We start from the raw sequence: 71900 nt of genomic DNA on the forward strand, positions 1-71900 counted from the left end.
TTTGAACATTGTGCCAGTAGAAAGATTGAGCGAGCCAAGCATACAAGCGGTAGAGACCAACATGGAAATTCGAATGGAGGATACATGGATGGCACCTTACTTGGAGTATCTGACAAACGGTGTGCTACCAACGGATAGAAACAGAGCCAGAACTCTACAAAGGCAGGCCGCTAGGTACATACTGGTCGATGGTGTTATGTACAGAAGAGGGTATTCAATGCCACTGCTCAGATGCGTTACGCCAGAAAAAGCTAAGGAACTCATGAAAGAGGTGCATGAAGGCTTCAGCGGGGATCATGCTGGGGGGCAGAATTTGGCAAAGAAAATTCTAAGGCAAGGCTACTTCTGGCCAACTATGAACGAAGATTCAATGGAATTTGTACGAAGATGCGATAAATGTCAAAGGTTCTCCAAAATTCCACGAGCAGCTCCAAACGAGTTGAAACAAATGCAAAGTCCATGGCCTTTTGCGGTATGGGGGATAGATTTGATTGGATCCCTACCAACAGGAAAAGGCGGAGTAAAGTACGCAGTCGTGGCAGTCGATTACTTCACTAAATGGGCCGAAGCTGAACCACTCGCCACCATAACGACCAAGAAAGTTCTTGACTTTGTCATCAAGAACATTGTTTGCCGCTATGGTTTGCCCCGAAAGATAGTTTCAGACAACGGAACCCAATTTGACAGCGACTTATTCACTGACTTCTGCAAAAGGCACAGAGTTATTAAAAGCTTTTCTTCAGTTGCACATCCCCAAGCAAACGGGCAGGTCGAGGCCGTGAATAAAACCCTTAAGGACACCCTTAAGAAGAGGCTTGAAGACGCTAAAGGAGCATGTCCAGAGCAGCTGCTTGAAGTCCTCTGGTCGTATAGAACGTCTCACCGAACAGCGACAGGTCATACCCCATTTTCCTTGGCCTACGGATAGGAGGCTATGTTACCTGTCGAGTTAGATCCCCCCTCACATCGACGCATAACATACGACCAGGACCAGAACAACCAACTGATGATGGAGTCCCTGGACTCAATCGAAGAGATACGAGAGAAGGCCCAACTCCGAGTTGCTGCTTACCAGCAAAAGGTCGCCCGGTACTTTAACTCAAAAGTTAAAGAAAGAAAATTCAACGTCGATGACTTGGTGCTACGACGAGTTTTCTTAAATACCCGCGACCCCACTGCTGGAGTACTCGGACCTAATTGGGAAGGACCTTACCAGATTGAAGAAGTCCTTCATCCGGGCACCTACAAACTTGCACGCCTAAACGGAGATCTTGTTCCACGATATTGGAATGGAGAACACCTGCGCAAGTATTATCAGTGAACAGTCCTTTTTAAAGAACTGGCTTGTATTAAATTTTACTTTTTTACAAGTTTTGTAAAGAGGGTTAGCCACGTTTGTATGGCCAATCACTCATATATGTAAGATCCTATTTTAGGATCACTCGTAAAGACATGTTTAGTCCATTTTTAATACGAGATTATAAGGGACTGTGCGCAGCCAGTCATTCTTGCCAACCTTTGTAAATTTATTTTTACAAGTATTTGTTCATTACGTGTGTTGTTTTGCTGTATTATAAGTATTATGTTTCCTACCGAGCAAAAATGTTCAAACAGGTCGTGGTCAAGGCAAGTGACCAAGGACCTAAAGCTCCTCAATCACTTGGGGATAAGGCACTTCGATAGCAAAGCGTACCATGAGGTATGTAAACACATGAACAAAATGAGTGAAAGCATGCTAAGGTATTTAGAGTATTTTTCAAAATTTATATTTTGTTAAATTAAGCCAAAGTATTATGCTAAGTTTGGTCATACGGACAAATGTTATAGTAAATGAAAATATTATAACATTATAAGACAATCTTTTACACCGCAAGCATCACTGCTTGGATGTAATTGTTCGAATAAAAGGAAAGTTTGCTGCCCATGCAGCAAATTCAAAAAAGATATTGTCTTTACATCACGACCCGTGGGTCGTGTAATTAAAGAAAGAGAAAATAATAAAAGCTCAAGAGGCATTAGGAGCAGGAGGGTCTTTGTCAGCATTCTGATTGGTCGCATCCTCAACAACTCCTTCTTCCTCTGCGCCAGCGATGCTTGGGGAAGCAGGGATCCTTGCTCTTGCCTCCTCTTCAGCCAATTGAGCAGTGCAGCGGGCCAGCTCAGCATTTCTAACATCTTCTGAAAGATAACCGAAGTTGGCGCCCTGATTGTTTTTCCAGAAGTTGTAAAAACACCGGAGCGTCGCGTTCTTGTACCTTTCCAAATCTTTGGCATTGGAAAGCTTCAGCTGCTCTACTTGGCTCTCAAGAGTAGCGATGGCCTTGTCCTTGGACTGGAGCTACTCTCCTAGTCTCTTGCATTCTCGATATTGGACTCGGCTGGCCTCCTGATACTCCTCCCTCTGTTTCCTCAAAATTGCCTTCGAAGCTTCAGCCTCCGCTAGCTTTGTCACCGCAACATCCCTCTGCTGGGTGACCGCCTCCAACTCCTTCGAATGCCTGGCCTCTGTAGCCTGAAGCTCCTCAGCTGCTTTCGCCTGGTACCTCTCGATAGCCTTTGCCCGAGCCTGGTCGATAGTAGCTTGGGTGCGGGTGCGAGTAGCAGTTGCAGTCAGCAAAGCCTGCGAACAAAGGATAAAGTTAGAGCCTGTTGCAAAGAATAAAAGACGGAAGCAAAAGAAATAAGAAGCACTTACGCTGGCCATTTCATTTAGAGCCCCGTTCAGAATCTGGTCGACCCCCATGGTCTCTGCCTCAACCATCGCGTCCTTGCAACGGTCGTACCTCATGATGTGTGCAAGGCAGTCCTTGGCTGCTCGTAAGGCGCGGTTCAAGAGTTTAGCCCCAAGAGCTTCGTCCCGCTGGGTTTGTTCTTTGGCAGCTGCGGGCGGAGGATTCGTCGGGGCAGGCGGAGTTTCCTTCTCGACAGGACTCGAAGGCTGGGCAGAAGTTTTCCCAGTTGGCGTGTCCTTGGAAAGATCTTCTGTTTGACTCTTTTTGGCAGGAGGTCCTTGGCTCGATTCGCCGTTGTGCCTCCTGGACGACTTTCGCCGAACCAGAGGAACTTCTACTTCCTCCTCAGCTTGCTATAAGTCGAAGACATTGGGAGTGGCCATATCTGCATACAAGTCAACACATGCAAATGATAAGATAAAGGCAGATAAAAACTCTCGGTAAAATAGAAAAGCGGTCACAAAGTTTAATACCCGAGCTACAACTACTGGTCGCTACATGTTTAATGCCCAAACGTGACTTCCACTTAGCGGTGGTTGTAGTATAGATCGGGCGGTCGATTCCACAAGGAGGCAAATAAATAAAGTTAATCAATAAATAAAGTTTAGAGATAAATAATGTGAGGAAAATAGAACAATTGATATTTTTGTTGTTTTTGAAATTTAAAGATTAGAAATGAAAATAGAATAAAGTGTGATGTAACAATAGGTAACAAATAGGAAGGATCAAGAGTCACCAATATGCATACTTATTTATTTGGATATTTGATTCACAAAAATTACACAAATGGATAGTTCACATCCCAACTATTCATTTGGAAGATTTAACATTAAAGCACAAATATGTTTCACAAAAATGCATTCAAGTGATTAATATTCTTTACCATGAAATGATGAGATAAATCTTATGAGAAATCTAAAAATGACATTATACCATTGGCAATAATGCAATAAAAGATTGGACATAAAACCTAACACAAATATTACTTTTACTATTTATAAAATACATAGAAAGAGCATGACCAATTCTATATAGATTTTAGCAAAAGTACATATATATGAGTGAGATGGAGAAAATGATAAAGATATTATCTATATAATTTTCACTAATTTGATAATACATAGAAAGTGCATGACAAAATCTATATACTATTAGTAAACATAAATATAGATAATAAGATAAAGAAGTAGAGATGAAAAAAAATAAATCACTAAAATATATAAACTTTAAGTACATGGTGAATAAAAAATACCAAACAAAGTCATAGTGCATATATGATCATCCTAACCTTCCTAAGAAGGTTAGCCTATTATGCTAGACATTCTCATGAAATTCTAGAGAGAAAATATGAGAGATGAGACTAAAATTTGGTAGAATTTTGCTACCTAAAAATTACATGCATAGTGTGAAGAAGGAGTCCCTATTTATAGAAGGAGAAAATGACTAAAAAGAAATTAAACAACAAAATGGGGTTTACAAAATAAATCTGAAATATTAATAATAAAATATGATTTTGAAAAATCAAATCTTATTATAAATATTAACCTAGTTATTTTGGTGTATGGTCAAAATACCCTTTTCAGAAGCACAAAAAAATATGAGCTTTAAAGCTCAAAATGGTAATTTTGCAAGGCCCAATACCCACAAAATATGGGTTGAATGTGGCTGTGGCAGAAGTGGGTTTTGACCCATTTTTGGCCAATGAAAACGTGCCACGTGGGCAGCTGGGTTGAAGAGAAGGCTGATGGGCTGCTGTGATTTGGGCCTGCTGGGGAGTTGATGCATGAAGATGCTGAAGCTGCGTTGGGCCTTGAGGCTTACTGCATGGGTCACACGAAGGGAAAGGAGACTGAAGGAGGAGCTGGGATGTGTAGATGCTGAAGGGAACTTGCTGTGAAGGGTCACGTGGAAAGCTTGTGGCTAGGAGACCTTGGGCTGTTGGGCCTGCTTTGGGCTTCAGCTAGGCAATTGGGATGAACGTGAGGCAGCTTGGAAATGTTTGATGGTCACTTGCTTTGGAGGAGAGGAGCGGACACGTGGCGCGCTGGGGCGGTGACACCTGGCGAAGAGGTGGAGAAAGAGGCCAGCGGGCCTGGGCTTTAGTTTGGGCCTTCGGGACTGGGCCAAACTCCTTCAAAAATGCCGTTTTCTTCATTCATTTCTTCAACTTTATTTATTTATTTCTTTTCTCTTCTTTGTGACAGAATGCATATTTAATTCCTACAAAATAACAATAAATTAAATCATAATTAAATATTTTCATTTATAAAATAAATCATATTAATTCAATGAAAATATTAATTAAACTCAATTTATTTTGGCTATTAAAATCAATAAATAATGCAATTTTCACCACTAACCACTACACTATTGACTCTATTAGTCACACATTCACTATCTGGCATGAAGAAGTCTGGCCCTAGGTTTGGAGTATAAGTAAAGTTGCCCTCCCCGTCAAACAAGTGACAGGGAATTGGCAAGCTATTTAAAAGCAAAATAACTTTACCATTCTCATCAGAGGATTCCCCCAAGTCCACAACCAGCTCTTTTGCCTTTTGTTTCCCCTTGCCTTGGGGAGTAGAAGGCCTTTCTGCAGAAGGATTGCCCGTGGGCTCCCTGATTGTAACCCCCGTCGGCCTCCTTCGTGGAGGGGACGCAGGGGGTTGCTGCTCGGGAACCCCCTCGGCAGTGGCATCGGCAACCACAGGTCCTCTTGTTTCATGGCCAGGAGCCAGGAGGCCAGATAGCCTCAAATTTTCATCAGTAACCAGGGACTTGACGCTTTTTTCTGCGTCCGTCATCCTGGCCAGTGCATTGGACCTCAACACCATGTCTGGTGTTGAGGTCGGACGTAACCATGGGCCTGAAAGACAAAGTATACAAAAAGAAAGATGAAGGAAATTTCACTGTTGAAAAGTATCGACCAATAAAAACAACACTTACCTCCTCGAACGAAGGCCAGGTTGTTGCGGGTCATGTCCGGAGTAAGGAAGTGCTCCTTGTTGTACTGCCCCACGTTGGATATGTGCGTGGTGTCACTCAGGAACGTCCGGTTGGTCTCCTGGTGACAAAGATGGAAGAAGCCTGTCCCATACTGCTGAGGGTTGGACTTGAGGTCGAAGAGATAATTGACCTCATGTGGGATAGGTTCTGGCTATTTTTTGAGTTTGTACAGGATATAGAGTGCGACCAGCATTCTATATCCATTCAGAGTAATTTGGAAGGGGGCGACACCAAAATAGTCGGCCACCCCCTGATAAAAAGAATGTAGAGGGAGGGTAGCCCCCGCCTCTATGTGATACCGAGACCAGGCACTGTATACACCTCCGGGGAGGTTAACTCAATGGTCTGCAGCAGGAATTTTAAGATTGACCCCTGTGAGAGGATACTTCCTAAGGTAGTTGGCAAGCATCCGAGGAGTCACTTGGCTGGTCGAGGAGAGATACCACTCGACATCAGGCAGATTCTGATGGCGAGGGCGGGCTCTAGTTTGGATATTAAGGTCAGGAGCAGGATATTCTCGACCACTGGTCGAGGGAACCCTAGCCTGCGAATCAGGCTGGGCAGGAGAGTTTGGGCTATCTTCGGACTCGGGTCTTTTCTTGCCTAAGGATTTAGAACGGGCCATTTGAGGAGGAGATGGGCGAAGTCTAGGAGAAGATCGTGAAAAAGGGATCTTGTGAATTCGGTCGGTTGGTTGTTCTTTGCCTTCGAGCAGTTGGGCAAGAAGATCGTCGTCGATGGGTCGTTCACGTCCCCACAAATCTGGCATTAAAGTCTGCAAACAGAAGAATGGGGAGGTGAGGATAGAGAATTTTTTAAGACCTTCTAGAATAACGCTGATCGAGTATAAAAGTTAAACTTCTATACAGCAGCATTCTAGCAAAAAGCTAAAAAATTTCACACGAACAGTTTGAAAAAACGGATCAAAGGGTGAAAGCAAAAAGTTTTTCGTAAAAGCGCTTTTTCAACTCCCCTTAGGGCGGGAAAAACTCATTTTTCGGCTGGTCTAAAAATTGAATTTTTACTTCGGTTTTATGTCCTAAAAGTATGATCCCAACTATCAAACTAACTCGTAACTTTTTTCACCCACAAGACATTCTATTGACAAACATCTCAACCCAGAAACAGATAAACTCAACAGTCAACATACAGGAGCATGCATTACAAAAATACGAAACATAAAGATTCGAAGACTTACCAGAAAGAAGGTCGTGGAGATTGGTAAAAGTTTTCGAAGATCGAGGAACTCTCGGGCTGAGTCTTGAAAATCCAGAAGAATGGTCTCTGGGAGAAGATGGAAGCTCTGGTTTTAGGGTTTCAGGAATGAGTAATGGCGTGCGTAAAAAGAAAAAGAAAAACTTCGGAGATGTTATATAAGTTTGTCTGTGGCATTAAAAAAGGTGTAATCATCAGTTTCCCCTTTTTCGAAGTATGGGGAAGCGAGATAGCCGTCGAATTATTACTGGGGAACCGAAAAGTCATGTTTAGACAAGAGTAGGTTGCTTTTTCCAAGAACACATGAAGGGTTCTGACACGTATGGCGGGGTCACCGAAGGGTCGTTTACTCAAAAGTTTATTTATTGCTCGTAATAAATAAACTTGGGGTGCAAATGTTATCCAAAAAACTGGCATTGATGATGTGGCAAGTGATCCCTAGACACGTGGCTGACATCTGGAGGAACTCTGCTAGTGTATCGACCAGAAGGCACATTATAGGCAGTAGGCGGCCCAGTCTTTCCTGCGACCAGTCTGGTCGATGGTTCCGCATGCAGCATGATGTTCCAATAAAGATCTTTGTACATCCCAAAATTAACTCCCACAATCTCCTAGTATTCGATTATTTAGGAGAGAATATCTGTAACAAATTCATGTAATCCCCCTTGAGCTTATAAATAGAGAAAGATAGCTCAAGGAGGGGACTTTTGGCTTTTGAATCATTTGAGACTAAAGTAATTCTACCGGAAATATTGTATTGTTCTTCAGAGGTTAGTGAAACTCATTGAACCCTAGTTCTTTGATCACTCATTTGATTCTCACATCAATAAAAATCTAAGTGGACGTAGGTTATTACCATATCCTGGGGCCGAACCACTATAAAATATCGTGTTCTTATCCTTTTCGCTATTACGTTCTTTTCAACGCATTCATTCACATCAAGCATATTCTGACTCCGTGTCAGTTGACCAAAATCAGGGTCAACACAACCATTTTCTCTCAATTTATCTTCTCTTTCATGGTAACAGAGCTATGACTTAAGAACAAGAATTATCACAAGTTTCTTCAACCAGAAATCTATCCCCGGCAATGCCCGATGGTGCTCCAACCCAAAACACTTCAAACACCCTCACTTTCCTTCTATGAATCAACTTTTTTCGGTTAAACTTGATGAAAATAACTACCTTATTTGGAAAAATTAGCTGATGAATGTGATTATGGCTCACGGGCTTGATGATTACTTGGACGGTACTTATCCATGTTCGCCCAAATTTCTTGTTGATCAACCCATGACTGTAGATCCGGCCTATACCACCTGGAACTAATACAATCAGCTGATTATGTCATGGTTCTACTATTCCTGAACAGAATCCATGCTCGGAGAGGTTGTAAACTTCAAAACACTCGCGAGATCTGGGAGGCCCTCGAAGAAATCTACTCGTCGTCTTCCATGGCTCGGATTACTGAAATTCATGGTAAGCTTCAGACCATCAGGAAAGCAGGACTTACTCCACAACAATACATTCAACAATTAAAATGGTACTGTAATCGACTTGCTGCGATTGGGGAGACGGTCTCACACAATGATCAGCTTGTGTATTTTCTTGGAGGATTGGGACCTGAATATGACTCATATGTTATAGGTATCCTCAATCGATCTGATAAACCATCCATGGAAACTCTCTATAGCTTACTACTCAGCTTTGATTATCAGATGGAAATGAATGCTAGTGATGAATCTCAAAGCTCCCTTCAAGCTAATTTATCTCAGCTGAATACTGGAAGAAGTTTACCAAAACCCATTATCATAACAATGGCCCGAAACAACACTCTCCTTCTTAACCTCCACTATATACCCAACCCTTCACCTCATCTCAATATTCTTCTCAGTCTTCCCATTTTGTCTCTCCCTCTGGTCTTTTTTGCTCTCGACCTCCCTATTCCCTTCACCTTTTTTCTAATCCCCACTCATCGACTTAAACTCACAAACAATCTCCTACTCGTCCTACTTGCCAGATTTGTAGCAAACCCGGTCACACTACCAATATATGTTACCATCGCACTAATTCGGCCAACACTCCTCAACCTCCTCGTAACTTTAATACTATGATTCATCCATCCCAACATTCCCATGTTCCCTGATCTTGTTTCTCTGGCTCTGAGGTATTTTCTCCTCCCTCTCCTGCAAATTGGTTTATGGACTTTGGGGCTACCCACCATTTCACTCCTGATTTCCAACTTATGGATCGTGCTACTCCCTATCATGGAACTGAACAGGTTTAGGTTGGTGATGGTAAGTTTTTACAAATTTATCACATCAGTCATGTTACTTTACCCTGAAGACCTTTTCAAAGTCTCTCCAAGTTATCCCCCCAGTTTCAGTGGTCCTACTCAAGGTTTCCCACCAATCCGCTGCACTACCCTCTAACTTGGATACAACAAAAGTCACCTGATACCCCTCAAGTGATCCCATGGTGTTGAAATTTTTCTTAACCTGTCTCAGCCATCTTTCAGCCATCATAGGGTCTTGCCCACCCTCAAACTCAGACATTTGAATCTGGCGGAAAATCTGGAAGTGATGACTCTGCCGAGCAACTGGATCCATCTGCTGGGCAGGAATGCCTCTTAAAGCCTCAAGAATGGTGTTCACAGGGAATGCAACTGGCGAAGAAGGAACCTCAGCCTCAAGGACATCATCTGCAGGCCTTCTCCTTGTTGTCCTTCCTTTCAGAGGCATTTTCTTAGGTCAGTAAATCAAAAGCTAACCAGTTAGTGAGGAATGGATGCTATCTATATACATATGCCTTTTATAGATCAAAATACTTTATTTTAAAATAAATTTAATCTATTTGGTGACACACTCCAAGGTATTTGAACCCGGTACTCTGATACCATTTTTCTGTCATAACTCGAGCCCTAGGCTGTGGCAGAATTGTAATATCCATAACTTGGGTGGTCAAAATTGTAATATCCATAACTTGGGTGGTCAAGGGTCAAACTTTGACCCTCAGTGGAAAATAGTCTTTATAAATGATCCTTTAATTTATATCAAATAGTACTATAATTATAAGTCAAAACAATGGAATAACTCCTATAATTATATATGATAAGGTCATTTTTATATTAATATTTGTTAAGTTTGTCTATGCTTGGATGGTGTTATGATAGCATTTTTAATTGTTTTAACTAAGTTTTGTGATTCTACAACATATTTTCTACGTTGCGTTTTATGATGATAAATCTGACCTTTTGATGGCAAGTATAGTTAAAATAAAGTTTTAGGAGTATTCAAAGCTTTCGGGATTGAAATGCGGAAGTGGTGGCAATGTGGAAGCTATCTAAGATCAAGAATTGAAGAAATTGGAGGTAGGTCGCGGCTCAAAAAACTCAGGCCGCGGCACTTTAAATGGAAATTGCACTTTCAGAATTTTTTCTTCTAGACAGGCCGCTGCCTATGGTGCCAGGCCGCTGCGTGAAATTTTCAGGCCGCTGCCTGAGGGACAGATTTAGGCACCGATTTTGTTCTAGGCCGCGACTCGCATTTTTCAGGCCGCGGCTTGCGACATCGTTTTCAGATTTTTTATTACTTTTTAATTAAAATTTAATTGAGACTATAAATAATTATTAGGGTTAATTTTAGATTAATTTTTTATTACGGTTTAGAGAGAAAAAGAGACTCTGAAGGGGCTGGAAAGAAGACTATAACGTGACAACAATCTTGTTCATCCATCTAGTTTCTTTTCTTTCCTTAACCTGTATAATTTTAATTATAATTATGTTTGTGATTATGATTATAATTATGGAGTAGATTCTTTTTAGGTTAAGGGTTAATTCAAAACCCAAGACATGAATTCTTGATTATTGATAATGAATATTGTTCTTCAATTTCTCTCAATATTAGATTGTTTCTATTTTTCCAATTGAATGTTATTGATAATGAATGTTATCAATTGTCATCTTAGAATTACTACTCACCTAATAGTTTAGGATTCTAAGTGTATGTGATAAATTGCAATTGATAGTTAAGTCAAAAGAATTGTTGATTGTGATGAAAAATAGAACCTAGGTTAAATGAATTATATGCTTCATTAATTTATTGCCTAGATTAACTTGTTTCCATAGAACTTAATGCTTTATCTAAGTTAAATAGATTGTATGCTTCATAGATTTATTGCTTAGATAAAAGAGTTAATTATTGAGCGCTTCGCCTTGAGTACTTATAATAGGGAGACTGAGATAATTGACTGCTTCAGCGTTATCTGCGGGGTTAATAGTTTAATTGAGAAATTGGAATAATATTTATTATTAGTGATTAGGAATGATTTTTTAGGGTGGAAATTAACCTTTAACTGCTTCTTAATATCGTAATATCCATTTTTAATTGCTTTCTAATTTATGCTATTTAATTTTGAGTTAAAAATCAAAATCTCCTTTTAAGTTTTAGTGTTAATTCTTGAATAATAAAGTGAACGATAGTCCTCGTGAGTTCGACCTGTGCTTGCTATTATACTGAAATAATTGGAAGTATTGAAAGAAAAATCATTGTTAAATTTGTGTTGTATACGACAGCCATCAATATATGAAAATATTACGGATAAAAGTAAGATCATTTATCTTAATACATAGAATAATAATATCCTCACAGTTATGTAGTCACCAAACAGTTAAATTTAATAAGTCATAAAATACCCAAAATAATACTTAGCATCCACCATTTCTCATTTGTAACTAAGACATAGCTAATTTAGATATACAGACTGATAGGTTCCAAATTAAATACATACAATGTTCAAAAGATAGGACTATGGCACTAAACACATTGGCTTCAGCAATAATTCACATTTTCCACGTTCGCGTCACTAGGCTCCTGGAATGGGAGAGATAGGGGTGAGCTTATAAAGCTCAGTAGGAAAGCAACTAACAACATAGGACTCAAAAGTTCAATAAAAACCCCTGCATTGTTAGCTTTTTAAAATAAAACATACATCATCATGTATAAACCAAAATAGAGAGAAACCATAAATAATCATAAGAGCATAGCTACCAGTGCACATCACACCGTCCACTAGACCCCTAGTTCCTGTTACCCACCATAGAAAATCCGACATCCTAAACCGGGTAGCCGGACCTGATAACCACCACAATGGGGAGGCTCAGAACACTTCCTGTATACATATGCTAGGTCTTTACACCTACAGGTGAGTGGACACCTGATCTACCTATGATGACACAGAGACTAGGTCGTGAAACAACAACATGCACAAATCATGATCACTATGGCTCTCATCGATATAACCAAATGCAAGTAAACATAAAAAGAAATAAACATATTCCCTTTTTATTTTAGAAAATTGGGCAGCATAACAGCTGCATTTGTATAAAACCCAAAAATCATAACCTGCATAATTAAGTGAACAAAATAATATATTTGACACTCAGTGCCCTCAGAACAGAACAGAAAACATGCAGATTAAGTTTTCCATTTTTCAAACACTTTATAAATATCAAAATTTGGAATATGTTAATGCAATTCAATAAGAGTACAACAAGTCCAATATTCAAGTTGAGTCCCTACCTCTTAAGAATTTTCAGTCCGAGCCCCAAGCGACACTCCCAAGCTTAACGATTAACCTAGAGTGAATTGAATTGGATCTATATATCACGATTTTCCTACGAGCATCAAATGAGCAAATGCTTATCATTATTGAACTCCTTATTCAAAATTGTGTCCAACGACATATAATATGACCATATTTAAAATTTCAAGTTCCGAAACCTCACCCAAGCGGTGCACACTAGCAGTAGATAGCGGTACCGGGAACGTCGACGAATATATGCATGGTATATATCAAAACGATCCTCTTGAGTAGTACATCACAGAAGTACAGCCCCTTTGCCCAACTAACCTCCGGTGTCGCCAGAAAATGCCTCCAAAGGGGCGGAGATACCCAAAATTTCGCCGGAGAAAAATGGTGAGTTGACTGAAGTGACTTAGTGGGCGACATTCCTCCCTTCACACTGGTTCCAACGATGCCACCCACTCACCGAACGGAGGTCTGGGTTTGCCGGAAAGTGCGGCCAAAGTTTTGACGACGAAACTTTGACTGCTCCGTTCGTGTGCGTCTTAACTCCGATGGCCCTGAGATTTTGGGGATGGGGTTGTCACTGGCCACTGGTGCTCCAGCTCCGGCGCGTGGCGGCAAAAGGGAACTCCGGCAAAGGCTTTGTGATACCCCGACATGGGTTGTTGCAGAGAGAAAAAGAAGAGAAAAAAAAATAAAAGAAGAAGAAGAAGTGCTCGAGAAGAAAAAGGAAAAAGAAAGAAAAAGAAAAGAAAAGAAAGAAAAGGAAAATCTGCCAAATATTAAAGTAAGTGGGTCCCACCACTTAAAAAAAATTATTATTTACTTATTTATTTGTGAGTCTTCACAGTTTTATGCAGAGGTATTTGCCACCACAATCCGAATGTGGTTTGTCTTCTCAGAGTAACACTGCCAATCCTGACCTTCATACACCGCCACAACAGCAGCACCAACCTCCTTCACAGCAACAGTATCAGCCTCCTTCACAGCAGCAGTTCCAGCCTCCTTCACAGTATCTGCCACAGCAGTTGTACCGGCCTCACCCAATGTATCCGCCACATGTGTCGTCGCAACAACCTCCTCAGTATCAAAACCAATACACTTTTGGACTCTCTTCCCAGTGTCCTCCACTATATTTTAGCTTTACCGATTTTCCAGGAGGATCGATGCAGCCTCCGCTACCTAATGTTAGATATGGGGAGGTTGGAGGCGGGTCGCAGCCACAGCCACAACCTCGAGATCAGTTTGGGGACCTCACGCTCGGACGATCATCACACCCACCTTATATTCCTTCACCGCCACAGCCGTCGTCCTCACAACCAAACCAAAATGTTGAAGATGGGGACAATTTCAATATCAATCTTAATGATTTTATTTAGTTACTAGTTTATATATTTTGACTGAATTAATACTTTATTTATTTTTAATGACAATAGCGATATTTACTTGGTTGATAAATATTAAAACTATTTATATTAATTTTAATGTTAGTTATGTTTAAATTAATTAAATGTTTATTTTTGTTAAATTATATTATAAATTATTTTTAAAAATAATTAAATTTAATAAATATTAATTTATTTTAAAAAATATTATAAAAACAATATTAGCGGCGGACACCGCAGCTAATAATAATGACTCTGACGAAGGTATTAGCGGCGGACTCCGCCGCTAATAATCATTATTAGCGACAAATATTTAAGCGCGGCGTATTAGCGGCGGAGTCTCGCCGCTAATACTTATTAGCGACGGATTTATACCTTATTAGCGACGGAGTCCCCCGCCGCTAATAGATGAAATTCTTGTAGTGACAGCCATTTTCTCTCAATTTATCTTCTCTTTCAATAATGTATACTCTTATATTTTAAATCAATACAATAATTATTTTTAAATAAATTTTTAGCTAATTATTTTACAGGTACTTGCCCATTTGATGTTAAGTTAACAAAAGATGGTAAAATATTCTATAATTATGTTTGGTCAATTTAATTCCATATTATTATTATTATTATTATTATTATTATTATTATTATTATTATTATTATTATTATTATTATTATTATTATTATTATATAACGATGTTGTTAACTAAAATTGTGTCGATCAATTGAGTCTATGGACCTATAGTTTTTCTTGAATAATGCTACTTATACATTTTCACATGTTTAAGAAAATATATATAGTTGATCAAATGATCCATATTGTGAAATTATTTTTGGCTTGACTATGGGGTGCTTCTTCTTTTATTTTAGTTTTACTCTGGATTAATTTATTTAGATATATATGGTGTTAACTCTCCCATAATTATAATAAAAAAACAGTATATATCACTTAGGTCTCCTAAGTTGGAGATCTCTATTATAAATTATGGAGAAGTAATAAAATGAAAAAGAACAAAAAATGTGATACAACTAGTAAGTTTTTGGGAACTTAAATAGCTACACCATAAAATAACTTGTTGAACTTAATCACTTATTATATATAATTATTATTAGGAACTATATCCTTCCCTTAAAACTTTTAGACTCTTAGGGATAATTTATATATAAGAACAAATAAGTACTAATTGCAGTGTATATATGTCATCATTTTCCTAAGTTGAAAAGTGACATATTAATAGAGATCAACCCAAGATATCCAACTTGAAATATGGAACATATATATATATTTATATATATATATATATATAATAAACAGATACAATAATATTCATACATGAAAACATAAAATAACTATAGCTAGGGATTCTCCCTTTTATTTGAACATTCATATATCTAATCAACTACATACAACTGAACAATATTATGAGTCTTACAAAAGATAGATACTTTAAAAGGACTAATATAATCATCATCAAATAATCCTTATGGAATAATAATAACTAGTTTACATGATTAAGTTAGCTTCATTATATGAAATAAGAGCTTCTTTTTTACCTACTTCAAAAGAGTACATGATGATCATCATCTTCACCAATGGAGTCCAAGCTGAATGGTTGCTCCTGCTGCTGTACTTGAGAAGTAGAATCTATGATGATATTACTGTTATTATTATTATTATTCATCTTAGATAATAATGAAGAAGAAGAAGAAGAAGCTAAGTGGAAGCCATTTGAAGTGGCAGTACTACCCAAAATATCTGAACCAAACTGATGATGATGAGAAATACCTTGTTGTTGTGGCATATAAGGGTTGTTATAGTTTTGATCAATGTTATTTGAAGCACTATTCCTAAGCTGTAATGCTTTGAGAATGAAAGAGTTCATTGAGAGATTTGGGTTAAGCAAGTTAGAATTATGCCATGAAGAGAGAGATGGTAGAAGAGGACTACTAGTGCTAGTACTAGTAGTACCATTGGCTGTGGTACTATTATTAGTAGTCCAATAGTTCATGTTGTTCAAGTTCATCATCATATTATTGTTCATGAGATTATTATTAGAACTACCACTGTTCATCATGAAACCTAGTTGAGTTGAGAGATTATTACTATGATTATTGTTAATGTTGAGATTAGGCATGATGTCAAAGTCTCCAAACTCGTTATTGTTTGCTATGGAGTTTGTGTCATCACATGGAGACTCGATAGATGGCTCGTGTGAGGATGGTGTTTGCTGTGGCTTTTTCAGCCCACTGCTCTTCTGGAAAACCCTGCAAACCACCCACTCTTCCTGAAATCAATTTCAAATACATATATATTAAGATTATATATATATATATATAATCAATAATGTGTCACTATATCTATTTATTCATATAGTAAATAATCGATGGAGCTATAGCTAGCTATGACATCTTAATTATCGTAATTAAGTATAGTTCATGCAATGTCGTGTTGTTATTAGCATTTACCATATACAAAAATAACACAATATTCTTATGCATAGTGTATATTGGTATCACTACTACTGCAATAACATAGTATTCTTATGCCTAATGCTATCGTGATTAAGTATAATCCATGTAGTGTCCTGTTGTTATTAGCGTATACAAAAATAACTGAATATTTTTATGCATAGTATAATGCCTATTGGTATCAGTACTAATGCAATAACATAGTATTCTTATGCCTAATGCTAGTCATCTTATGTCGTGATTAAGTATAATTCATGCAGTGTCGTGTCGTTATTAGCATATACAAAAACAATTGAATATTCTTATGCCTAATATAATGCTTACTGGTATCACTACTACTACAATAACTTGGTATTCTTATGCCTAATGCTAGCCATCTTATCGTAATTAAGTATAGTTCATGCAGATGCAGTGTTGTGTCGTTATTAGTATATACAAAAATAACTGAATATTCTTATGCTATAATGCCTATTGGTATCACTACTAATGCAATAACATAGTATTTTTATGCCTAATGCTAATCATCTTATCATGAGTAAGTATAATTCATGCAGTGTCGTGTTGTTATTAGCATATACAAAAATAATTGAATATTCTTATGCATAATATAATGCCCATTTGGTATCACTACTACTGCAATAACATAGTATTCTTATGCCTAATGCTAGCCATCTTATCGTAATTACATATAGCTCATGCAGATGCAGTGTCGTTATTAGCATATACAAAAATAACTGAATATTCGTATGCATAGTATTCATAATGCCTATTGGTACTGCTACTACCGCAATATCATAGTATTTTTTTGAGGCGGGTATTAAATGTGATATTTGAGAGTAATTCAAACATTTTCTCCGCCCTTTTTATTTAAGGTTGAAAAAAAAAAACGCATTGTATCTTAATGCTCTCATTATCAATAACTTGTTTAAGTAGTTTGCATATATAATTATGCATATATATATATGTGTGTGTATGTATACCTTGTTTGGGTGGTTGAAAGGGTGGTTGTTTTGAAGCCTGTATTCATGCATAACCCAGTTGCTCTTCTCACCCCTTGGAGCCCTACCCTTGTAGAAAACTAGGGTTTTCTTCATGCCAACAAGCACACCAGAACGAAGGATTTCCTTATCCTTGCCAGTGGTTTTCCAATAACCAGCTTCTGTGGCTCGGTTGGTTCGAAGTCCAGTTGGGTATTTTCTGTCTTTCAAGCTGAAAAAGTACCATTCTTTCTCTCCCATCGACGCCTTCTCTATATATATATAATCATAATTATAATTATAATTAACCCTTTAATTAAAACCACATATAATAATTCATGAATATTAAATATTACTCAAGGAAAAGTTATTAATTCTTCATTTACGTACTTCATATCTATGATTTATATTGATTCAATAATTAATTTTGTATAAAGTCCACTGTTTTCTCTTTCTGCAAAAAGTCCACTAAAAACCAGAGAAATTTAATAAACAAATAAATTATTATTCTTATAATTAAGAGCTATACAGATCTAATACCCTTTTTTAATTTCCAAATTTAGTTTCTAATTTTTTGGATTGAAATTCTTATACCCTTTAATCATATTTGAAAATTGAGCCCTAATAAACTGGCTAACAGGCAAAGCAAGATCATATTATTAATCAACCAAAAAATCAATACACACATATACATATATATATATGCATAATCATATATAACAAGTAGTTCTAATATAACTATATATATATATATATATAAAACCTACCTGGGAGGTCCCAAGGTTCACACTTATTAAGATCAACAACAGCAACAGCTTTGGGAGTGAAACCAGAATCAGAGATCTTTCGACCTAAATAATAAGTAATGAGTTCTTCGTCTGTTGGGTGAAATCTAAACCCTGGTGGAAGTTCCTCTATACCCATAGCCATAGCCATCAAACCCTATAATAATTTCTCTAAGTTTATTTTCTAAACTGTTACCAAAACAAACCCCAAGAAGAAGAGAAGATCAAAAAGACAATAATAATGACCAGTAATCAACTACGTACTTAATTAGTACAACTATTATATATATATATATATCAATGTTCGATAGAGTTAATAATCTCAAATAAAAGTTCTCTCAAGGTGTGCTATATTAATGGGGGGCTGGCTATATATGATACGAGTATTCAACATGAAGCTTTTCTCATAGTTATTAATACTATATACTATACTCTATTATATATATATATATTTATTATTACAGCTAACACTTTGACAAAGATGGTTGATTTTGTTACATGTATGCATGAAATTACCAAACTAGCCAATGAGGGTTGAGAAGGGCTTTTCTTTTCAATGTAGTTGGAAAGGGGTAGTTTTGGGATTTTGATACATGGGAACACAAACTCGTACCTGTGACATTGACTATTGTGAAGGGTAAGCAGATATGAAAAATGTATGTGATATTATATAAATATTTATTTATATATATATTTTTTTGTAGTAAAAGTATGGTAAAGGTGTTTTGGGTACAAAATGGTACTGTTACACCAAGATTGAGATTATAATGTTGGTTAATTTCTTCTTGGACAGTCCTGTGTACAACCACTTTCACCGATTTTCACCAACCGAACCCTCTCTAGCTATGTTTTCACGTAATTTAGTCCAATTAAAACATTTATATCTCATTTAACACAACTATCCCTATCAAACTTACATATATAAAATAACACTTGTTGGCGGCTATACTTCTTAATTTTTAGTCTCTTTCCTCACTATATATATATTTATATATATAGCGTACCCTAAAATATACTCTAAATATATATATATAGTGATGCTATAGTGTACCCCAAAATATGGACACAACAGTATACTCTTCTCATGTTTTCGGTACCTGAATGATTTTCAGTGCAATTGTTTTTTATGATATTATATATTGTAGTTATTTAGAAAATCCTACAAATTTTTCGCAAAATTTCGAATGATTTACAGCGCCGAAACAAGATTCAAATAGTTTGTTACACACGTGACTGTTTTTCTTTTATATGGTGAATGGTAACTTGTTTTCGGCAATGTAAATTATTCAAATTTTTCTAAAAATTTGCTGGATGCTCTAAATAACTATAATATATACGAGTAATGATATGTGCATCCAAAATATGCACTCAAACATTACACGCAGTGATGCAGCACTACTTTTTAAAATAGTAGGTCCTAGTTTTGGTAAATAATGTAATTGACTTGGTTAAACTGTCACATTATTGTGTGTAATGATTTTGTTCATATTTTGGATACACATATCATTACTCATTATACACAGTTATAAAAAAATTGCACAAAAAATCATCGATCTATCGAAAATAGGAAAGAGACACCCTAAAATAGAAGGTGCACCCTAGAATTTTCAACATATATAGTGATTTTCGAGGTTGATTGATTTTATACATAAATATATTGAGAATTGCTAAGGGGCACCACTGGTGTCCAACACCATAAGTATGTGACATATCGTTATTGGTGCAATCTAATATCGGACCGCACTTATTTGAATTTAATAAGTATTATGGGGGTATCGCTAACCAATCATAGAATGACAGCTCATATGATGTTGGGCACCTTAAGGTGTCAAATAACAACACTCATATATTTATAAGGGAAGAAATTTGAAGGAAAAGAAATCATTTTTTGGAAAACTCAAATACCTACTTTATAGTTTTTAGTTTTTAGGAGTTTATTTTATCCATAACATCAAATATATGAGTAACTAAATCTAACAAAAACACATCAATGTCATTAATTTGTCGTTACAAGCCAATTGTCAAATTTCAATTTCAGTGATCATAATATCCCAATCAAATTACTTGGCGTGTTAATTACTACCAAATATCAAGAGAGTTCTAGTAATTAGTAGATAACTTTATTAATTTTGGATCATATCCCTCTCCCTACTTTATATTATTATTTTGTCAAAACTTTATTTTATCATACTAATAATTAATCATATTTATATGCATGCACACATACACTACAGTAGCTAATAATTAATTAATTAATTAATAAAAAAAATACATACAGGTGTGATTGTTTGATCATTGCAAATCATCTAGAAGGTTGAAAAGTCCAGCTAGCAAGAGTTCATATAAATATAGATATATAATCACAGTTTGACAGTGTCAAGATTTTTTGTGAGTGAGATCATGTACTTCTTTTTTCTCCATTTTTTTAATTATATCATATTATTATTATATATATATAGATAAAATGTGTTGAGAGAAATTACTAGGAGTGGTTAAAATGGTAACCAACTCACACGACCATATCTTTGAGTTTTGGTCATTATTTTTGTTGTGTCTTTTCCTTTATTCTTCATCTCCTTTGTCTCTTCGAAGCTTCCCATAAATTCAATCCTAACAATAATATCTTTTTTTTTTCTCTAAATAATCTAATATATATGATATATATCCCTTTTTTTAATGCATTAATTAACTTAAATTAATTTAATGTTAATTATATTAAGATTTAGTTTGATTATTTTGACAGCATATAACAATTACCACATTATTATATAGGAATGTTTTTAAAGGTCACCAAAAGAATTATAACATATTTTATTAAGTCATGAGAGAACCTAATAAAGAAACATGGTGGAGTATACTTAATTTCAATCATATCACTTAATTTCCTTACCAACAAAATGGAGAATAGATTTGAAGATAAGATTAGAAATTGTTTACGGTCAAAATAGCCAATAATAAGAATATGGATGTGAGTGTAATTAATAATAAATGTAAATTAATTAATTGATATGATTAGTAAAAGACTCGAGCTTGTTTATTGTTGTTGTAGCCAAAAAAATCATTAGAAACAAAAAAGAAAAAGCATAAGCAAACTCTATGATGAAGCCTCGATATACCCCATCAAGAAGTCACTAAGATCTTGGAGGATATACGACTAGCCATTATAACCGGTTAGTAGCTAGTCGCTTCATGCCCTAGGAGCACAAACTTTGGGTCATCGTTAGATAAGAGAACAAATCACCTTGCAGAGGGTAGAAGCGCCCACCAAGAAGCTCAAACTGATGCTCGCCTAAAGGAGCAGATCAACCAGACAGGTCAAAAGCAATCTCGATCTCTCGAGTTAGAAGAAGACACTCGAGGAAAGAGCAATTCGTGAGAAGGACACTAGTCCTCTCATCCATTTCGCGAGAACCAACAAATTTATAAGAAGTATCAATTGAATCCTCGCCTATATCCTAAGCGAGAAGGATGCCACCTCAACGACTTGTGTAATGACCTAAACTTCTTAATAAGGTTTAGGACCTTGATTAGGAGGCAAGTAATGTCATAATTGATTTATTATGTCATTAAATGATTATATGCATGTTTATGTGAATTATATTATAATATAATGATGAATGCATGCATATGGGTCCACTTTAATTTATAAGGGCATTTTTGTAATTTGGCCCATTGATGGCATATTTGTATATTTTCATGCATGTTGGTGAACTATGAATGAGACCATGTTATAATGTGGATTTGTTAGAACCATTCGACATGATACGATCTTTGAATGTAAGTTATCGGTCTGGTCATAACGGGGTTAACTTCGGGGCTCGGGGTGAGTCTCGGGGTAATTTGGTGATTAGAACATTTCCGAGAATTAAAGGCTAACCGGATATGATTTATTAGCATTTGAGAATAATGAGAATTACGGAAATTGGAGGGTGTTAGTTATGATTAACAAGATAGACGTGAAATGACAATTTTACCCTTGGGGCTGTTAAGGAAAGAAGATAAGCCTAGGGTCATTTTGGTCTTTTGACCTAAATGATATATATATAACTTTAATAAGCTATTGAAGCTTAAGAAAACATAGCGCTTCCTTCTTCTCCCGTTCATCATCTCTCTTCTTTTTCTCTTTGGATTTCTGAGCTTAATTTGAGGAATCAAGCTAAAGAAGTGAGGCTTGAGGTTCTAGGATTATGTTCAGCCATTGAAGATGATTCAATTCAAGTTTAAGGTAAGGTTTTAGTTCAATTTTCTGGTTCCTTAATCTGTTTTTGGTGTTTGTTTTGAGGTTGGAGTTTTGATCATTTAAATGGAAATTTGATGAAGTTTTGAATGGTTTAAAGTATAGGTTTTGTTGGTTATATGGTGAATAAGTTGTGGTAATAGTTGGTGGCGTTGCTTTGTGATATTGAGAGTGTTTTAGTGAGGTTTTGAATTGAGTTCAAAGAGGAAAAACAGGGGTTTTTGGCTGGGTTTTGGGTGGGGCGGCGACTCTGTTCTAGAGCATCGCGGCCCAAGCTTGATGAAGAAGCAGGGTGGTGTTGAAGGGCCATTGGGCCGCGGCATGGGGTTGGTGGGGCCGCGGCGTGTGTTGGTGGCTGGAGGGCAGGCGCCTCTGGTTGAGGAGGTGGGCCGCGGCATGGAAGTGTAGGGTCGTGGCCCTTAGTGACATTTTTGGCCAGAAGTGTGTTTTCATCGTGGGAATTCAAACCTTATGCCTCGGGATCGTTCCTACTACCCGGTTTAGTAGGATTCAATGTCTCGAAGGCTAGGTTTTGGTCCAGGAACCTTTTGTTATTCATTTTATTGATGGAATCCTATAATTGGTTATGACTAGGTGACCGCTAAAGAAATCAAAAGGGTAGATTGTTCTCAAGGGTCGTTCTTTTACTATTTCTCGCTCGAACCAAAGGTACGAAAACTGCACCCAGTATGTGATATGCATGGTTATTATTGAGACATGTTGAGTGCTCTATAAGTGGACATTGATTGCATTAAAATGCATAAGATACATGAGATTAGGGCATGGCATGAATATTGATTATGATATTGATCAGAGCTTAAGTCTCTGTATTTGTGCATGATTATAATTGTGCTTTTGATTATTGAATGAGCATGCTAAATACCTTATATCTGAATATCTGGCATATGATATATGTCTGTTTGCATTACCTCATTGAGGAAGCACTGACTTATTAGTCAGGGATCGGCATTGGTGTCAGTATTGATTGTGAAGCTATGACTTATTAGTCAAGATCAACAGTGCTACTGAGCACTGGTCATATGGTATTAACTTATGAGTCAATAACGGTATTAGTGTGTTTAACGCAAGCCGAAAAGATTAGATCTAATCGACATAAGCATTATCGTTCTGAGTATGAAATGCTTGACCGACCTTAAGTTCGATGAAAACTAAAAGTGATTGTCTAGTCTAAAGACTAGTTATTTAGGGCCAGGTGATTGAATCGTCACATGGCTAGGAGGGTATGAGACCTCAGAGATAGACTTATCAGCCATCTATTTAAAGAGTGACTCATTAGTCAACATTTAGAGATAGACTTATCAGTCTTCTATTCAAAGATAGACTTATCAGTTTTCTATACAGAGATAGACTTATCAGTCATCTATCTAAAGAGTGACTTATTAGTCAACTGTTCAAAGAATAGACTTATTAGTCATCTATCTCAAATAGACTTATTAGCCATCTACATCAAAGAGAGTGACTTATTAGTCAACAATTCAAAGAAGAGACTTATTAGTCATCTATCTCAGAGAGACTTATTAGTCATCTACCTCAAAGAGAATGACTTATTAGTCAACTATTCAAAAAAGAGACCTACTAGTCATCTACCTTGAAGTGAGTGACTTATTAGTCATCTACTCAGAGCGCAAAACTCCACAAGAATTTATTTGTATCTGCTTGCATTCATGAGTAGGGTTATTACTGCTAGGCATGCCTATTATAATTTAGCGACATGCGATTACTTATTCATGAGCATATTGAGTTTTCTTGCTGAGCTTGGGCTCACGGATGCTATGTGGTGCAGGTAAAGGCAAAATAAAGCTGGACCATCCTTGAGTTGGAGAGCTTAAGTGACGATGTGTACATATGTGGCTGCTCGACCACCACGGTCGAGGGTTGAAAGAGGAACTAGGGTTAAACCCTATTTTGCCGCTTAGGTCAGCTGGTTGTAAATCTTTTGTTGTAATTAACCTTTTAATTATATTTTTGGGATCCCAATGTATACGTTAAACGTTTTAGTGAAACGTTATATCTTTTTTTTTAACCCTAAACCGCTAATCATACTTAGTTACACGATTATGGCCAAATGACTCGATTAGCGAGTTTAGCACTGTTTAAAATACACACTGTAACGGTCCCTGGGTAGTAGGGCGTTACAACTTGAAACAAGAACTCTGGAACTAGGTCGCACGAGGAAGGTCCCTCTTAGAAGATCACCTCGTGTTACTAAAAAATCATATATGAATAAAAATAATCAAACACCATTATACCCGGTTACTTAAATAGATCTGAAAAAAACTCTAAAAATTAGAACAGATCGTGACTATAACCGGTTAAAATTATGTTTAAAAGGAAAAAAATAAATATGAAGTGCAAAAACAGATTTGAAATGACAAAACCAGTTGTGAAAAAGAAGAAGAAGAACAACAACAACAACAAAGAAAATAAAAATAAAATTAGATTTAAAGAAGAAGAAGAATAACCGGAGGGGGAGGTACATTACCGTCAGGGGCAAGGGCAGAAGTGAATCGTTGTCGTCGAGGGTGGGAGCGGAGGTAGCATCTCCAACGAGGGACTGAGAAGAGAGAATCAAAATGGGGAGGAGAGAGTAAGAAATGAGAAAAGAGAAAGAAAAAAAGATATATCGTGAGAAAGAGAAAGAAGTGGGTGAGAGATAATTTTGTATATTTATGATTATAGTAATCTATTTTTTATATTATATAAAATTACCATATTTACATTTTTTTTTCAAAAAAATTACCATATTTATATTTTTTTTTCAAAACTTACCATATTTTGTATAATTTTTTTTTTTTTTCCAAAAATATAAAAACTAAGTTTATTTTATCATATTTATGTAAACTTCTCAAATAAAAATGGGCTCATCATGGGCTTTAAGCCCATAAGAAAGCCCGTTAGCCCAGGCCTTATCGCTCTAAACAAAGTGATTCTCTCACTCGTATTCGGATACTCGTAACACCGCCAGAAAAGACCGTCTTTCTCTTCTCTCACCGGTGAGTGGTGGCAATGGCGGGAAGGCAAGTCACCGGCGATGGCTTACCAACGAATCTCGCTGGAATGACTAAAAATCAGCTCTACGACATCATGTCTCAGATGAAGGTTTTCTCTCGTTTATTTCCTCATTTTCTCTCTTTCCAAACACTCGCTGCTAGACCTAGCATAATGACAATTTCATTTTTGTGTTCTTGGCTTAAATGTTTTCGCTCTCTCTTTCTTTATACAGACGCTGATCGAGCAGAACCAGCAGCAAGCTAGACAAATCCTCATTCAGAACCCGCTCCTTACCAAAGCTCTTTTTCAGGTCCGCCATTAGTAATTTTTATTCTTTTTCGAGTTTCTTGGTAGAAAAATATATTTATCTTTGGTGAAATTTGAAAGATTTTTGTTAATTGATGAGTTTAGTGAAATTAGGGTTTGTTTTTGCGGGGATTGAAGTTTGATATTCCATATGTTTAACTTTTGTATATGGTTGTGTAATTCCTCAATCTGTAGTTATGGCATGTAATGGAAAATAGGGCTTGTTGTATGAAATACTATTATGTGGTTTCGATGGATTAGCTATGGTTATCTAGTCTAGACAATTACGTGACAGACTGTTTACTGGGGCCTATAAGTTCAGTAGAATGTATAATTTGTGGCATTATGAGAATATTGATGAGAAACCGTTGAGAGAAAAATGTTTCTGGAAATTAGTAACAATAAGATTGGGAATGATTTACTCGTTGATTTAAGAGAATTTCGAACTGTTTGTGCGCAATGGAGAATAATTTTTAGGTGCCAAACCGTTCTGTGCTTTACTTTGTTGCTCTTTGATAGTCTTACTGTTTGGCTGGATTGGAGTGGATTATTATATTATCATTTGGGACTGTATCTGATAATGTTGGAACAGTCTGTTTTGTTTATTCTCAAGCAATGATGTGATTTCAAAAGATCAAATCTTGTCTGTTTTGTTGTGCTTTTCCTACTTTAAACGAAGGTTATACTTGCAAACTTTTGCTCTCTTTAGGGAAAACTTATATTTTGAGATGACAAATTGCAACGGTAGTAGATGCAAGTGTGCCTTATAAAATTCAAATGTTTAGAAATTAGAGAGAAGTGTGAAGCCTTCTATACCCTATACATCAATCCATTGTGTTGTAGTCATTACAGTTCTTTGCCACTTTTAATTAGTTACAATTAGAAAACATAATCTAATTCTAATATCTAGTAAAGATTTATTCTTTTTCTATATGGAGGATCTTCCACTTGCCAGAGTTTGTTTTGGTAATCGTGTTTCTCTTAGTAATTGGGCTTTATTGGTCAATCAACAAAGGATTACTTGCCAATTGTAAATGGCTAGACAAACAATTTAAAGTTTCACATTCTCTGAGTGCTTCATTGAAACCAATTAATATTACGTTGTCAATTTAAAAATCAGATTGTTGTGTCTCATTCTCTAACTGTGTAATGCTTTCTTATTTAAAATGAATTTATTCCAAATTCTTTTTAAGCAATTTTTTTGGGGTTGAAATTCAATTTGGAATTCTTGACACTAAAAGATGTTTTATTGTGTACTACATAGTAGGATAGCTTATAGAAGCTAATGGTGATTTAAATGGTCTGTTGAAAAACACTGTATTATCAATTGCTTCTTAACTACTACTGATTATGTCATTTCATTTTTTTTCCCAGGCACAGATAATGCTTGGAATGTTGCAGCCACCTCAAGTGGTATAAAGTTGTCATTATTTTGTTTTTATTTAATAACAAGGCTTTGACCTTTGAGTTTCTAATGATCTACCTGTGTAAATGTTATTTTTGTGTTCAGATTCCAAACATTGAGCAACCACCACCGCAGCATTCTCAGCAATCAACACAACTTTCTCAGCAGTCCAACATTCAGGCATCTCAGTCATTGTCAGGTCAAGTGGGTATTAAGGACCAAGCCGGTGCATCTCAGATGCAGACTCCTGCACGGATGCAACATCAGAACCAGCCACCCGTGGCTATCTCTTCTCCTGCCGTTCCTGCTGTACATATTCAACCTCAGCCTACACCTATACATCCTTTGCAAACACCACAACCTCTTAAAGGACACTTGCATCCCCAGGTTACTACAACATCTATTCCGCAGTCCTCTCAGCTTCCGAATTTACCTTCTCTTCCTCTCCATTCTTCTTCACAGCAACCTCCACATCATCAATCCCAAATGTCTACACCTTCGGGTCAGATGCAACAATCTATGCAGACAGCTGGAATCCCTCATTTGCCTTTACACCCGCCATTGCCACCACAACCAAGACCACATTCAATGGGGAATTTCCAACATCAGTATCCTCCGCATATGGGAACTAATGTGGGGTATCAACATGCTGGTCCTCCTCAGCATCATTCACAGCCCATGTTTCATGTAAGCAGAGGATTACGATTTGGTTGTAATTATTGAGCATATCATCAATATAATGTGTTAAGACTAATTTTTATTATCAACTGATTGCTCAGTCAGGGAATAAGCCTCCAGGTAATATTGGGCCATCATTTTCACACCCGCAGCATCCACATCAAAGTCAGCCACCTCCACAGTTAATGTATCAGGTATGCCATCGTTGGAGTTGGGCAGTAGATTAATGCTCGTATTGTTCTCCAGGGATAATTAGGCTAGTGAAATTCATTATTTGGTTGTTTCATTAAGCTTTCTGATGGATAACTTCCCTCCATGAGCAAATGGATAGGCAGCCTGACTTGAGTTTGTCTTTAACCAAAATTTTAATAATGACTTAATTCGATTACAAACATTAACTGTGATATTGGAATGGCAAACCCTTTTAATTATGATAAACTTTTCAGCTCTACGATTAAAATGAAACAGAAAGAAAATTCCCAGTTATGGAAAATTTCTGAGAAATAAAACCTGGTGGGAGTTGTTACCAGGATAAAAGTGATAGAGCGTGGAGTTATGTAGTACAACTTTTAAAACAAGTTGAAACTCTATAATGACAGTCACAACCATTGACAAATCCTTTTATTCTTACCTGTTTGTGTGTGTGTTTTCAGGGGGGAAATATGCCTACAGAATTCAACAACCAAGGTGGAAACCCGATGCAAGTGGATAGAGGATCTGCATGGATGCCTGCTCCACCTGAAAATTCAGCATTAACACAGCTTTCTGCACAGCAGTCAGTAATTCCTGGTCAGATGGGTCCTGGAAATCAGCCTCCTCGAGCCCCATCGGTAATATTGAGTGTGTTTGACTCCTTAATTAAAAAAATTATTTTTTGTTTTTAAAAGTTTAAAAGTGTTTTTTGAAAACAAGTTGGGGGTGTTTGGTGTTGTTTTCAGAAAACAATTTTTAAGAACAAAGATATAGAAAACAGAAAAGTTTGAGAATAACAAGAAGTTGTTTTCTGTTGTTTTCAAATTTTATTTGCCTATCTTTTTTTTTTCTTACATCATTTTTTTAATTATTATTATCTAACATCATTTATTGTCAAAAAAAAAAAAATTTCTTCACTTTCTCTCACATCACTTTTCCTCATCATTTTTTCTCATGCCATTCCCTCTTTCTTTACTTTCTTTCTCATCACATTTCTTCATTTTTTCTTGCATCGATCAATTTCTCTCTTCTCAATTTCTATTTCTTCAAATTTTCTCTCCTTACTTTCTCGCTCTTTATTTTTCATCATTCTTTCTTTCAAATTATTTTATCTCATTATTTATTACAAAATTTTAAAAGATTTTTATCCTTGTAAATATATTTGTTAATTTTTTATTTAAGATTTAAAAAAAAAAACTAATAAGTTTTTACTTTTTAGAAAGCATTAACCAAACACTTCTTGTTTTTTGAAAACTACAAAAACTGGTATCTGTTCTTATTTCTGAGAACACAACTTTGAAAATAGAAAACGAAACTAAACGGACCCATTATTTCTACTGTTATAAGCAGCTTTGGGTAAGCTAAAGCTTCTATCTTCTTGATTGGTTTACTCATGCTTTCATTTCTTCTCATCGTGCCAGCTGACCCCTGAGATGGAGAAGGCACTGCTTCAACAAGTGATGAGTCTAACACCAGAGCAAATTAATCTCCTGCCGCCCGAGCAAAGAAATCAAGTGCTCCAGCTGCAGCAGATACTGCGCCAATGAAAACAGTGACTTTTTTGGACCTTAAGTTTTTGTGTTCATGAAGCTGAAATCTACTGATTGGTGTTCCTTCCTTGTCATCCCCAATGATTAGTCGGCTGAAGTTGACTTAGAATTCACGAAAATAGGTTACTTGATATGCTCAATTCTATTAGTCTCACCATAATCCCCTAATTTGTGAAGTAATGTTCAAGTTCTTGTAACTCTGCGACATATATATATTCTTTCATTTTGGTCGTGTGCGTGGGAAAAAATAATGCCGTGCTTGATATGGTAAATATAAGATTTCAGACTATTGCATATATTACAATTAAGTATTAAAAAAGGGGTAGTTAACCATTTAGTAACTTGTGTTGCAAAAGTATCATTTTTGGTATTTCTGTTTTCAATAATGCTCATATAGTACCCTGTAATTATGTAAGTTCTAAATTTAATTTTAATTACATATAACCGATGACAGATTGATCCTAAAGTATCAAATATGTATAATTTTAAAATACAGAATACTATATAAGCATTATTAAAAACAGAGTACCAAAATAATACTTTAGAAAGACATAAGATACCAATGAGTAAATTTTCTTTAAAAAAAAATTTAGCAACATAGTTTCAAATTTGAACAATAGGTTTATGTGAATCAGTTTTTTCTTATTACACCCCTATCTATCGGTTCACCCCAAACGAAATCCAAAATTTATGTCACGAAAGTTTCTTGATCTCATGTACACTAAAATGAACTTTAAATTAAATTGGAAAAACTGGACCAAAGAGAATAAAAATAATAATACACTAATTTTCCTGAATGATTACAAGACCCAAATCCTATGTAAAAATACAAAGATTTACTTTATTAATTTTACATCGTCCGACTGATGAAGTCGCAGCAGTTTGGATAGGCTGCAACAACTTCCTCTTCAATTGTTATTCTCTCAATTGCCATCTTCATCCTCGTCGAAAAAACTTGCACAAAGAAGTTGAATTCCTGCTTCTGGTCTGGGTCTGGGTCTGGTTAGAACTCATTAAAATCAAAGAATTGAGATACAATACAAGCCAACATGCAAGTTTAGCAAAAACAGTATTGGCTGGCTTTTCTGTAAAACATCCCAGGTTTGTTATCCTCTATTCTATGGTCACCATTTTTGCTGTGTAAGCAAGCAGCCATGCTTTCCAAAGCTTTTGTTTTGTAATTTACTCATCATCATCATCCAAATCAGCATCTTCGTCTTCGTCTTCATCTTCATCCTCCCAATCAGCCTCGTCATCATCGCTCTCACTGTTATCTGAATCCAACAATTCGTCGTCCTCACTCTGCAGACAAGAAATGATTTTAATCCACCAATTCATATGGCTTTTGGTAAATACGGTTACTGTTATCATAAAATGCCAAAAAAAAAAAGGTGCTAAACAACATTTTTTATTTTATTTTATTTTAGACTACTGTTTCTTTTATAAAAGCAAAAAGGAAAAGCTGAAACAAATCCATGCCATATTAAGTGGTGACCAAGACAAGGACATGAAAAGAAAAGAAGAAATCTCACATCGATGTATCCTTCATTCTGGTCAACCATATTGTCATTCTTTCCATGCTGAGAAGCATCCTGCAGATAATCGTGATTAAATTTTTCAATTAATATTTAAGGTACAAAGTTAAGTTGATGATATTAAGTAATAAAACATAAATAAAAAATTTAATCATACAAAAATATGATGATATTAAGTAATTAAGAGACCATGTCAACCAGCTTAATACCATCATTAGTTAATGTACAAAATTAATATTATCACCCACTTTTAAACGCAGGATTGACTTTGCACATAGTCAGCAAACTTATTCCATAAAAACTACAGCAAAATTTTCCCAAAAAACTATCTTGTAGAAGTTCTATGATATATCAACATAAATTTACAAAACAAAGAAATGACTTAATGATCTCTTAACAGGCAAAACGAGGGTCGTGGGAAGAAGATATTTCACTTACAATTTGATTTTTCATTTGCTCTATGGCCCCCTCCAAATCAGATATGTGCTGACTGAGAGCCTACATGATGCCATTAAAATATATAAGAAATTGAGGAAGTATATAAGAAACAAATTAATATCACAAAATATGACATTCAAACTAGCCCGAAGGAGTGGGAGACAGAGAAAAAGGATAAAGACGAGAAACCTCATGCCGCTGCATGGCCACGGAACGCTTTAATGCTTTTGCCTTTGTCAAGAGATTTCTTGGCCTCAAGCTGATGGGACGCTGGTAATTCTTTCCCCGGTAATAAATAAGAGCATATCCCTTTGGGACTCTTTCTATGGCCACTAATATTCCCCCACTCTCAAATTCCAACAATCTAGCTGTATCTTCCACAAAAGCAAGGGTTTTCTGCTTCGATATTAGTTTCACAAGTTCTCTGTGCTTCCAATGCAAGTGCATGTTCTCAATGACACCATCAAAGACACCGCGTATTCCTATACATTACCATACACAAACAATCATCAGTATTTTAAGACAACGGAATTGATCTTCATTAGAAAACTCAGGATTACATACCAAGAGGCAAGTACGCTTTCATTCTTAAACCAACTCTGCGAAACATAACTCGTTCCTCATCAGTGATTGTTTCCTGATCATAATCAGGACCTGCGGGAATCATTGATGCTTCTATTTTACTTAAGAGCTTCTCTGCTCTAAGCTTTTTCGCTTGGGCCTGTTAAAAAAAATTAATATTAAACAAAATCACTTGTCTTCTTTGCATGGAAACCTATTTATGTTTGAATGTTGGTGATTAAACTAATGTGCAAGTGTGCTAATTATACTATTGCGATGTCCCTGAAATTCACATAAACAAAAGGGGTACTCACAAGAGCCATTTTATGTTCAATTCTTTTGAAAATCCTAGCATGCTTAGCCATGGCAGCTTCTTTAATCATCTTCTCACGTTCTTCAGAAGATATTTCTCTTCCCCATCTTGCTTGAGCCTCATAAAACTCAGCCAGTGTGCCAGCAGGTGCCTGACCTTCCCCATCTCCTAATGGAACCACATCCATTGCTCCCTTCTTAATTCTTTGTTCAATCTCTTGAACCCGCACTTCCTCTTCAAGATCTTGAACCTGTTTCGCTAATTTCTGTCTTTCAGCCAAAGCACTAGCTACATTTGTTGGGAGAAAGTCTTTTCCACGGTAAATGACAATGTAGTATTTATTTCTGAGCAGTAAAACACCACCTGTTAAGCTCTGCAAAGTTAAGACACATTTTAGTTGTTGGCTTGATCAAGCAACAACTGAAAGAGAAATGCATCCTCCTAAAAACTAGCTGAGAAAAATCGTCCCAACAACCAATGGAAGTTCTGTTATAGAGCATACATAACATTATTACGACCACAAAATTACTTTGGTATCTTAAAAACAAAACAGTGTTTATTGATCATTTTTTAATTTGCTTCCCACCGCCAATTGCAAAGTAATTGGAAGATGATAACGGGATAATGATAGATAACAGACTGCCACTAATTCGATGCAGGTAAGGTCACTTTTAGAAGTTTATAGAAAGCTACCTCCAAGTGTTATGAGGAGTTAGTCATATTTATTAAACTAAAGGTGGGTAAAGGGGAATAAAGATTCTGGAAAGTGGCAAGAATGATGGCTGATCGAATCCACTGTTTATGAGTTATTCCAGACACTGACAGGTTACCAGTTGCTCATGGTTCAAGGTGTAACCTCATTATGAGGTCAAGATTCCCTTCTCAAACTCTCATGGATCTTGCCGTTTTTTTTAAACTTGAATGAAAGGAAGTTGGTGCAGATTTCAGAGTTGTTCAGGTAGCTGGAGTCAATTAGTTTTGCAAAGTGGTAAGTGATAGAAGTGTGGGTTGTTAGGTAAACCAGAGATTTTTTCTTCCAAGAATATTTTCAAGAAGCAAATATAGTTGGAAACCAATCAGCTATTCGAAGCCCCTCCAAAATTTAAGTCTAGCTGGCCAATCATACAAAGATAAAAGCCTTATTTGTTCCTCTAATTTGTTGCATTCTATGGGGTTGTGTGTTCCGTGTAGAAATTATAATGAGACTTTGGCTCACCTATTCTTACATTGTTCCTTGGCAGCTTCTTTGTGGTCTAAATAGCTAAAGGTGTGCTGCCTCAATATATGAAGAGTTTTTGCGGTTGGTTGAGTAAAATTCGGTAATGGTAAGAATGTTCCCTTTTAGGAAATGCATGGTGTGGCGAAGTATCACTCAGAGAAGCATTTGCCAACCTGGCAAGACTGTCGCGGAGAAGCAGAATAGTTGCATTGCTGATTTCTGGGTTACAGAGAAGGGTCAGGAAAGTTATTGGAATTTTTACTTAGTCAGAATCTAAATGTTATAGAGGTCCCTGATCACGTTGAGTTCATTCAGAGGCTGCCAAACCAGAAACTTCATCAAGTTTTGAAGAATAGAAGGATTTGGTTGGGTGACTCTTCAGAAGTGTTTTCTTGCAAGTCAGCTTCAACATGTTGATAGGAGATGCTTCTAACACATTGTTTCTATGGACAGTTAAGGTTTGGAAAAGTTCCATGACGTCTACGGTCCGACTTTTAGTTATATACTAAAATCTAAGGGGGAGGGAAGTTTTGTAATTCTCAAACTCTCAAGGAGGATTGTGTAACTCAGCCAAAACAGAGGAGAGACGCTTATATAATAAAATTGTCTGTTTTTTCTAATGATGGAGACACCTTGAAGTTCATATAACTTGTGTGAGTGCAGCATAAAGTTAAGCTACAAAATTTTGATTTCAAATTCAAATAATGGTTTTGGGACAAGAACATACAGATAAACAATGAATAAAACAAAGTATTTAGCTAGAACCTATTTAGAGCTTACTTTTATCTCATCAGCCATCAGTTTGTTGTTTGTATTCTGGATACCTCGTTTCACAGCAATCTTCGCAACCGAGCTTTGCTCCCAAAGTTTGATTATAGCACATGCCAGCCCTTGATGATTTCTATTTCTCCCTTCATCAAGAAATTCATCACATCAAAAATCAGAAAAGTTCCCATAGCTATAGAAAAATTACTCCATGAATGAAATGGTACCAAGGGCAAAATGACAAGGAAGGGTCTTGGCAAGTTTCCGCATATTAGTCATCTCTGCATTGGTCAACCGTGATCTCATTCCAGTGGGAAGAAGACGGAAAGGCGTTTTATAGCCAGGAATCTTTTGAGGAAGTAAATCAGCATCAACTGGAATTACTCCCGTACCCCACCACTCATCAAAGCGAGGACCTAAATCATCCAATAGCCTGTGAAACTCAGCTTCCTCTTCAGTCATGTTCTGAAGGGGGATTGGAGTTTTCACGGCCATCTTGCTCTTTTCAGAAACTGAAGTTGCCATATCATCACCTGTCGTCGTTGGATTTTCAGCAGAAGAAACATCTGGGATAAAAAGGTCATCTCTTTCCCGATTATTTGGTGAGACTTTAGAAGGCCCTTCATAGTTACTCCCACGGTACACCACCATAACACTTCCCGATCTCCATAATACTAACCCTCCTGTTCGGCGCTGTCATTTCAACAGCAGTCAGTTGCCTATCCCACTTGCATTCATTTTTCATTAAATATATAAACAAAAAAGAAAAACAAGTGCTGAATTAATCAATATTGCAGAGTCAAAAACTACCCAGAAGTAGCCTCTTTATCTAAAAGATAGAGTTTCTGTATGGAATTTCTTTCCTTGCTTCAGCAGCAAAACCAATTTGACCTTAAAGCTAAATCTTATGTAGCGAAATCCTCTTCCTATTTTACCTTCTATCAAAATAAAGCCCTGAAATTTACACTGGCAAATTTAAAGTATAGAAGTTCCACAATAAGCATCAAACAATAAGAAAACAGTTTCAGAACTATCTTCTTAGTTGGAAATCGTGTTGTTCAACAAAAATTCTAAAAATGTTCGTAACATAATTAGACAATGAAAATTTGAAAGAGCAACACCAACATCAAGATATCACATTACTAATTAAAAGTGTCAACAATTATGATAAAGTGATAAACTCAGCCAACCTCAACAATCTCATGGGCAGTTTTCATATCGGTGGCAAGAACCTCATGAAACTTCAGCCTAACCAGTTCCTCCTTCCTCCATTTATCGTGAATCTTCTCAAGAACCGCCTGAGTGAGCCCTGCTTTGGGCACACTGATCCTCTCCCTAAGGGACGTTCCCATTCTCCTCAACCTCCTCAGCTCCTCATCCTCAATCGTCAACTCAGCCAAAGTCGGCGCTCTCATCCTCCTCTTATCCAAACCCCTCACACCTTTGACTCCGCCTTCTTCGTTCCTCTCCTCTTCTCTCTCCCACGGAAAAACCATCTCGTCCTGGCCGTCTTCCTCACCCTCATTCTCAGCCAACACAAAATCGGGCCTAATCCACTCCCTTTGCAGCAAATCACCGAGCTTCTCCCCTCCGGTCGGCGCCGGCATTGCATTCTCACCGTCCAATCCAATACCACCATCATCGTTATCATCTTCATCATCCGAACCCAAACCTAAGTTCCGCAACCGAAGAACGATTCTCTCAATAGCATTCTGTCCTCTGTCCTTATCCACATACCCGGCCCGGTCCCGAGCGGTGGAGTCGGAAACCCTGCGGTCCGGCGATTGAGGCGGCGGACCGGGAGGGGGCCACTTGTTGAGCCACTGAGAAGATGATTTTGGATTGGAGGAGGGTTTGGAATGGTAAGAAGTGCGATTGGGTCTAGGGTTTCGGTTAGCACTGTGGTCGGTGGTTTTGAGAGAGGAGTAGGAGGAGAAGAAGGGCTTGAAGATGATGTGAAATGACGGTTTAGGGGCAGAGAAGAGGAGGTTGAGTGAAGAGGAGTTAGAAGCGAGTGGGAGTGAATTTCGGAGGGGCAATTCGGAGAATTTGGTGGCTGTGAAGGCCATGTTTGGTAGTCAATGGCGTTGTACTCTCATTGTTGTTTGAAAATGTTAGGATGGATAAGGAAATTGGAAGCTGAAGATGATGGAGTGAGTTGCAGAGTGACAAACAAGTGATAAGATTTTCCTCAAAAAATATATTTTTGTGGTTTTCCGTTAATTTTCTGACTTAGTGTCGTTTTCTTGGTTGTTGTTGTCGTTTTTTCTTGATTTTCTAAAAAAAATAAATAATACTAATTTACTGAACTACATAGTTCAAATCCATGTAATATGTATAATGTATATTTGAAATTAACCCATACAAAATCAAACAAGGTTTGACTTTTGACCAGAGGGAAAAAACACTGATTTTTCAGAAAATCGATTTATTATATAGTTTTCTAGTTTTGTTGTCGTTTTTCGATTTATTGTCGTTTTTCATGCTTTATGTGGTTTGCTTGTTTGTTATCGTTTTTCTGAATTCTTTCCCGAATCCTTGTCGTTCTTTTCTATGTAATAGATTTATTTTTTCCTTCTTGTCGATTTCTCGATGTGTTATCGTTTTTTTTGTTTTCTGACTTAATGTCGTTTGCTTGTTTGTTGTCGTTTTTCGGCTTTGTTGTCGTTTTTTTCTGATTTTATTCTATACTGCAATAAACTTCAGCTTTAGCCCTTTTAACCTATAATTGAAGCCTAGCATTTTCTCAAAAAGCTGTGAGGGACTCTCTAACTGTGATAGCCAAATGCAAGTGTCCAAAGTGAGCAATGACAACTTTATTCTTCTCCTGATCACACAAAGCAGTGTTATAAAGACAGAAAGTTACATAATCTCAATCACAGCTCGGCCAACAATGGCCCCCTTGTTGAGTTCTTCATATGCCTTGCCAACCTCCTCAAATTTATACACTTTGGAAACAGCATCCTTGAGATTGAAAACTCCTGTCTCTGCCAATCTCACCAACTTTGGAAGATCCTCCCTTGCCCTCCCTCCATATGATCCAATCACTTTTATCTGCTCCATCAAATTTGATCACTCTATAGTTATAAAATCTGTAATGCATATACAAAAATCACATATAAATCTCTTGAACAGTCTCACCTTTCTGCGAACGAGATGATTTATATCTACTTCCCCGAAAGCACCGGCCTGTGCAAGTCCAATCATCACCGCCTTCCCTCCGTCTTTCACACTCTTAAAACACTGCATGAATGTCTGAGGCTTTCCCAGCGCTTCTACCGCGATGTCCACACCCTTTCCTCCTGTGATTTCCTGTTCTCAACGGCAAATGAGAAAAATGTTCGACTATACAACAAATAGAGGAGGAGAATCATAGAGTGTGCATACTCTTATCTTGTCAACAGCATCTTCCTTCATTGCATTTACAGTATGAGTTGCACCAAATATCTTGGCCTTTTGCAGTTTTTCATCATGAACATCAACGGCTATTATATCAGAGGCGCCAAATGCTCTTGCTATCTGCAAACAACTGGACCGTTCGATCTAGTTATGATGAAATGGCCCAACAGTCATCTCATAACCAGAAAGCAATGCAATGAAATTTGACTAGATATGCATATTTTTTGGTTGTTTTCGCTTACCTCGAGCCAACACCACCCATTCCAATAACAGCAATAGAATCCCCAGGGCGAACTTCAGCGGCATGAGCCATTGCACCATAAGCAGTAAACACTGCACACCCTAAAATTGCAGACTCTGTATAGGGCAATGATTCTGGTAAAAGAGTCAATCCATGGGCTGGCACAACACACATCTCGGCAAGGCCACCCATGCTGTACATGAACACAGGTCGTCCTATATTCATCATGGACAGTATGCAAATATAAGATGTTATGCATATATGTGTAATTCAGACCTATATGAAATGAATTTTGCAGGGTTATAAACTTACCAGAGTCATGAAGGAACAGCCTAGTCTCACCATCATAAAGGGTTCCTTTTGCACGGTTGTAAGCAAAGAAATCTTCACATAAATCATCATGGCCCTATTTTTTTCAGTGAAAGAATAGATAATGATTCATGATTCCTCAACACTCAAAAGGGAAATTAGAATTAAAATCAGTAGAAATTTAGAATCTTGAACTTAGTAGTATTACCTTGGCACAGTAGTGACAATTACCACAGGGCATGATAAATGCTCCAACAACACGAGACCCAATTGGAAATCTGAAAAAAAAAAATACAAAAAATTAATAAGTTGTGAAAAAGACACAAACTTGATGATCCATACCATCACATCTATCTACAGGAACAATCAAAAAAAGAAGATAAAGATTGGACCTTCGAATGATCTTGGAGTCAGTTTGGGGACCATGTTGGAGAATCTCACCAGTAATCTCATGCCCCACAACGCAAGGATTATGAAAGGGGATTTCACCTTTCATGACATGGAGATCAGAGTGGCAAACTCCGCAAGCTACACCACCAGACAATCACAACAACAATAATGGATAATAAAAACACAGAAATAGAGAGTGGAATTGGGATTAAAAAAAATGAAACCTTTGGTCTTGATGAGGATTTCGTTGGCTTTGGGTCTGGGGATTTGGAATTGTTCCATGGTAAGGGGCTTGTTGGTTTCCCAGAACACGGCACCGCGCATGGTGTTGAGGCCATTAGCAGCTGAGGATGAGAATGATGATGAGGATGAGAATGGTGAGGAGGATGAGAGTGAGGCCAGTCTTTTGGCAACTCGTATTACAGCAGAGAAACCCATTTTTTCAGTTCAATGCTGTGCTTCTTTGACTCATCTCATCAGCTAAGCTCAAACTATGCTTTATTACCTTTATTGGCTTAATCTGCTTCCTTAAAATATTAAGGAAATTTGGCAATTGGCTGCTAAAATAATTGAATTTTTTTTTTTTTGTCGGGGTTGTTATTCGACACCCTAATATTGTCCAATAAGTTGGCCTAATAATTTATAATAGTTAGTGATATTTTATAATATTTATTAAATTTAAATATATAAGATCTGATATAAGGATTATATCGATATGCAACCTCTTGTTTTATTCTTGCACTTAAATGTCAAACCCTCATTTTAATGTCATTTTTTATACTAGGGAAAGGTGTTCAAACTTGTGACATGTTCAATGCGAGGAAAAGTATAGTAAGATCAAGCTGCCATGTTCTTAAATGTTTTTGTTTTTTTTGGAATCTTTGGAACACTTTCACTAATCAAATAAGACATGTTTTTACTAATCAAATAAGACATGGTAGATATTTCAAAAAAGAAATAAGACATGTTAGAAAATAGTTGATTTCATAGTATAAAAAGAATAGGTAAATTCTCGGGTGCCCCCCTAAAAGAGGCACATCGGTGCATCCTTTAGTGTTTTTGGTTTGGAAAGTATTTTTGGCGAATTTATTTTTTATAACCGTGTACATTGTAGTTATTTAGAGCATCCTGTAAATTTTTAGAAAATTTCGAATAATTTACAATGCTGAAAATAAAATTCAAACACGTTACATTCCACAAAAAAAAAAAATATAATGTTACATTATGAATAATGTTGCACGAAAGAAAGGGGTGGTTTGGAGTTTCGGAACTAGCAATTCTAACCGTTTTCTACTCTATATTTCAAAATGCATCATAAAAATCTTACTTTTTTTTATTTTACATCAAATTTTACCGTACATCATACAACAACTTCTCTATATTTTTCTTTACATCTTTTAAATATTTTTTTATTAATAAAGTAATGAAAAAGTAGAAATAAAAATAATAAAAAATCATTAATGGAAGAGAGAAAGAAAAGAAAATGAATAAAAATAAATAAAAAACTGTTTAGAGAAACTTTGTACCAGCTCTACATTTATAACATTTGAGAGGTGATGTAAACTTGTGACCTATTATAGAGGAGCTATTGAAAACATTTTTAGACTAATTCCTTACAAATATAGAGAAAGTTGTACTTTAAAGATTCTACTGCGACTGCTCTTAGAAGTTTTCAATCAAGCTCTCATGTTTGGAGACTCATTCAGACACCGACTTCTCTGTGTGATAGAGTTCTAAAGGCTTGTTATTTCCCTAACAACTCTATTCTTGAGGCTAAACATGGCTCGAATACTTCTCTTGTTTGGAGTAGCTGTAACGCCCTAGTTAGCCAAGACCATTACACTGTGTATTTTAAATAGTGCTAAACTCGATAAACGAGTCATTTGGGCATAAACGTGCAACTAAATGTGATTAACGGTCCAGGGTTAAAAATTTCGGTTAGAAGGAATGGATATGTCATTAAAACGTTAAGTTGTACATGAGATCCCATAATAAACATTTACAAAGTTGTTTACAGTTCCAAAGGTAATTGCAACTCAAAAGTTATAATCCGCCGACCTAAGCGACAAAAATAGAGTTTAACCCTAATTCCTCTGAGAAACATTGGCCGTGGTGGTCAAGCGACCACATATGTACACGTCGCCACCTAAGCTCTCCAACTCATGGTTGGTCCAGCTTCAATTTCCCCTTACCTGCACCACGTAGCACTCATGAGCCAAGGCCCATCAAGAAAACTTAAACATGCTCATAAACAATTATTAACACATTACCAAATCATAACAAGCATGTCTAGCAGTAATAACCCTACTCATGCAAGCATACCATTCATATAAATGACTATAGCGTCATATGAGGCCAGATGCCCTAACTAAATGATTAACTGAATCATATCGGGGCCCGATGCCCAAGCTACATGATCAATAAATCACACTGGGGTTCAGCGCCCTAGGATATGAGACTAATAAGTCACCCTAGGGCCCATTGCCCTATCCTCTGTATAATCAGTCTTGGAGCTGGCCAAGCGTACCTGACACTTACTTTTCCACGACCATTAGGTCAAAAAAGCGTATGATGCGCTCCTGATTAGATCTAACCATGTCAACCAGCGCTCAGCGCGCTATCGTCGCCCTTGACTCATAAGTCAATGCTTTTCGACCAGTGCTCAGCGCTATTGTCGTCATTGACTGATAAGTCAATGCTTTTCCCAATTATATAATGCTAACAAGCAGTCATCATACAACAAATATCCATAAACAGAGCATTCAGCATGCTTAATCAATCATGCACAGGCATAATCATAATCATACACATTTACAGGGGCCCACGCCCATTCAATACTATATTCAACATTCGGGCCAAGCCCTAAACATGTATATCACGTATTGGGTGCAGTTTTCTTACCTCAGGTCCAAATGCAATGTAAAATAAGAACGACCCTTGAGCACGATCCTGATCTTGAGGCCCTAGCGGTAACCTAGTCATAACCAAATATAGAATCCCCTCAATAACAAGAAAATAAAGGCTTCCGGACCGAGTCCTAGCCTTCGGGACCTCGAATTCTACTAAATTAGGTAGTAGAATTGATCTCGAGCCCTTAGGTTTGAATTCTCATCACTAAAAACTTAAGGTGGCCAAAGCTGCCCAGGCGGGCCGCGACTTGCCCCTTAGAGTCGCGGCGCGCCTCTGAGGTAAAGACCCCTCCTGACCCTGGGTTCACACGGGTCGCGGTGCGACCCTACGAACCCAAAATTCCCTTGATTTCCTCAGACAAAAACTCACCAAAATCCTTTCCAAACAATCCCAAAATCACACCTCAATCCCAGCATAACATTATCACTAAACCAGCAGCAAAATCCAAGCTTAACCACACTCAAAACACCACCAAAAACCAAAACAGGATTCAAACAAAACAGAGTTTATAGCTTACCTTAGCTGTGAATTAAACCCCCTTAGCTGCAACTAATCACACCTAACCTCAAGCTTTCAATTCCCAAGTCTTAGCCTCAATGATTCTTTACTTTTCTCCAAAAATCAAATCAAGGTGGTAAGGAAGAATAGAGGAATCGTATAGAGGGAGAGAGAATAAACTAGAGTGTTTTGTTTTTACTTCCTTCACCCAAGGGAGAAAGTGACTAAGTCACTACTTTTTGCCCAAAAGACCTAAATGCCCCTAGGGCCAACTCTCTCTCTCTCTCTCAAAGCCCCTCAAGAGTAGTTTTGTCATTCGTCATAGACCTCGTTAATCATAAATAACGTCTCACAATTCTCGTTACTTCCAATATCCTCAAATAATTACCAAATAATTTCCCCATTACCCGCTCAATTACGATAATGTATTAAGTTACCAAATTATTCCTAGACTCACCACGAGCCTAATATTTGACTCTGTTATGACTAAACTGCTAACTTGCTTCCTAAGATCGCCTCGTGTCGAGTATCTCAAATATATCCACATAATAGTGTGGTCTCACACATATATGTACACATATACAATTATGCCCTCAACGGGCCAAAATTACTAAAATGTCATTCTAATAAGAAACGGACCACCTGCATGTGACAAGAATCATGAGGCTCCATCTAAAAACCAATTGGTGATTAGTGGAGTTACACATGTTCTTATTAATAGTGTAATATCCAACATTTTCATAATACATTTATTTATTATAAATCAAAGTTTTAATACATAAAATGTACAACTTTACAAATTTAAGAAATAGTAATGGAAAAATAGTGTTTAAAATATGATTTTATGTTTTTAATGAGATTAAAGAAAGAGAAACTTGAGTAGTCAAGTATTGGACCCAAATGTCATATAATTTTAATTGGGGATTTTTATAAAATTAAGAAAGTTTGGCTAAAGGGCTTATTTGAAAAGAATTTTAGTATTTTGGGTCCAAGTGTAATTTTTAAAAATAAATAAATAAATAAATAAAATAAAATAAAATAAAAGGCTTCAGCCTTTCATTTTACCCGAGCCCCTCTCTCTCTCTCCTCAGAAACTCTCTCTCTCTCTCTCTCTCTCTCTCTCTCTCTCTCTCTCTGCGTGTTACTGTTGCCGACGTCGCAGGAGTACTTTCCGGCCACCATTTTTAGCCACGCGCCGGACCGTTGGATTCAGAGGCCTCCGAACTATCGACCCACGCGGGAATCTAGAGCTCACTCGCCGATTAAACGCCTCAACCACTCGATTTAAGTTCGGCCACCCCGCGACTTCAAAGTTGCGATTCGGCCACCTCGGGCATCCGTTTGCCGATCCGTCACCACCATCGTGCTCCTCGTGTTGTGGGCTTCAAAACCCAATAACTTGTTCCTACATCTACCATAGTTGGGTGGTGGGCCCACCACGAGCCACCGCGATCCACCGTAGATCGACGGTCGAAACTTAGTGTTCGAGGTTCCGAAGTACGTTTTGAGTCTCAGAAAATCATCGTTTGACTTATTGTGGAACCCGATCATTTTGGTATAATTTCTTTAACCTATATATTGTGATTTAATTGTGATTGATTAGAGTAATTGTTATTATGTGTATTTATAGTATATAATTATATATTATTGATATATGGAATATTTTCTGTAATTTACTGGCTGTCTGGGATTATATATATTTTTTATACAGGTTTTGATTTTGGAATTGTCCACTTTATAGCCGTTGTGCTGTCTAATTTTCTAGAAAATATTAGATATTAAATAAAGTATAAAAATACATAGTTAATTGATTTTATATTAATATGGAAATTATTATGATTAAGTAATTTTAATTATTATTGTTATTATTTTGTTAAGTAAATCAAGAATACAGATTCATATATATATATATATATGAAAAGTATGATTTATAGTAAACCTATTATCTAACCATTATTATTGTATATTAATATTTGAATATTAAAATAATATCAAATATTAGTTTCTTACAGTTATTGATATTTGTAAGACCAGTGAAGTTTGGAGAAAGTATATTTATTATATCACTGGAATTGATATTATGACTAATTAATAATAATATAAATATTTATATTTATATTATTATCATTATATTGATTATTACAACTTTATGTTAAAAATATGATTTTCTTTTATAAAATGACTATTTGAATATATACATCCATATACGTATTGCTATTGAAGTATTTTGTTATTAATATCGAAATAAGTTTAATTATAGACGATAATTATTATTTTTGTTGGGATTATTATTATTATTATCATAAGGGTACATTATCTTATGAGCAAGGTTTAAAGCATGGTTTTATATGAAGAGTTATTTGCATTACGTTGATAATAATTTATTATTATCATTTATATAGTTTCTGGTATTATTAATATACACTATCAATAGTGTATATTTATGATTTTGATAGAATTTAATAAATGATGTGCCTTGAATAGGATTTGTATGGATTTGATTGATTGACTCTTGGTGAGGAATTTTAAAATAAGCTAAGGACCTAAGGTAAGTAAATCTCACCTTTTGTGCTTAAGTGTAAGATGCATGACTACATTGATTGTGTACATCTGATGAGTTAAGTATGGTATGATGATGATGCATATGATAAGTATGTGAAGAATGGTTATATGAACACCATAAGGGTGTTGTGTGATATGTAATTGATGAATTCTGTGATATGTGAAAGATGTCTTACTTGGTTAAGAATGATATGAATTATGTGCAAGTATGTGTTCTTATGTTGATGGATATGTGGATTACTCTATGTTCATGATTTGTTATATGTTATGATATATGAAGCGTTTAAGTTTTTAGGCTGGAAACCTTAGACCTGAGCCATAGCTCTACGTTAAGGTATAACAACGCCACCAACCCAAAGCTTCATGTATTATGACTAAAGATGTTTTGAGTTATATGAGATGTGATACAATGCCTTGATTGAATACCATCAACATGAATCATGAACATGAACATTGGCATTTTCAGCATCAGCATGTATGCATGGCATGTACAGTTATGTGATACATTATTATATGATATAAGACCATGCATATGAATATGAAAAAAGTTATGAAATGCCTTGAAAAGTTTTATGTAAAGTTAAACATTTTAATGACACAAGGCTTAAGCGAAGTGATAATAAGATGTTAAAAAGGGTGCCACTGTTTCGATGAAGCAATCAAGTAAGTTCAGTAAAGAAGACGGAAGTCTATAAGACTTATAGTGGCTGCCCACTAGTGTGGGCTAGGTCAGAGTTGACCATTCAGATATGTTTGCCATGTTTCCGTCTTTCTCCTCCATATGTGTAATAAGTATGGCAGCTATGGCAACGATGAAATGAGTGTTATGATGAGCCTAGCTGAGATGATGGCTAGCCGGAGGAGAACCCATGGGATTCTATATGATATGTGTAACAAGCCCTGCAGGCATTGGCTGAATCAAACAGTGTGCACAAGTGATATTGGGCCCATAAAAATGTGAAACTAAAAGAAAGAGCATAAAAGTAAAGTTTGAAAGTGCATGAGCAATAAATGAAATGCATAAGTATATAAGTCAGCATATTAGTATATGTGCACTACAAACTCACGACATTCACGTGTATGTGTATGCATGAGATTTGCTTACTGAGCGTTAGCTCATTATGTTATTTTCCAACATTTTTCCAGGTGTGGCTTTAGCTGTTGAGCAACTTGTGGAGCACGGACTCAGTAGCAATGCAATAATGGTTTAGAGTTTTCATATGGCTGCCTTAAATTTAAAGTATTCATACGTGTAATAATTTCTTCTAATAAGTTTATATAAAAGTTTAAATTTTTCTGTATTTCTTCGTATCATTTTATTTAATTCTTTTGGTCAAGTGCCTTACATACTCGTAAACCCTAGAATTACGAGTATGTGGCAGACGTACCCTACCTTAGGGACGTTACAAATAGTTCAATATTCTTACACTTATTCCATGTGGGACACCATAGTCTAATATCCCCCCTCAAGATGGTGGCGATTTTTTGCTCACCAATCTTGAATTACCTAATCACAAGTGGCCCATTTTTTTAGCTTGCTTATTTTTTTTGGATCTCAAGTGCCTTTTCGCACTATGCAGATCTCGTACGGTTTGGCTCACTATTTGGATCGCTGTGGATCGAATGTCCGCTAGGGAATTGACTCTTGATACCATGACAAGAATCATGAGGCTCCATCTAAAAATCAATTGGTAATTAGTGGAGTTACACACGTTATTATTAATAGTTCAATATTCTTACACTTATTCCATGTGAGACACCGTAGTCTAATAGCATGCCAATTCAGTCATATAATATATATAACTCACATAATCATGCATATAATCACATAATAATACAATAAACCAGTTATTGCCCTCCGGACCCCCTAATCAAGGCACTAAGCCACATTAGAGAATTTGAGACGTTACAGTAGCCTTTTATGAGGAAATAAAATTATTCTCAATGGTTATTGTTGGTGTAACGACCTCCTTTCTTAACATACATATATATAATGTAAAAACAAAGTTTAACCTGAATACAACAATACTGAAATTCTGAATTTACAAAAAAAACTTTATTAAACAATACATAAACTAATGTTCCTAACTTCTAACCATAGAATACCCACAGCCAAATAAAAACTTTATCTTACATAAAAATCTTAATACTTTTATAAATAATTTTTGTGGCGTTACTACACCTTAACGTAGAACTAGAGATGTATCCAACCGATAAATTAAAAAAATTTATGTAAATTACAAAGTTCATGAAATACTTTTAAAGATTTATGTAAATTATAAAGTTCACAAAATATTTTTTATGAAATATAAATATAAAATCAAGTTTATCGTTTATTTATAATATAGCATAGCAGAACTCCACTCCTTTCAGGTCAGCCCCATATGTACAATCACGTTGGCTCCACGTATACTCATCAACAATTTATATTTGGGGCATCTTACCTACAACACAAACATTATCTGATGAGCTAAGGCTCAGTAAGCAGAATAACTTCCTCATATGCATTAAAATAAACGTGCAACATGTTATGTATTTTCTTTCTTTCACTTTCCTTTCATTTGGGCCCTAGAGGATGCTGCTGCCGGCATTATATAGGGAATCACATTCCCACCTGAACATAACACATGATAATAGGGAATTTATCCCTCATAAACATTCATTATATAGGGAAGTACGTCTCCCTTATTACATTTTGGGACATAGGTCTCCTAAGCAGCACATCTACTTTAACGCTTTCAATAATTAATCTGTAAACATTAAGCGTGCTTATGCATGATAAATATAACATGCTTGAAAATAACTTATGCATAAATACAATATGGCAGAATAACATGTAAAGCATATAATTGCACATAAGACACATAAAAGACTTATGTTGTAGATGAGGATTCTACTTACCTTCTGTCCTGATAAAACAACCGAAATTGTTAGCTTCCTGATAAAAACACAAACTATTAACTTACACAAAATTTACATTATGTAATTTTAGTTTATAATTGTTATTATTCCATTTTTCCTATTTTATTGTTTATTTTATGTCCAGTCGTATGGTCATACTATAATTGTCCATGGGAAGATCCTAGTCTAAAAGTCGCGGTCATGGTCATATGAAAATGTCCAGCCCATAATACCAGTCCATAATAGTAGGGAATAAGGTCATATATTAAAAGTCCATAATAGTCAAAAGTGTGGCCATAGCCTATATAAGGTTAGTATTATAATGACATATAAAAAAATTAGTTTATATTGCAATTTTGGCATTGTAAATTATAACGACATGGTAAAATAATCTATATATAAATATTGGCATTATAACGACATGGTAAAATAATCTATATATAAATTTTGGCATTATAACAGCATAGTAAAATAATATATATATATATATAATAGCTAAGTAACTAAATTGAAAGGCTCGGTAAGGAGCTTACCTAAAAGGTTTTCGTAGGCTAGCGTTACAGACAGAACTTCGCATAGATCTTAGAGATTTAGAACTTTAAAAGAGTGTTAAGAAGATTTTTAAGCAGAGTGAGAAAAAGAAAAAGAGGTTTTGTAATTCAAAATGAGTTTTGGAAGAGCTTATTTATAAGAAAACATTGGGTTCTATACTAATAAAATATTTAAAATATCAAGCATAGTGGAATAATAAAATATTCAAAATATAAAGCATAGTGGTTTGCTAAAGTCATCATTGTATCACTACTGCATCAACATGTGGGACCCATGGGGTGGACCCCACTGCGGGACCCATGTGGACACTATTGCGGGACCCACTATGAATAGTACCCGGTGAATAGTAACAAAAAAAAAAGAAAACTTCTCAATCTTCTTATATTACTTAGTTCAATATTTTTTACTCACAAACTTTTTTGAAAAAGTTTCTCTAACATCCATAAATTAATTATTCTCATGTATTAGTTATTTTAACAACTTAAAATTGTTAAAATACCACAATAGAATACAGCTATATCCCCAACGGTCAGGTTATTGTTTCCAACGGTCGGATCACTATTCACCAACGGTCATAACAACTAGTTTTTGTATTATAAATACTTGTTCCTTCAACCATTTACTTGCAACAACTTCTTCATCTCTTACCCTTCTAGATAAAATTCATCATCTAATCATGAATTTCTCTTTATTGCTCATAACTTTATTGATTGTTTGTTTGTATTTTGCATCATTCTATATGGGTATTATACTAATGAAATGCCCATGGATATTATAGTTGCGTATTCATTAGTTATTCTTCCACTTTACTTAATAGCTATAGCATTCGATTAACATTGCAATGCACTCAAAAGTATGAATAAAAACATCTTCTCTTATTTTTCATAATTGTTATAATGCATTTGTAGAAAGAAGTGGGAGTTACAGTTGCAGAGTGATAAACGACAATACAAAAGAATTACATAAACATATTAAAATAAAATTAAACTATATCATTGTCTATGGTTTTTTTTTTAAATAATAAAAATATGATAATATTGTATATCACAAAACTACCACATTTAAAGTATAAAATATGCTATTTAGGATTTTTACCCCTCGAACTATACTACTACCGTATCGTGCCTCCTAATTTTTTCAGGCCGTTAAAAATTCCTCCCGAAATATTCACAGTAATGTAAAGAAGGACTTCCGTTAACTTTCAACACATGTGGCTAACAGAAAGGCTAACATGGCTCTTTATATGCTGATGTGTCTTGGCCATGTCAGCGCCATGTGTGTAAGAAGTTTAGGTAAAATTGGTCACCGGCTATGGTATATTTTTTATGTACTTTTGTTATATTATTTTAATATTTTCATTTGGTAAAGCAAGTTTTATCGATTGAGTGATGAAGCTTAAATAATTTTTTTACAAGTTGAACAATGTGTGAAGAGAGAGGAAGTAGCTGGAGGATTGATTTCCAAAATTTGTATTTCTTGTGGTATTGTAATCTGATGTGGGGAAGAAGATTGAAGCACGCAAGTGGGAATTTACCATCAATATTGTCCTTATTTTCATTATATATATTTTTTTTTTGAAAATGACTCTACACATATAAGTAGTTATTGGGTGTGGATGGTGACAGAGAAGGGCCTACTTGCAATTTGTTTTGATGAGCCAACAAAGTGAGTTTCTCATATTACATTTGAGGCATTTAGTAAACAAAAATAACTTCATACCAAATTGAGGCATTTAGTCAAACACATTATGGATATCGACAAATGCTAATATAATGATACATTAGAATTTAATGGGATGTGTGCTTCTACAATTGAGTAAATAATTTCATCCAAGTTATTTAAACTAGGGTTGATCATTGGGCGTGTTGGTCGGATTACAATATATTTTTACCCGTCCAATGTCATAATCGGGCTAGAAAAAGTAAATTCGTAACTTGCCCACATAAGAAAAAAATCAATTTAACCCGTCCAATAGTTTGGGCGGGTTGGTCGGGACCGAAGTGGTAGTGTGATTTTTTTTTTTTTAAGATTACATTTTTGTAGTTTTTTTTCCTTTAAATACTAGTACTAATATTGTGAAATTTATCTTTTTAAGCTTAAAGCAATATTTTAAATTTATAGTAAAAAAATAAAACAAAACTATATAATATATTAATATATTTAAATGTATTAAAAATAGTAAGTTCTTAATTGGGCAAGTCGAATTATATTGGGCGGGTTGATAATTATTTTCAACTTGCCCAATGTAATAATTTGGCGGTTTAACTTTTTGTTGGTTTATTCGAGTTGCATTTTTTGGCAGTTTTTTCGGGTTGGTTTGAGCGGATTATTCGGATTAGGCGAGTTGTAAAAATTTATGCACAATTCTAATTTAAACCATTAATGTAAATAGGATGAAAAACCTAGCACTACAACAAAATAGAGGTTTTATGACATTAATTGGGAGACATTGGAAGTCTACAATGTCTCCCAATTGGGGAGACGTTGCAGCTAGGGTCATTGTAGGTATATATCTCACGTCTCCCATTGGGAGACGTGCCTCACTTCCCACGTCTCCCATTGGGAGAGGTTGAAAGTCAAACGTTGACTTTCCACCTCTCCCATTGGGAGACGTGGGAAGTCTACCACCTCTCCCAGTGAGACACATTGAAAGTCTCCCACATTTAAAATAAATAAATTAAATAAATTTATAATTAATATTATTTTAATTTGATTTAATAATTAATTAAATTGAAATAATATTAATTTAAATTGAAATTATTTTATTTTAAATTGAAATGATTTTAATCTAAATTTAAATTGATTTAATAATCAATTAAATTGAAAGAAAAAAATATATTTGTTAGACATATACAAGAAATACAATATTTGTTAGACATATTCAAAATGAACAAATATTGCATTGTGTATGAAGAAAGAGTTAAAAAATAAAAATAAAACCTATTAACGAGGTCGGTAACTTTGGATTATCGGCAACATATATGTCGCTCATTCTTGTCGCAACTCATCAATTTGTGCCTCTGTATATGATGTGCTTGTTAGCTGCAAGAAATATAAAGTAAAATATATTAATTAATTATTTGATTACATTTATAGTTTCAAAAATAATTTGTAAATTTTAATTAATAATACCGTTCTCAAGTAATGCCCGGGACTCGCATGTTCAATAAAATCATTCAACATCCTCATTAAGTAGTATCCACATGCCACATTGTCCGGTTGGGTCTACTCCTGATCCATAATGTGCGTCGTCAATCATTTCATCTAATGGATCCCAGTTCTCCTCCACTATATTTCTCCTCACTCCTTTTGGTCTACTTGACAAAGTTGGAGCAATCGGAGCTATCTCTTCATGGTAATACCAAATTGTGTAACTCTTGTCGATCCCATTGAAATATAAGTGTTCTTTAATCTTTTTAAGATCCATATTTTTAACATTTCCACACTTAAGACATGGACAATAAGTAAAATTTAGGTCTTTCACATTTTCCGAACAAAACCTTAAGAACAAATCGACCCCGTTCCTATATTCTGCAGATAACCTATTCGTTGACATCCACTGTTTATCCATATATTCTCTTATGTCTATGGAAAAGAAAAGAAACAACACTAAATAAGCACGTGATAAAGTTGTATGTCTATATAAAACTAATTTTTTATTATCCTAGATAAAATCGGGCAGCATTTCCCCTATAATAGTGACCTAACCATCTGCATGTGTATAACAAAACAAACAATTCAAACAACATAAAATAAGTTTCTTCCTTATAGGATGTCTATATTAAACTAATTATTTATTATCCTAGAAAAAATCGGGCAGCATTTCCCCTATAATAGTAACCTAACCATCTGCATGTGAATAGCAAAACAAACAATTCAAACAACATACAATAAGTTTCTTCCTTATAGCTCCGCAGCACACAACCAAATTTCTCAGAACCTACTTCACTAAAACACACAAGTTCTCAACCTTCCGTTATCATCGCAGCACACAATTTTAATCTCAGAACCTACTTCATTATGGATGAATATTTAAGATATTCAAACTCCTCTAACATTTGTTTAATAATATTAAAAGTAGAAGTAAGAGAATATATATGTACCTCTTGCAATCAATAATTCAAAAGCTAGCAAAATTACTTCACTTAGTAATCAAATTCACTATTAAATCCACAAACCAATAAAATAAAATTAATAAATAATAAATAAAACATCACTAAATATCTAGCAATATATAACGTATTATTGTAATTTTAGAAACTTAATTACCTCAAATGTGTGATTGATATAGGAATTTTGATGCAAAATACTCTCTAAAATCTCACCACAAAAATCACAACCTATGAAATTAAATTAATTAATATGTTAAACATTACTAAACAAATATCACTAAATATCTAATAATAATAAATTATATTGGTAAACAAATAAAAAAAATCTCAATGTGCTACTAATTATAACCTCAACAAAAAATCAATATAAAATTTCATAACCTTAAAACTTAATAATCAACAAAAACATAAAAATTTTCATATATTTATATTTTATAAATTATTTAATAAATTTATTTTAACATAACTATATATATAACAAAATAGTTACAATTTAAAAAAAAATTCAAATATACAAAAATATATCTAAATTTCGAAATAAAAAATGATAAAAATTTAAAAAAATCATGAACATATATACTCTAATGAAATCTATACAATGTGATAGGTTAAATTAAAAAAAAACTAAAAAATCATAAGTCCCTAAAAAACTTCCATGAAAAAACCACAAAATCCTACAATGTATATAAAAAAATGCATAAAAATGTAAAACTAACACAAAATCATATATATTACTCATTCTAATGCAAAACCTATGATTTTTTTGCAAAATAATTAACTAAAAATCAAGAAAATTAAAAAAAAAAACTTACCTTAGAACCCTAAAAACGCAGCCCCAATTCGGTTTCTCTCCTTTCTGGTTTGCTCTCGGGTTCGTGTATGTGTAAGGAAGAAGGCTGAAGTTTAGAGTATTATAAGAGGGAGACATCCAACGTCTCCCACTGGGAGACGTGCCACGTGTCCCACGTCTCCCAGTGGGAGACGTTGGATGTACCTATGAACACTTCCCCAGCCTATTTCCAATGTCTTCCACCATTTTTAATGTCTTCCAATTGTAGCCATTAGTATAAACTTTCAATATCTTACACCATTAGACATTTAAAACCCCTAATAAGTTTTAATATCTTACACCATTGGTGTAAGACATTGTAGGGAGTCATTGTATATCAAATTTGTTGTAGTGTAAGTTTTAGCCTATCTTTCCAGTTTTACAATATTCATCTAGGTTGTATCTTGAAACATACATGAACATTAACAACACAATCAAAAGAGTGAACACACAAAATTACAAGTTTCGTCTGCACTGAAAACTCATTCCAGCCGACTAGTGCTTGGGTTCCCTGAACTAGGGTAATAACTTTCACTATATTCAAAAGTAATTTTACATAAACCAGTTCAAGAATCAATATGTAAAAACTGTACAAACTATCTCAAAATACAATGAAGCTTTTTACCCTAAACAAGCAAATCCCTTGGCTATAAACGCAAGATCTCCTTGCTTCAATGTTGAACTCCCTTCAACAATATTTCAAATCTGAAAACCTTCGGATCTATAGCATCAAGACCCAGCTGAACTCCTTCAGCAATCACGGCTTGATTCCAGTGCTTGCACAGAAAGCTTCAACCATCTTCAATGGAGTTTCTTGCCAACACCTGCAAAAATCAGTGGAAGAAAAAGAAAGAGAACAGAGCAAAAACACCCAATCGAATCTTTCAAACAAAGAGAGTTGGTTATAATTAATTAACCAGCCCAATATATATCATTGGCTGTAATTATGTATAATCTCGAACCAACTAACAGCCTTGTTTTACACACATGCTGACGTGGACTCTAACTAAAAACGAATAAACTACAGACATAACAAAAGTCCATTCCAGACGCGACTAAACCTAATTTGTCATATACAAAATATTGCTTCTTACATAGGATACGAAGTCTTTAGAAAAATCAACTAATTCATGAATGTTGAACCCAAAACACAAAGCCCTTTTACGAAGGTTGATATTGACCTCAAATGAGCATAACCACCAATCATGAAAGCAATCCCAACATGAAAGCAATCCCATTTGTGGAAATGATAACACAAAAGTCAATCACTATTCCATAAACGCTTATAGGTTTGGTATAATTGCTCAAATCCCATTTCTAATCAAACCGAGAAGATTATCAAGTGAGAAATAGTGAAAATCTACTCAACACTCGGCAACACATTTCCTATCAATTTATTATGTACTCAAACCGAGAACACTATTTATTATGTACACAATCGATTTTGGAGCAATTCAAACACCAAAATTTCTTTATTTTATTAGATCCCAAAGCTAGTAAACCATGATTCAAAAGAGATGCTATATTGTTTGTATTTCATTTTGAAGCAAAATTTTAAATAAAAGGACCCACACCTGCTGCCATTTTCACAGAAGATCACTCGAATAAATGATCCTATTCTCCGAATACGTCCTTTTTCAATGTCAATACAAATCTCTTCAGCGTAAATACATATCACCAAAAAGTAAATTTACACATCTATCCCTCGTAATTTTATTGTAATTAAAATAGGAAAAATGCCTATTATAAAACAATTTCTCTTTCATAAAAAAAAATTGTACTATAGGGTGTGGACCGACAACCATTTCGTCCAAAGATGTATAGGTCTGGAATACACCCCAGAGCCCAAATGGCAAACAAGCAAGCAGTAGACAAAATAATATATGGTCAGCCAATGAAAAAATGTGAGGTAATATCCTTCGGAGAATTAGTATTACATTGTTATGGCAATAGTCAAATATATCCCTCACAAGGACATTAGTAAAAAACAGCAATGTTTATTAGATAATCTTCGTCACGCCTATCTATTTAATAATCCAAAAAATATAAACCCTTCTATAAATTAAACTAAGTAAAAATACGTGTAAAAATACGTATGGGAAGTTGGTTGTATATAGTATTCATGTAAATATTAGTGATCCCTTCGAGGAATAAGGGTTTCGCTTACTAGAACCAAATTTGATTTAACAGTTAAAATTGATATTTATTGAAGCAGAAATGGCAGGGACGACGACATCATCAGGGGAATGCCTTCATATGCCGGAAGAGGCGGTGGTGGAAATCATGTCACGGCTGCCTCCCGAGTCACTGGTTCGATCAAAGCGTGTCAGTAAATCTTGGTACGCTCTCATCAAATCTCTCATCGTTGATTCAGCATTTGTGGCTAAACATCTCCACAATACGAAAAACAACACGTCGTCTGTCGCATCTTTCATTTATCAGAGTCCATGCCCCTGTGAAGATGTGGACGATCAAGAGCTTGTTAGACATTCACTGTCTTGTCCTTTCATTGCCCCCAAGGTTTTCCACTTATCCCATTTGGATGATGGTGAGATTGACCTCATTCATCATGTTAGTGAAGATTTACCACGAATCCCATGTGAAAGGGATGTCACTGATAGGCTGGAAAATCATTGTAATGGAGTTGTTGTCCTGACTAGATTCGAGTCTGGTACTTCTAGAGGTTGCATAGTTTTGTGCAATCCAGCAATCATGGAGTTCAGAATTCTTCCGGATTCGGTACTTTTCGATGATTTTGGTATCATAGGAGCTGGATTTGGCTATGATTCTAGAGCTAATGACTACAAGATTGTCCGGCTTGGGGTTGATTGGTTGTCGAACAATAGCAAAGCTGTTGTTTACAGTTTGGCCACTAATTTATGGAAGGAGATCAAGTTTGATTGGAGTGAGATGAATTTTGATTTGGACATTAATGACATTGTGATTAACAGTACAGGTGTATTCTGCAAAGGAGTTATTTATTGGCATTTATGCATTCACAAGGTACTTTCTGTCGACGAATTACTTTCCTCTGACGAGAAACTTCATGACAAGTTACTTTCTTTTGATGTTTCTGATGAGATATTTAATGGCTTGCCATTGCCGGACAATCTTCAATCCGTAGAGCCTACATGGGATCCAAAATGGAATACACTTTCAGTGTGGAATGAATCTCTTGCTTTGTTTCGATATTCCAGTGAAAGAGAGGGTGAAATATTGGTTGAAGTATGGGTGATGATGGATGACTGCTTGGTTGGTTCTTGGATCAAACAACTAGTTGTTGGACCCCTTGTGGGAATTCAAGCTGCATTGACATTCTCCTGCAAGGGTGATGAACTCCTCTTCCAAGGCGAGGACCGGCGTTTGGTGTCTTACAATGTTCGTCGCCAAAAGCTAAGGAATCTTTCCTCTCACGGTGTAGGTAAGAAACATGGTGTGGCTGAAGAGTGTGTATTTCCCTATGTAAAGAGTTTGAACTCAGTGAAAGGAAGGAGCCAATAGGAGAATAATCAGAACAATAGGGCAATTTGGCTGGAGAGGAATAGTAGAATCTTTGAAGACGTCTCTTCTGCAGTGGATAGCCTTTGGGATAAAATCAAGTTCTGGGTGGCAACTTGGGTGTATAGATCGACAGACTTTGAGGGCTTGTCTTTTTTGGATCTTTGTAGGGAGTGGAGTAGTTTATGGGCGCATTAGCTTTTGTTGAGTTTGAGTCCTTGGGCGTCGTTTTGGCATTGAGTGTTTATTTTGTTTTTTTTTTTTTGTTGTTGTTGTTACCACGGTATTCCTCCGCCATAAGTGAGGTCCTCAATTTATTTGAGAGGAGGTCAAATGATTGACCTCTGTATCTTTTTCCAAAAAAAAAATAGGAGAATAATCAGAACAGATCATGTGAAAAAAACATAAAAGTGTCTTTCTTTTGTTTGATCTTCTTAAGAAATGGCATTGTGTTTTCTCTTGTTGTTGTTGTCTGATAAAATTTTCAAAATTATCTTCGACTGGTATGTGTAGTGTAGTAATTTAGCAATTGGTTTTATTAGTTGCCAGAGATTGTCAAGATCATATATTTTTATGATTACCTTTGCCTTTGGATGAGAAAATGGAAAGTAAGTTGTGGTGGAGGTTGATTTGGATTTCAAGGAATAGATACAGATGTATATAATTTAGTATAATCTATGCAAAATATATGTGTGTGTGTGTGTTTTAGTTACTAGATATACATTGGATATGTAGGCGCGTCTGTATTCCAAATTTGTTTTGAAGGTAGTGAAAACAAGAAAGTTTTTGATGTGTTTGAAATTGTTTTTGTTCTATAAAAACACTGTTATGTGAGACAATAGTGAGAGAAATTAAAAAACAGTGTTATCTGAGACTGAGAGCAATTGACGAGAGCGCCCAAAGGGGATAGGACAGATTGGGATATGGTCGTCGCTTAAATATACCTCCAAGGAATAGCACTACTAGAAATATAGGCTTTTACTTCGGTTTTTATAGTGAGCATACAAAAAAACTGAAGTAAAACCTTTTCTTTTTTTAAAAAAACGAAGTGAAAAATTCAAAGTGAAGAAGGTCGTGTTTGGTTGCACAAGTCCGTGACTTACGTTTAGAGATAATAAAAATGTGAAAAAATAGCCAAGCCAAACGCAGCCATTGTGCACCTTTAACTTCGGTTTTTACTTAGGTAAAAACTCAAAATGTGAAATTCAAAGTAGAAAGTGCACTTTCTACTTCGGTTTTTACCTAAAACTGTAATTCTGTCAGCCTCTTCAGTTAGGTTCCGTTTCGTGATGACTGGACCAACACGTGTCACTTCGTGATTGGTCCAACTCAATAATAATTTTAAAATAATTATGATTTGGACCAATAAAAACGTGACACGTGTCTGCCTAACAGAGGAGACTGACGGAATTACAGTTTTACCGACTTTGGGTACTTTTGCCACTAAAAATAAACATTGGGTCTATGCCGCGTACAAAACCCAAACATTGGGTACTTATGCCGCAATTATCCCTTAATAAAATTTAAAAAAACCGTTAAAAAAAAATAGATGCTATATAGACAAATGCAAGTGTCCTCCAAGCGAGCAGTGTCAACTTTATTCTTCTCCTGATCACACAAAACAGAGTTATAAAGACAGAAAGTTACATAATCTCAATCACAGCTCGGCCAACAATGGCCCCCTTGTTGAGTTCTTCATATGCCTTGCCAACCTCCTCAAATTTATACACTTTGGAAACAGCATCCTTGAGATTGAAAACTCCTGTCTCTGCCAATCTCACCAACTTTGGAAGATCCTCCCTTGCCCTCCCTCCATATGATCCAATCACTTTTATCTGCTCCATCAAATTTGATCACTCTATAGTTATAAAATCTGTAATGTATATACAAAAATCACATATAAATCTCTTGAACAGTCTCACCTTTCTGCGAACGAGATGATTTATATCTACTTCCCCGAAAGCACCGGCCTGTGCAAGTCCAATCATCACCGCCTTCCCTCCGTCTTTCACACTCTTAAAACACTGCATGAATGTCTGAGGCTTTCCCAGCGCTTCGACCGCAATGTCCACACCCTTTCCTCCTGTGATTTCCTGTTCTCAGCAGCAAACAACATGAACTGAGAAAATTGCTCAACTATACAAATAGAGAGGAGCTGAATCATAAATGTCCACACACACACACCCCTTTCTCCTCCAGTGATTTCCTGTTCTCAGCAGAGAAAAATGCTCAACTATACAAATAACATGAAATGAGAAAAAGGCTCAACTATACAAATAGAGGTGCAGAATCATAAATGTCCACACCCCTTTCTCCTCTAGTGATTTCCTGTTCTCAGCAGCAAATAATATGGACTGAGAAAAATGCTCAACTATACAAATAACATGAAATGAGAAAAATGCTCAACTATACAAATAGAGAGGAGCAGAATCATATATGTGCACACCCCTTTCTCCTCTAGTGATTTCCTGTTCTCAGCAGCAAATAATATGGACTGAGAAAAATGCTCAACTATACAAATAGAGGAGCAGAATCATAAATGTCTCACACCCCTTTCTCCTCTAGTGATTTCCTGATCTCAGCAGCAAATAATATGAACTGGGAAAAATGCTCAACTATACAGACAGCAAATAGAGGAGGAGCATACTCTTATCTTGTCAACAGCATCTTCCTTCATTGCATTTACAGTATGAGTTGCACCAAATGTCTTGGCCTTTTGCAGTTTTCCATCTTCAACATCCACTGCTATAATATCAGATGCACCAAATGCTCTTGCTATCTGCAAACAACTGGATCGTTTGTTCTGGTTATGATGAAAATGAGTGCCCAATAGTCATCTCATAACCAGAAAACAATGCCCTCAAATTTCATTATGTATATGACAATTTTCATATAGGGGCTTCACTTTAAGACCAGCAAACAGTTTTCAGTACAATTTTTTTATGAACGTGTATATTGTAGTTGTTTAGAGCATCTGCAAATTTTTAGAAAATTTCAAATAATTTACGGTATCCAAAACTAAGTTCAAACATGTTGTTGCAGGATGCTCTAAATAGCTACAATATACACGCTCATAACAAAAAATCATGCCAAAAACTGTTCATGAGTCGAGAACACTGACAACCATCAGGAAGCTGAAAGTGAAGCCTATAGGAGAATATAGGAGAATATAGGATGTTTTGGTTGTTTTCACTTACCTTGAGCCAACACCACCCATTCCAATAACAACAACAGAATCCCCAGGACGAACTTCGGCTGCATGAGCCATTGCACCATAAGCAGTAAACACCGCACACCCTAAAATTGCAGACTCTGTATAGGGCAATGATTCTGGTAAAAGGGACAATCCATGGGCTGGCACAACACACATCTCGGCAAGCCCACCCATACAGTACATGAACACTGGTCGTCCTACGTTCATATCATGGACATTGGACACAATGCAGATATAAGACACAGATGCATTTATGTGTAAGTTCAGGCCTATATGAAGTGAATTTTACAGAGTTATTCACTTACCAGAGTCCTGAAGGAACAGCCTAGTCTCACCATCGTAAAGGGTTCCTTTTGCACGGTTGTAAGCAGAGAAATCTTCACATAAATCATCATGGCCCTATTGTGTATTTTTTTTTCAGTGAAGAATGGATAGTGATTTATAATTCCTCAACACTCAAAAGAGAAATGTAGAATACCTTGGCACAGCTGTGACAATTACCACAAGGCATGATGAATGCTCCAACAACACGAGACCCAATTGGAAATCTGAAAAAAAAAACACAAAAAATTAGTAAATGATGAAAAAGACACAAACTTGATAATTCTGTACACGAGAACAAGTGAAAGAAGAAGATAAAAACTGAACCTTCGAATGATTTTGGAGTCAGTTTGGGGTCCATGTTGGAGAATCTCACCAGTTATCTCATGCCCCACAACACAAGGGTTATGAAAGGTGAAATCCCCTTTCATGACATGGAGATCAGAGTGGCAAACTCCGCAAGCTACACCACCGGAAAGTTACAACAACAATAGATAGTAATAAAAACACAGAAAAAGAGTGTGGAAAATGAAACCTTTGGTCTTGATGAGGATTTCGTTGGCTTTGGGTCTGGGGATTTGGAATTGTTCCATGGTGAGGGGCTTGTTGGCTTCCCAGAACACGGCACCGCGCATGGTGTTGACGCCATTGGCAGATGGTGATGAAGAGAATGGTGATGAAGAGTAAGAGAGTGAGGCCAGTCTTTTGGCTACTCGAATCACAGCAGAGAAACCCATTTTTTTCAGTTCAGTGTTACGCTTCTTCTTCTGTGACTCATCTCAGCTCGTTGTCCCGGGTCTAATAAGAAAAGTAGTGTTGCCTCAGTGACCATGTCAGTTGTCAGACAGATGTGTCATTGCTTCATGCATTGTTCAGAGCAGTACCAACATGTGATATAAGACACATTATACTATAAAATAGGGGTGTGGTTGGGGTGTTAGTTAGAACAAATCGTACAGTGTGATTTCGTTTCACCAACCCGACCAAAGTCGATCATTTTTTTGTGGTTTGGTTCGGGTGATTTTTCACGGTGTAAGTATGTTAAAAAATATGTGTGAGATAGAGATGGTGATAGGGAGGAGACGCAAATAAGTCGAGAGAGGAAGGAATTGTTATTGTATATGATGTGTTACATAATAAGGTTATACCCTAATTTAAGTGGACTCTTAGTTTCAGATTATGTTACTAAAAAAAATAGTAAATATGTAATTTTTTAAAACATATTTGTAAGTATATGGTGCGGTGTGGTGCAAACCAAAATTTTACACTGCCAAATCGCGTACCGCACCGCACCGCACGGTTTAGCTTAAATACAAACCATACCAAACCATTCCACTTTTGACACCGCGATTTGTGGTGTAGTGTGGTGCGATGTGGTCGGTCGTCGCAGTTTGCTGGTTTAGATACTCACCCCAACTATAAATTATATAGAAAAAAATGGAGAAAAATAACAAAGCAAATGCTTCATTATACATATATTTTTAGATAATACTACACTGAAATACTACATCTACATAATACTATTCTCTTCTCTAAAACATATTTTATTAGTTTAATTTTTATGTTTAATATTTTATTAAACATATTTTATTAAACATTGTTTAATATATTTTAGAGTAATGATATGTGCACTCAAATATTACACATAGTGACGTGTCACTGCTTTTTAAAATAGTAGGTCTCAATTTTAATAAATGTGATTGGCTAGGCCAAACTGCCACATCACTGTGTATAATATTTGAGTGTATATTTTGGGTGTACATATAATTACTATATTTTATTAGCTTATCATTCATCTCTTTTCTTCAGCACTAACTATTGAAACACATGCAAGAATTGGACCTTGGATCTCCTCCCCACTCGTGATATTTTTTTTTTTTGAGAATCTCTTTTTCTTATTTATTTACTTTATATTTTTGTAATATTAATTTTAAAATATAATATAATGATATGATGTTATAAATATTCAAACATATGTGGATATTATTCAAACACTTTTCCTAGAAGGTAAAAGTTAAAGAAAAAAAATTCAAAATGAATAAAATATATTTAAAAATATAATATTTAAATGATGTAAAATTTTTTTAGGAAAAGTGTTATATGGTGTAATGTAAAAATTTGAAGTAAAATAAAAAAACAAAATTTATGTAATATAATATAATATAATTATGTGATATGATATATGGGTAGATTTTATAAATATTAAAATATATTATAATATTATTGATAGTTAAAGAAAATATTTAAATATATAGTATTTAAATGATATTGAGAAAAAAATAGAAAAGTTGATGTATGGTGCAATGTAAAAATTAGAGGTAAAATAAAAAAATATGTATTTTGGAGAGGTATTTTAAATGATTGAATAAAACATCAATTGGAAATGCTCTTAGCAAAGTTACTATTGAAAATACTTTTTCTTTTTTAAATACACAAATTACAGTTGAAAATATAGTAAAAAATTAAGAATAAATATAATTTTTGGCCGCCCGAACTATGATTGATTCGCGATGTTAAAAATTTATCTGAATTATGCACGTTACTGAAATTTAGGACTTTTGTTACATTTCATCCTAGATGGCTAATAGATTGATGATGTGACATTTTGTCATTTAATGTGGTCGTGCCATGTGTAGAATAATTAGTAATTTTTCCTCCTGAACTTTGACTACTGCCAAATTGTGTCTTTTTATTAAAACTAATTTAATTCTTTTAAGAAAATCTATTTTTCTTCTTAAAAATAATAATTAAATCCTTAAAATATTTTTAAAAAATCATTTTAAAAGATTAAAAAAAATAAACAATACTAAAAGTTTCAAATTAATTAAACAAAATTTCAAATACCCAAAAAATAAAAATCTAATTTTTTTTGTTAATTTTTCTTTTCTATTACAATATAAAATAAATATATCTTAAAATAAAATTTTTCCTCTTTGTCCTCCTCCTCTTAAATTAAAAGTTTTATTTATTTATTTAAGTCATTCGTCATTCGTCATTCTCTTTAATCAAAAGTTTTTTCTTTGTTTTAATATTTAATTTAAATGTTTATCCTAAAATAGTTTTAATTAATATTGTAAAAGAAAAAGTAAAAATGAGTTATTTGTTGATAATTAAAATTTTAATTTTTTTAAGGATTTAATTATTATTTTTAAGAAAATAAATAGTTTTTTTTTATAAAAGGGGTGTTCTTTGGTAGTGGTCAAAGTTCGGGGGACAAAATTGGTAATTATTCTACACATGGCACTGCCACATCATCAATCTGTTAGCCACCTCAGACGAAATTTAACAGAAGTCCCATATTTCAATAACGTGCATAGTTTGGGAAAAAAATTTAACATCACAAATTATTCGGGGTGCATGATCATATATTGGTCATACTTCGGGGGAAAATTGCTATTTATTCAAAAATTAATGATCGTTGGTTTAATTTTGTTTTTTTAAAAAATAATTTATTTCTTTTTTGCTTCTATAAATACACAATAAATTGATTCATTTTTTACACCTTCTCTTATATTCTTCTACAAATTTTTTTGTATAAAAAATCCTCTTTTCTTAGATGGATTCCCAAAAATCCCAAAATTCTTCGTTTACAAACCCTCAAAATTCAAATTTTTAATATTTTCAAGTTACTCAAAATTTGTCATGTTCTCCGTGTACCAACCCCCAAAATCTAAATTTTCAATATTCTCAAGTTAACCAAAATTTTCAAAATGATCCTATGTCCTCCTTCCCTTACCTAAATTTTGGCTCAACATCCTCCATTCTACACACTAGGAAATTCACCACCATATATCTTTCATACGCCTTCCCTACACCAACCCGAAATGACTTCAAGAAATTATAAGCCAAGTATAGAAAAGTCTAGTAATCATTTGAATCTTGAAACGTCATCCACATATGTCTCTGAATCAAGGGCATACACTTCATCATCCAATGCATACATCAATGATGATGAAATACGTGAAGTGTGCCCTGTTGGCCAAAAGGCGGCAAAGAAAAAAGGAAAGGAAAAAAAGGACATACATACTACATATATGGAGATTAATGCACAAAAAACATTATGATGGAGAAATTGGTGGCGATAAAGGAGAAAGAGACATAAGATAAAATGATGACAAAATACATAGATTATCTCATCATGGACACATCACATATGAGTCCTCAGCAAAAGAAAGATCATACAAATTTATGTACTTGCTATGTATTTTTTTCAAGATCATTATTATGTATTATTTTAATTAAATAAATTATCTATTATTATGCAACGAGTCAATAACGATTATATTTTGAACGTCTATTTTGTAATGGCTATATTTTTAACAACTATATTATAGCAACTATTTTTTAAGTATTATGCAATATTTTATATTAATTTATAAATTTTAAAAGTTTGGTGTGAGAATATTTATAATTAAAAAATTAAATAGGTAAATTATATGTGGGATCATGGTAGGCAACTTTTGGAATTGGCTACCATTATACCAAACTTTTAAGAAAAATTACCAAAATTGATATGGATGAGAGAAAAAATAAAAATTAAAAATATTTTAAGGTGGGTTTTGTACTTTTGGCAACGAATGGGGTTTTTAACATTTGAGATTTTCTTAGCTTCCTTTGACTTAATAAGTTTCTTTAAATGGAAAATTTGCTGCTAAAATAATTGAAACTTGCACTCTTTTTTACATGAAATACCAAAACTTTTGAGCATTTCCCGATTTTTTTAGTTATTTATTCTTAGTTGCACAATATAAAAGAAAAATTAAAAATCTTTTTCAATATTTTAAATAACAAACATATTTTACTTCCCTCTTTTTTATCAGTTTTATTGATTTAGCATCATAAGAGACTTGACATGTTTAGTGGGATGGAGAGAAGACGGGCAGATGGAGAATATAAAGAAAGGAAAAGAGAATAACAATTTTTTTATGGTATGTTTACTCATCTTGAACAAGAAAGAGAATTCTTATTCAATTGGTATCTTATGTTTATAATAATTATCATTTGGTACCATTTGTTTGTAATTCATACCAATTTGGTATCATGCGCAGGAATGTGGTCCACCAATTTTTCAAATATGACTATGTTGCACCTCTTTTTAATGATTTTCTTTTGTTTTTGTTATTTTAAAATGATTCAAAAATATTTTTTAAATTAATAAAATAAAAAATATTTTATAAAATAAATCTATTAAATGTAAAATTTTAAATAGAGAATAATATAAATTAATTTTAAAATAAAAAAGATTTAATAAAACTATTTTAATTAATCGAGATATTTGCACCAAAAACCCTTATTATTTTACAAAAGTTGCGACAAACCCCCTGTTACACCCAGATTTTGATAATGGAGATTTTCGATCTCGAAACTCAAGCTCGTAAAGTGTAAGCTCGAGATAAGCATATCCGTCATATGATCAACATTAATGAGAAAGTCAAAGACGGTCTCGCTAGCAGTAAATACGACAACATCGGAATTGGTGAGCACGGAAACTATGTGGTTTCGGAGGAGTTCTGGGGTTATAAGCCAGGCTCAAAGCCACAATGACGATAGTTCAACACTTGTATAAATCTCCTACCATCAGACAAAACGGTTCGAGCTCGAGCGTCGTGAGCTCGGAGAGAATGATCTCGACAACGTTACTTGTTAAGAACGTAGGCGAACCGAGGAGTCGAGCTCGAAATGGGAGAACAATTTCGAAGGCGTGTGAGTCTAGTATCCAAGCTCGTAAGTTGTGTGTGAACGCATTTATTGTTGTAAAATCCCTATGTTTAAGGGATCAGATGAAGTCTGTTATTAAATCCCAAATATCAGAGGATATATACGCGTATGTAGTAATTGTATGCCTTTAATCACATTTATTTTAATTGATTTGTATCATATATTCTCGAAATCTGTGGGAAGATATTCGGTAAACCCCTCTATAAATAGAGTGGAACGATTCCTTTGTAGGGAGGGGAAAACTGGTACTGGGAAAATTCTGTATAATTGCTTCCAAAAAGCTTTAAGAGAATCCCAAAAAGTGAATAACACAAACTCGTGGACTAGACAGATTTTAACTGCTGAACTACGTAAAAAATCGTGTCTATATTATTTGTTTCCTCTGGTATTTTTTGCTTAATTGCTCTTCATTTCTAAGTTGACGAAAAACAACGTCAACACCCCCCAATCAAAAAATTTGGTGGCAAAACCCTCTTGCGTTAATGATTTGTTGCAAGTTAGCCCTTTTAGGTGTTAAATGTCACGTAAGCACGTTAAGTGCCTACTAAGATACACATGGCAACACTATATAGGGCCACATGTCAAAAAATATCAAATCTCTTAAAATATCTCACAATTTTCCAATAATATAATTATATGTGGTTATTTTTGTGGTTCATAGATTTTCTCCTTATATTTTACCAATTAAGGACATTAATTTATAATTAAGGAATTTGAATTTTGGGAACATCAGACTTCTACGTAAAAAAAATTGATTTGTACAAGAGATGTAATTTTTTTTATTTAAGTTTACTAATTGTTTGACATACTTAAATTATTTAAAAGCTTATTTTATGGGATATCACTACTTGTGCCTCCGGGTTTTCTAGCCTAGTGTTGTTAGTTCTTTTGGCTAGTATTGTACCATTTCTGGCTTGTTTTGTGCATGTTTAGGTTTGCCTCGTGCCAGTATAGGCTTGTTTTGTGTCTGTTTAGGCTAGGTTGTGGCTAGTTGGACCTTCTCATGATTATCTTGTACTTGCTCGGGCTGACATTAACACCTTCACATTCAAAAACTTCTAAGATAAGTATTTTAGAATAATATTAAATTCCTTTAGAAAAAAATTATATCCTATGAATATTATATTGATTGTATTGAAAACTATGGGGTCTAATCAAATGTTGCTTTGTTTAGATACCCAAAACTCCAAAAGCCTAACTTAACTTTGCTTATATGTGGTATAGGGTATCTAATTCACCTAATGAAGAAATTAGATTTAAAGGTGACACACATTCAAATTTGGAGACTTTGCATATAAGTCTTACTATTATCTTTAATATTAATATTAATATTATCATTATATAATATTTGATACTAATCTTTGTTTTAGATGTTCCTTTGGTGGGATGAAATTGGGCTTTCAATATTTTATTGTCTAATTTTTCGAGGCATCGTTGCATGCTCTTTGGCTAGACAATAAAATTAAATGGGATAATTGCAGCATAAGTACCCAATGTTTATTTTTAGTGGCAATAGTACCCAAAGTTAGTAAAAGTGTAATTCCGTCAGTCTCCTCCGTTAGGTCTGTTAATGAGCTGATTAGGCAGACACGTGTCACGTTTTTATTGGTCCAAATCATAATTATTTTAAAAATATTATTGAGCTGGACCAATCACGGAGTGACACGTGTTGGTCCAGTCATCACAAAACGGAGACCTAACGGAGGAGGCTGACGGAATTACATTTTTACTAACTTTGTGTACTATTGCCACTAAAAATAAACATTGAGTCTATGCCACGTACAAAACTCAAACATTGGGTATTTATGCCGCAAATATCCCAAATTAAATTATAAACATATGCATGCTTCATTTTGAATAGTAATAAAGTCTATTATTGACAAAAAAAAAAGAAGAAAGTTTTATGGATAAACCCAACAAAGGTAATGACAAAATTATATAAATATAATATTTGTGATTTAAATAAAAACTTAAACGCGTTTTATAACTTGATGGTGATGAGGATTAGCTTATAATTTATGAAATCTAACCAACCCAATAATACATTGTGACATTGGTTATGATATATTAAAAAACTAAAGAGAGATGTTGGACTAGATTTAATATACAACTAGATAAGATTTTGCAAGATCTTTAAAACTATAATTAATAACATTATTATATGCATAGATTATATAATATATATATAGAATCCCTTGCAGAGAGGAGAGGAGAAATAGCAACACGAGCCATTTGTTTTTATTTTAATTAACAAACAATAATAATTAATTTAAGATATAATAAATTAGCTCGTGATATTGTTTCAATTTTCAAGCGAAATGACCCGTGATATAGTAAAGCCACGCAATATATATTTTTTTTAACTTTTGTAACAATTTTTTTTTAGAAAAAATTATAATTATAAAGGCAATATGCTACATTAATTAATTTAAATTTTAGGTAATTTATTTATCATGAATAATCAAGATTTTAAAATGTATGACTTTTTTTCTTATTAAAAAAAGAGCAACATAAAACAAGGGAAGTGGCCTGTTGGTGTGAAAGTAGAGATCATAGTCTCATAGCCATAGGTGATTGTGATATTGAAACGACAGTAATTTATCAATAAAACGACATTAAATTAGCCAAGTACGTCAATCTCTAAGAACAACATGTCAACATATATCCATTAATCCACAACATTAAATCAAAACAAAACGATTCTCTAAAAAGAAACGACAAAACCATTGGACGACATGAAATGGTTAAAACGACGGTGCTGTTGAAAACGACAATAGTTATGGAAATCGTCTTTACTAAAATTACGACAATGACATTTTATGAAAAAGAAAAGTGACTGTGGGTCAAACGACAAGGACTTGAAAAGTAATAGACATAATTTTACATTTTCCTTTGTCGACATATCTTTCAACCTTTGCCGAAAGGAAAAAGCATTGTTTTTTTTTTCTACTTTTTTTTTTAATTATTATTATTTTGTTACGAAAAATAAATATTGACCATAGAGTGGAATAGAATGGTTGGTAAATTGAGATTATATTTTAAAAAAAAAACACTTGGATACTCTTAGATTACTTGTCTCAAATCACATAAATTTTAAATCATAAATATGAGATCACAACATAGAAAAATACGGCTCATGCATGTTAAGAATTGTTTTAGTTAATTATTTTTATTAAAAATGCATTGTAATAATTACTATTAGTGGGTTGTTATAGTGTATTATACTTTGTTATGGTAAAGTTCTTCAATTTTAAGGTGGTAATATATATATATATTTGTATATATATATAAAATTGTTAGTATCCTGATTATTTTAATGTTAATCATTGGATCAAAATTAATGTTCTATTTTTATAGTTGTTAATTAATATTTCTAAAAATAAATTTTGTTTTTTTCAAAACTTTTGAAGGATTACCTGAAAAACGTGTATTTATTATGAAAATATAATATTGTAAATTTTTTATTTTTTTAAATACTTGTCAATTTTCAAATATAACTAGTATTTTTTATTGGTTGGAAATACCATTAATTATGGCAAAAAAAAAACTAAATTTGAAATTAATGTAGAAAAAAATATTTACTTGTTGGTGACTTGCTATACCAAGTCGCTATGTTGCCACATCATTATAATTATTACTACCCATCTATGGGTAGTAACCATTGAGAACTCTTCCATATCTCTTCAATATAATAAGTGTGTAGATAACGGAAATTCTTAGTTTTAACGGTTTTTTATTTTTTTAATATTTCAATTTCAAATTCAAAAACTAAAACAAATATAAATTTAAACAAAAATAAATAAATTATTTAATTAAAATATAATATTTATTTAAATTTTATATAACATTAATATAAATTTAATAAAAATAATTAATAAATTCTATAAATAAAAGTGTATATATATATTTAAACACCAAAATCTAAAGAATAAAATGTTTTTTTTTTGTCTTTGAATTATGTATTAAAAGGTGTTAGACTTTCGAAGTGCCAATAATTATGTTATCTTCAAAGAGATCAAAATATTCCATCGAATGAACAAATTTATTCTCTATTTTTTTTTTCTTTTCCAATTTTCACCCTACAAACAATTATCATATAACATAGCTATACGAACCATTCAATCAAAGATTGCTAGCTCTTGCTTGATCGTAATCTCTTATTTGTAAATTAATAGTAGTATTTGATTAGATAAATATAATTTTGATATCGTGTATTATATGAGATTCATTTTTTTATTCAAATTTTTTTAATAATAGAAACAACCATTTTTTTTTTTGAATTAGTTGGAATGTGCCCGTATTTATTTATAGGTTTTTGATTCACATAATAAATGCTTATTGAAAGAGAATTGCTAAGAACATACTGACAATTTAATATTGAGTCTTACATATTTGAATTTAATAAGCATTATTGAGTATCATTAGCTAACTATAAAATGTCATTTCATGTAGTATTGGATATTTTAAGATGCCAAATAACAATATTTTTATAAAAAATTGTTCATTTTGACGTGAATAATTTTCTTTTATGTGCCCTTTTATGCTTCTTCTAATAGTTTGATGCCATTTAATATTGTGCATAGTGATTTATGGACCTCTGCAATTTTAAACACGACAGGGCATAAATATTATATTATTCTTTTGGATGATTATTCTAATTTCTTGTGGACTTTTCCCATTAGCAAAAAATCCCAAGTGGTTGATTGGTAGTGAATCCAAATTCAATTTTATGATTTTTAAAACTTAAAAATAGTGGGACTCACATGAATATTTGAATGGTTATTTATTTTCAAATTCTCAATCCAAATACTAATTCTAATTTTAAACTACAAAATAGAAAACATTATTTTCACGTTTTCTCCCAATCCAAATCATTATATCCTATAAATCTATCACTTTTTTATATTTTCAGATTCTCTACCAATCACATATTCAGTTTTTTAAAATTCAAAAACAGTTTATAGATTCTGAATCAATCACATTTTCAAAATTTTGTTTTAAGACTATAAATTCAGATTTTCATTTTAGAAACATATTTTTTGAAAATGCAGTTTTCCAATTACGAACCAATCAGACTCTAGTATACTCAATTTTTTCATCTTTTAGTGCTTTTGTTAGGACACAATTTGAGAAGAATATTAAATGTTTTCAATGTCACAATGGGAGGGAATTCGACAATGACTCAAAATTAAAAAAAAAAAAAAAAACAATTTTTCTAAAAAGTAAAATAAAGGCAACATGCAACAGAAAACGACATTAGCTTTGGACGACATGAATTGGTTAAAACTACAGTATTGTTGAAAACGACAATTTGTATCATAAAACGACAGACTTTTCTAAAATTAAGACAATGACATTTTATAAAAAAAAAAAAAGTGGCCAAAAGAAAAAACAAAACATATTTTTACATTTTCCTTTGTCGACATCTTTCAGCCTCTGCCGAAAAGAAATATGCATTTATTTAATTGTTATTATTATTTTATGAAAGAGAAATGTTGACCATAAAATGGTTGGTAATTGTGATTTTATTCACAAAAGTAAGAAAAAAAAAACTTTGATACTCTTAGATTACATGTCTCAACTCATCCATTCATAGAAATTTCAAATCATAAATGAGATCACAACATAGAAAAATACGGTTATTATTAGAATTTGTTTAATTTTTTAAGTGTATTTTTTTATTTGATTTGTGTTAGTAGGTTATAATCAATACTAGTAAGGTTAAAACTCGTCTATATTGGACTAGACTAATTTATCTTAGTGTTATACTATATTTGATGTAGTAAGAGACTAAATAATTTTTTTAATATAATAATATTTTAATACTAAAAATTATTATTTGAAATTTTACAAATATTATATAATTAAAGTTCTTCAATTTTAAGGTAATAACTAATTAGTGTCGATATATGTATTTAACACCAAAATTCTAAAGAATAAAATGTCTATTGTATTGATTTTGAATTATAAAATCAAATATTAAGTTTGTATTGAGAGGTAAATATTCTATTATTAGACTATATAAGAATATGTATAACTCCACTAATCATCAATTGTTTTTTAGATGGAGTCTCATGATTCTTGTCATGG

At 34.6% G+C, this 71900-nt stretch overlaps 6 protein-coding genes across 6 annotated transcripts; 2 read left to right on the forward strand and 4 right to left on the reverse strand.

The window, feature by feature from the left end:
- Positions 1-15168: 15168 nt before the first annotated feature.
- LOC133831743 (NAC domain-containing protein 100) lies at positions 15169-18505 on the reverse strand. The gene is made up of 3 exons (XM_062262145.1): positions 18128-18505; positions 17364-17632; positions 15169-16199 (listed from the first exon to the last, which is right to left on the reverse strand). The coding sequence occupies exons 1-3, from the start codon at positions 18294-18296 to the stop codon at positions 15474-15476; spliced, it is 1164 nt and encodes a 387-aa protein (XP_062118129.1). The 5' UTR covers positions 18297-18505; the 3' UTR covers positions 15169-15473.
- A 6834-nt stretch (positions 18506-25339) lies between these two features.
- On the forward strand, positions 25340-29814 carry LOC133831746 (cleavage stimulating factor 64). The gene is made up of 7 exons (XM_062262148.1): positions 25340-25502; positions 25627-25704; positions 27075-27113; positions 27211-27792; positions 27885-27977; positions 28437-28613; positions 29397-29814. Exons 1-7 carry the CDS (start codon positions 25410-25412, stop codon positions 29520-29522), a joined length of 1188 nt encoding a protein of 395 aa, XP_062118132.1. The 5' UTR covers positions 25340-25409; the 3' UTR covers positions 29523-29814.
- Positions 29815-30284: 470 nt separating this feature from the next.
- Positions 30285-36532, reverse strand: LOC133831744 (CRM-domain containing factor CFM3, chloroplastic/mitochondrial). The gene is made up of 9 exons (XM_062262146.1): positions 35547-36532; positions 34584-35049; positions 34372-34502; positions 32374-32745; positions 32063-32219; positions 31688-31980; positions 31499-31558; positions 31058-31117; positions 30285-30827 (listed from the first exon to the last, which is right to left on the reverse strand). Exons 1-9 carry the CDS (start codon positions 36423-36425, stop codon positions 30708-30710), a joined length of 2538 nt encoding a protein of 845 aa, XP_062118130.1. The 5' UTR covers positions 36426-36532; the 3' UTR covers positions 30285-30707.
- Positions 36533-37148: 616 nt separating this feature from the next.
- On the reverse strand, positions 37149-39228 carry LOC133831745 (uncharacterized). Its single transcript, XM_062262147.1, has 8 exons — positions 38920-39228; positions 38698-38833; positions 38514-38583; positions 38309-38402; positions 37998-38211; positions 37744-37885; positions 37498-37668; positions 37149-37410 (listed from the first exon to the last, which is right to left on the reverse strand). Exons 1-8 carry the CDS (start codon positions 39131-39133, stop codon positions 37219-37221), a joined length of 1233 nt encoding a protein of 410 aa, XP_062118131.1. The 5' UTR covers positions 39134-39228; the 3' UTR covers positions 37149-37218.
- Positions 39229-55173: 15945 nt separating this feature from the next.
- LOC133829554 (putative F-box protein At3g21120) lies at positions 55174-57330 on the forward strand. Its single transcript, XM_062259257.1, has one exon. The coding sequence runs from the start codon at positions 55277-55279 to the stop codon at positions 56558-56560; it is 1284 nt and encodes a 427-aa protein (XP_062115241.1). The 5' UTR covers positions 55174-55276; the 3' UTR covers positions 56561-57330.
- Positions 57331-58092: 762 nt separating this feature from the next.
- LOC133831747 (uncharacterized) lies at positions 58093-60949 on the reverse strand. Its single transcript, XM_062262149.1, has 8 exons — positions 60628-60949; positions 60420-60555; positions 60250-60319; positions 60077-60170; positions 59755-59968; positions 59205-59346; positions 58480-58650; positions 58093-58392 (listed from the first exon to the last, which is right to left on the reverse strand). The coding sequence occupies exons 1-8, from the start codon at positions 60827-60829 to the stop codon at positions 58201-58203; spliced, it is 1221 nt and encodes a 406-aa protein (XP_062118133.1). The 5' UTR covers positions 60830-60949; the 3' UTR covers positions 58093-58200.
- Between the last annotated feature and the right edge of the window lie 10951 nt (positions 60950-71900).

The sequence above is a fragment of the Humulus lupulus genome, chromosome 4 (genome assembly GCF_963169125.1).
Source record: "Humulus lupulus chromosome 4, drHumLupu1.1, whole genome shotgun sequence".
Taxonomy (NCBI): domain Eukaryota; kingdom Viridiplantae; phylum Streptophyta; class Magnoliopsida; order Rosales; family Cannabaceae; genus Humulus; species Humulus lupulus.

What these genes read in the sequence shown, in the direction of transcription:
- LOC133831745 (XM_062262147.1), bottom strand. Translation starts at nt 39,133, where the DNA reads ATGGGTTTCTCTGCTGTAATACGAGTTGCCAAAAGACTGGCCTCACTC. An exon ending in GCTGTTCCTTCATGACTCTG is followed by an intron (nt 38,212 to 38,308) that starts GTAAGTTTATAA and finishes TGATGAATATAG; the next exon opens with GACGACCTGTGTTCATGTAC. An exon ending in ATGCTGTTGACAAGATAAGA is followed by an intron (nt 37,669 to 37,743) that starts GTATGCACACTC and finishes CGTTGAGAACAG; the next exon opens with GAAATCACAGGAGGAAAGGG.
- LOC133831747 (XM_062262149.1), bottom strand. Translation starts at nt 60,829, where the DNA reads ATGGGTTTCTCTGCTGTGATTCGAGTAGCCAAAAGACTGGCCTCACTC. An exon ending in GCTGTTCCTTCAGGACTCTG is followed by an intron (nt 59,969 to 60,076) that starts GTAAGTGAATAA and finishes ATATGAACGTAG; the next exon opens with GACGACCAGTGTTCATGTAC. An exon ending in ATCATCTCGTTCGCAGAAAG is followed by an intron (nt 58,393 to 58,479) that starts GTGAGACTGTTC and finishes TTGATGGAGCAG; the next exon opens with ATAAAAGTGATTGGATCATA.
- LOC133831746 (XM_062262148.1), top strand. Translation starts at nt 25,410, where the DNA reads ATGGCGGGAAGGCAAGTCACCGGCGATGGCTTACCAACGAATCTCGCT. An exon ending in TTACCAAAGCTCTTTTTCAG is followed by an intron (nt 25,705 to 27,074) that starts GTCCGCCATTAG and finishes TTTTTTTCCCAG; the next exon opens with GCACAGATAATGCTTGGAAT. An exon ending in TGTTGCAGCCACCTCAAGTG is followed by an intron (nt 27,114 to 27,210) that starts GTATAAAGTTGT and finishes TTTTGTGTTCAG; the next exon opens with ATTCCAAACATTGAGCAACC.
- LOC133831744 (XM_062262146.1), bottom strand. Translation starts at nt 36,425, where the DNA reads ATGGCCTTCACAGCCACCAAATTCTCCGAATTGCCCCTCCGAAATTCA. An exon ending in CTGCCCATGAGATTGTTGAG is followed by an intron (nt 35,050 to 35,546) that starts GTTGGCTGAGTT and finishes TTGAAATGACAG; the next exon opens with CGCCGAACAGGAGGGTTAGT. An exon ending in AGCAAATGAAAAATCAAATT is followed by an intron (nt 31,118 to 31,498) that starts GTAAGTGAAATA and finishes GATTATCTGCAG; the next exon opens with GATGCTTCTCAGCATGGAAA.
- LOC133829554 (XM_062259257.1), top strand. Translation starts at nt 55,277, where the DNA reads ATGGCAGGGACGACGACATCATCAGGGGAATGCCTTCATATGCCGGAA.
- LOC133831743 (XM_062262145.1), bottom strand. Translation starts at nt 18,296, where the DNA reads ATGGCTATGGCTATGGGTATAGAGGAACTTCCACCAGGGTTTAGATTT. An exon ending in TGAACCTTGGGACCTCCCAG is followed by an intron (nt 17,633 to 18,127) that starts GTAGGTTTTATA and finishes ATATATATATAG; the next exon opens with AGAAGGCGTCGATGGGAGAG. An exon ending in CTTTCAACCACCCAAACAAG is followed by an intron (nt 16,200 to 17,363) that starts GTATACATACAC and finishes AATTGATTTCAG; the next exon opens with GAAGAGTGGGTGGTTTGCAG.